Source organism: Sorghum bicolor, chromosome 9 (assembly GCF_000003195.3).
Source record: "Sorghum bicolor cultivar BTx623 chromosome 9, Sorghum_bicolor_NCBIv3, whole genome shotgun sequence".
Taxonomy (NCBI): Eukaryota; Viridiplantae; Streptophyta; class Magnoliopsida; order Poales; family Poaceae; genus Sorghum; species Sorghum bicolor.
This window is the reverse complement of record NC_012878.2, coordinates 8,308,215-8,380,303: the sequence shown is the minus strand read 5'-3', so window position 1 is coordinate 8,380,303 and position 72,089 is coordinate 8,308,215. Positions and strand designations below refer to the sequence as shown.

The 72,089-nt window shown below is 45.3% G+C and overlaps 4 protein-coding genes across 4 annotated transcripts; 2 read left to right on the top strand and 2 right to left on the bottom strand.

Moving 5' to 3' along the window:
* Window positions 2,864-6,249, top strand: LOC110430150 (acid phosphatase 1-like). Its single transcript, XM_021447228.1, has 2 exons — window positions 2,864-3,472; window positions 5,577-6,249. The coding sequence occupies exons 1-2, from the start codon at window positions 2,946-2,948 to the stop codon at window positions 5,959-5,961; spliced, it is 912 nt and encodes a 303-aa protein (XP_021302903.1). The 5' UTR covers window positions 2,864-2,945; the 3' UTR covers window positions 5,962-6,249.
* On the bottom strand, window positions 18,471-20,099 carry LOC8055708 (acid phosphatase 1). Its single transcript, XM_002439367.2, has 3 exons — window positions 19,596-20,099; window positions 19,022-19,231; window positions 18,471-18,873 (listed from the first exon to the last, which is right to left on the bottom strand). The coding sequence occupies exons 1-3, from the start codon at window positions 20,015-20,017 to the stop codon at window positions 18,699-18,701; spliced, it is 807 nt and encodes a 268-aa protein (XP_002439412.1). The 5' UTR covers window positions 20,018-20,099; the 3' UTR covers window positions 18,471-18,698.
* Window positions 36,055-37,821, top strand: LOC8055707 (acid phosphatase 1). The gene is made up of 3 exons (XM_002440697.2): window positions 36,055-36,609; window positions 36,714-36,923; window positions 37,446-37,821. The coding sequence occupies exons 1-3, from the start codon at window positions 36,212-36,214 to the stop codon at window positions 37,618-37,620; spliced, it is 783 nt and encodes a 260-aa protein (XP_002440742.1). The 5' UTR covers window positions 36,055-36,211; the 3' UTR covers window positions 37,621-37,821.
* Window positions 42,743-44,643, bottom strand: LOC8055706 (leucine-rich repeat extensin-like protein 4). Its single transcript, XM_002439365.2, has one exon. The coding sequence runs from the start codon at window positions 44,287-44,289 to the stop codon at window positions 42,928-42,930; it is 1,362 nt and encodes a 453-aa protein (XP_002439410.1). The 5' UTR covers window positions 44,290-44,643; the 3' UTR covers window positions 42,743-42,927.

The following is a 72,089-nucleotide window of genomic DNA, read 5'->3' as shown; positions in this document are numbered from 1 at the left end:
TTTCCCTTGTAGAGTGGGAACGGTGGTCGGGAGCTTGGTGCCGTCATGCGTGTGGTCGGAGACGGCGTGATCTCAGATTGGATCTGGATCTCTTTCGGAACCATGGTCGCGAAGCCGCCGCTGCACGTCGTCCACGTGATCTGGCCGACGGTGAACGTGAGGCCTTCGGGCACGGTCGCGGAAGCTGGGATCGTGACCATCTTGTTCGCCGGAAAAGTTGCACGCACACCCCCTACCTGGCGCGCCACTGTCGACGAAAGCTAGTCGGCAGTCTACCTTGGGGTATACCCTCGGTAGTAGTTTATCGGTAGACGGTGCGCAAACTACGAACTCGATGGTGACGCAAGACACGGACAAGCTTTTTATCCAGGTTCGGCCGCCGAGTTGGCGTAATACCTACGTCCTGCGTCTGGTTGTATTGATTTGTGCTGAGAGAATATGATGTCCTAGGGGGGTCCCTTGCCCCTCCTTATATAGTCCGGAGGGCAGGGTTACAGATCTGGAAACTAATCCTAGTCGGTTACAATTGCCATGGATAATTCGATATCAATTCCTATTCTAACCGACTAGAATCCTGCTTGATCTCCCCATCTTGTTTCCTTGCGCGAAACTCCAGGTTGTCGGATCAAGCCTTGAACTCGTCTCGTACTGGGCCAAGCTTCCTGGCCGAAGTCTAGCCGTAAGGGTATAGGGGTTTATACCCCCACAGCTGGCAACTCATGTTGGAGGATAACCAAGACGATGATCAAGATTGAAGATGGTGAAAGGTGCCTACTGGCGCTTGACTGCCTCAGCACTTGTGGCATTTGGATGGCCTTTCTTTGTAGAAAAACTCTATTTTTTAATTATCTAGTTTTCTCTAACTGTTGGGCAAGGTGTTCCCTGGTTTGTCAAAGTATTATTCAATTTAGCTCTATGTAGCACCTGATATAGGCCTGATGTTTTGTGGTTATTCTAGTGAATTATTCATCTTATATTGTTGTGTAACCTCTTAAATGTTGTATTTCCATTATATTGGGTCATCAATGGAAATGGGAAGATTCCTCGTGTAAAAAAATATAAAAGAATAGCATCCGATATTCAGTCACCAATGATTGTGTCCCATTGCGGGCTCGCGCCAAGCTTGAAGTCATAGTTGTTGTGAAAAAAGCATGAAGTCATAGGCCTGAATCCTTGACAACACAAGAGGACATATTTTATTTGATATATATCTAGATGTAGTTGGTGAGAGATATCTCTAGGGAGAGCAACCTCACCAATCCATTCTAGAAATTGTATATATAGACCATTATCTATATATTTAGGATAGTTCGTGAGATATCTAGGGAGAGCAACCTTACTGATCTATTCTAGAAATCGATTTTTAGGTGCCTTGCAACACCTTCATCTAGAAAATACTTGATTTGGGGCCCTTGGGTACATGTGGTTTTTCAAAAACTGCATCTACTAATTGATTTTGGTCATGGCTAAAATTAATTTATGTAGCTGTAAAATACACCTATGTACCAATATTACACACACCGAGTTTGTACCAATGTTCAAAATATCCGACTACGACCTATATATATTGAGCTCTACATCATCTATGAGTAGCTATAGCGGCCTATACCCACAACTACTCTATTTTGCGGTCGATGGTGCCATTCAGGTATAGCAGGGCCCGCATATATGCCAATGAAATAGGAGGGATGAAAGGGGATTGAGAAAAAATCCTATTAGTTTCCCGTTGTTTGAGAGAGAGGAGAGAATTTGACGAATTGAGAAAAAAATAGAGAAAAGGATTGAGAAGGGATCTCATGGAGCTCATTTTTTGCAATTCCCTTTATTTCTGCTTTATAAGGAAAATGGATGCATTTAAATCAATGTGATGGAGATGCTCTTAACCTTATTCAGAGCAAATCCGGATTTCACGGGGTCCCAACAATGATGAATTAGGTGTCCACTGGTTTTTGCCAAATTTCATCGTTGTGGTCATGCTCGTGCCACACCAATAATGAAGGCTAAGATTCACCCCACCCCTGGTCTCATTCATAGAGATATCATGTGCGTATCATCAGTGTAATACGTATGTGAGATTTATGTATGTTTTTTATAAATAAAATAAATTAAATGTACAAGTCAGTATCTTCTCAGTGGGTGAGCCAAGGCACCTTACATTATCAGACCTTTTGCATGCATCCATGCAGGCATGCTGTGCCTGTTATGTCATCATATCGGTCCTCCGCGTCTCACATTCTCATGGTTAATTAAGGATGACAATAGGGTTTGAATCGGGTGGAGTCTCTGGGCATCCAAAACCGAAACTCGAACTGAAAACCTGAACCGCCTCAAACACCAAACTTGGATGGAAATCCATCCCTGAAACTAATACCCACGAATCCCCGAAACTCGATTGGATACCCAAAATGATTCCCTGAACCCGCAACCGAACGCAATAGGTTTTGGGCGATTTTTTGGTACCAAATGATCCAGGAATAACTTTTTTTCTACCCAATGGATACTCGATTTTTTGGTACCAAATGATTCAAATCTGGTATCCATTGGATACCATCGGATGAAAAAATCAAACCCGCAACCGAATGCAATAGGTTTTGGGCTCCCAAACCCAAAAAGCATGGGTGAGAAATCCCTTCCAAACCTGAACCTGAAACCCAAAGATATCCAACCCAAAACTACCCATTGTCATCCAATAATGGGTACACGGCCAGCAGCGCTTGTCCACTACCATTCGTCCCATCGCGCCCGTCCAAACCTGCCCATCAACGTCAGTGACCATACTCCACGTGGTTCACGCGCTGGGCTGATGACATGTGGGCCCTCAACACTACACGCATGCTCTATTAAAGTTCACACAACCACGCCTGTGCTGTGCATCGCAGATAGAACAGGGGACACACAGAGTGTTCTCCTAGCACGCAGCAGATCGGGTGCGTGGCGCAGTCGCAATGGCAATGGCAATGGCCACGGCCAAGCTCGTCCTCCTGATGGTCCTCGTGGCCGGCAGCTCCTGCGGCGGCAGCGCCTGGCGGGGGCCACTGAGCCTCCTCCGGACGCTGCCGACGACGACGGCGGCGCAGTCCGTCGAGGCCGCCGCGGAGCGCCTGAAGGAAGACCTGTCGTCGGCGGCGTCGTCGGCGTCGGCGTCGTCGTCGCTGATCCACGCGCTGCGGCCCCTGATGGGCTCCGCGGGAGACCTGGGCCTGCGCGCCGGCGTGCCGTGCGACAGCTGGCGGCTGGCCGTGGAGACGTACAACAAGCGCGACTGGACGACGGTGCCGGGCAGCTGCGAGGGCTACGTCGGCCACTACATGCTCGGCGGGCACTACCGCCGGGACTCCCGCGTCGTCGTCGACGAGGCTATCGCGTACGCCGAGGGGCTCAAGCTCGCCGGCAACGGCAAGGAGGTGTGGGTGTTCGATATCGACGAGACGTCCCTCTCCAACCTCCCCTACTATGCCACCCATGGCTTCGGGTACGTACGTTATACACACACGTTGTTTAATGGTTTTTATTCGATACCCGTGTATATAGTTGACGGCAAGTACTCCGTCCGTACGTCCCAGAGCAAACCTGGCCTTGTTTAGTTCACCTTAAAAACCAAAAAGTTTTCAAGATTTCCCGTCACATCGAATCTTGTGGCACATGCATAAAACATTAAATATAGACAAAAATAAAAACTAATTACACAGTTTAGTTGTAAATCACGAAACGAATCTTTTGATCATAGTTAGTCCATAATTAGATAATATTTGTCACAAACAAACGAAAGTGCTACAGTACCGAAAACTTTTCACTTTTCGGAACTAAACAAGGCCCTGGTCGCACGCAGCTGCTGGCGTACGTACGTACGCCGGTACGTATTATGTTGTTTCATGGCTAGTACGCATATATATTCTCCAGCGCAGAATTAGCTAGCCTGACTAATATATAGAGACGGTTTTCATTACAGTGCGCTACTTATTTTTTTTTTACTGACGATGTACAAAAGGAGACGCTAATAGCAGTTATTTTTGGGGGGCTAACACACAAGAACGGCTAGTGAAAAAAAATCATTTCAGTTGCGTTTTATGTCACATGACCATTAGTACAAATGCTCCTATTTTTACTAATAGTTGATTAAAACTACTACTAGTAGAATATATATATATATATATATATATATATATATATATATATATATATATATATATATATATATATATATATATATATATATATATATATATATATATATATATATGTTTAGTTTTGTACTGGTGGTGGTTTATGGGTTATGTCAGACGCAAGGAAGTACAAATAGTCATATTTTTAGATCCGGTAGTTAGGCCATCTGCCACTAAAAATCCAATTTAAAATGTCGCGTATATAAAATCCAGCATATCATTTGATAACCGAACATTGTTTTTTTTATTTATAGAAGTTACTTCAACACTAGGTACTCCGTCCATTTAATTTCAAGGTGTAAGCAGTTTAAAATTTTATATAGAACAAAATACGTGCCACCATATCTTTACAGTTCATTTCTGTGGTATTATAGATATCGATACATTGTTTTATATATAAACTTGTATTGTTTAATATTAGATAAATTTTACTTAGAAAGACATTAAATCGGTCTACTCCCACCATCCAAAAGTACAAAATGCTTCTGATCCTATTTCTAAATGCAACTATTGGAAGTTTGACTAATTTTGTGTATGAGCATCTCTGACATCAAAGAAGAAAAATGTAAAAATATATATATATATATATCTTTAATTGAGTGGACCTCATAATGCTCAATTGGTATCAGTCATAAATATTGTTGTTTTTTCTATTAACTTAATCATACTTGTAGTAATAGTTTAGGACAAAGTTAGAAACTCTTATATTTGCATATTACATATGTTGCAAACGTAATTGCATTTGGCCATGTTGGAGTAGTCCACAGTAGAAAACCTATGTATATGTATAGTTTCTGTGTCCTCTATCTCAAAGAAAGGGGCACAGATATGATGGTGCTGGGACAAGGACAAGGGCAGCATGTCTGCATGTGCCGAGCAAAACAATGCCTGACGGGGACGTTGATGAGATTATGCCAGATCAGAGCAGGACCACGTACGTGCAGAATACATACAGTAGATATATCACTGGTCCACTTGGCCAACTGCTTTCTGGCTACAGAAACCTTATCAATTTCTGGAATCTTGATACCGTCCTATCCAAAAGCAGGTTGTCTACTGTTCACCCACAAAGAAAAATTATGTTACTGTCTAACGCATGGTGCCAACTATACTTAACCCCTACTCTCTCTGTACACGAAAGAAACAATTTCGAAAGTTGACCTCAGTTAAAAATTTTAAACTTTAACAATTTTTTTAAAAAATACACGATTTATAATATCAAATTACTATTATTAGATTTATCATAGAATATATTTTTATAAGAGATACATTTTATATTATAGATGTTATTACTTTTTTCTATAAAGTTATTAATTAAATTTAAAAAAAGTTTAACTAATATAAATTCTTAAAAAGTGTTTTTTTTCATGGACAGATAGAGTAGCTGACTGTTGTTTCACTGTCATTGTGTAGCACTAAGCCGTACAACGCAACGAGCTTCAACGAGTACGTGCTGGAGGGGAGCGCGCCGGTGCTGCCGGAGTCGCAGCGGCTCTTCAAGAAGCTCATCTCGCTCGGCATCAAGCCGGTGTTCCTGACGGGGCGCACCGAGGACCAGAGGGCCATCACCGTCACCAACCTCCGCCGCCAGGGCTACTCCGGCTGGATGGACCTGCTGCTCAAGCCCGTCGGGCTCAAGGCCACCGCCATCGCCTACAAGTCCGGCGAGCGGCAGAAGCTGCAGGACGCCGGGTACGTCATCGTCGGCAACATCGGCGACCAGTGGAGCGACATCCTGGGCGCGCCGGAGGGTGCTCGCACCTTCAAGCTGCCTGACCCCCTCTACTACATTGGCTAATTGAGCGATGATGCCACGTTGGCCTCCGTATAATTGTTAATCCATCGCAGCGGCTCTCCATCAGCCCATCATCGATCGATCCGTCGCCCGGTTGCAATGCCTGTGCTGTTTGTGATGAACTGCTCTTTGTTGTTTGTTATATCCTTCCCTTCTTATTTTACGACCGCTGCATGTTATCATTAATTCCTAAAGGTTAATTTCCTGAGCTGAGTGGAAATAAAAGCTGACTATGTGGAGAGCTGTCGATTTGTCAATAAAGGTTATGACAGCTGCATTTTATTTTTCGTAGCCTGGGATGGTATTTGTATTTAGTAGATATGATGGTTGCGTAATTTAACACGTATGTTATACGTGTTTTCCTATGTGTTAAATAAAGGATGCCATGCCACAATGGGTCGCGTGCTTGGGAGGGCGCGGCCCTTCTTCCTCCTTGCGCCGCACTCCCTTCTTGCACATACTCATCCTTGCCAGCGCCGGCCTGCCATCAAACACCCCGCTCTTGTCGTGGACCCCGCCCTCGCCCTCACCACAGTCACGCTAGGGTTTGTTAGAGCTATGTCAGCTTGCTCACCCAATTTTTCTTCTCTTTTTTTTGACATAGGAAATGAGCGCTAAAAAGGAAAAAAGGTTTAGTTTACAATGGTGGGTCACACCATATATACTTAATGAGGGTGAAGAGGGGTTAAACAAATGAGAAAATTCCCCTTAGAAATGACATAGGGACAAAGAAATTACAAGATTAGCAACATCTTAGGAAATCCCTCCTCTTTTTAATATCCTTTTTGGCTCTAGTGGTCACTTGATGCGCTAGAATTTTGGAAGATACAATGGTTGCGTTTCTATACAAATGTTCTACGTGATATAAATGATGACCCTGTTGAATTGAAGGTATGGCTTTGAGTCTCTGGAACGTGCCATGCATTGTGCCTCCTCCGGTCCTCCCACTAATCAGTTGCCAGAAGAGACCGATTGTATACTTCCTTTTTTGTTTTTTTAATAATGAGGAAAATATATATATACTTCCTTGATATAGTGTATACGGATGCTAATTTTGGGCTAGGAACGGGCCTTTCAGTGCGGCAACAAGGCCACTTGCCAATTTTGTCTGTGGACCTGCCTGAGTTCGTGGCCCAAGGACTCGATCAAGGGCTACAATTAATCCGCGCATGCAAAGCTGCGGGGCATGCAAGAGTAGCTTGAGTTGTGAATTGTGATTGTGCGGCTGTTCGCCCTGTCGCTCTCCAATTTCTCAGCCTCTTCCGGCCTTTTCTCCGCGGCATCTTCGCTGATGGCCATGCTCCCAATCCCAAGCCCATGATTGGAAGCGGCGAGCAGGGAGGAGGGAACAGCGTGCGGTACCACCGTAGGAGTTGCGGACGTGCTATAATGTACTTACACTGATTGAGCCCGTCCATACTTTTTTTTTTATCAACCAATAATATTTTTTCTTATAATAAATTAGCGAATAATATTTTTAGCCATGACTTTTCGTCAGCTGGCAACAGCGTAACAACTAATCATGTCGACAATAATGCAACTTAAATTGTAACATACTAATAACAATACATGAATTAAATATACCATTATATGCTCTTGTCAACAATGTACTCCCTCAGTCTTAAAATAAATTATTTTTTTGAGATTTAAAATTTATTCCTTAAAAAATAGCATTCTAAAATAATATGAAATTTAATCTCAGATGCATGCAAATGATAGGTGCCAAATGTAAGAGGAGATATCATTCGGAAAGGGAACGGAGACAAAGATACATACGTCTTTTGCTAACGTCCTTAATTTGTCTGTGTTTTCTCATAAAATCATTTATTTTGGGACCGAAGGAATATGCTCAATAATTATTTTAAATTTTGTATCCATTTCATTTTCAAGGTTGCAAGGTATTAGAGTTTTGGAAATGCGGGAATCAAGCAGTGTGATATTGCAACAATCTTATGTTATGGTTTGGCTCAACTTTAATCCACTATAATATACTTCCTCTGTCGCTGAAAGCTTCAACTCCTAGAATTTGTGTCAGTCAAACTTTTATAACTCTGACCAACTTTATAAAAAAGAGTATCAATATCTATGACATGACATAAAATAAGTATCTTACGAAAATATATTCTATAATAAATCTAATGGTATTAATTAGTACTATAAATTTTAGCTTTTTTTCTATAAATTTGGTCAATATTATAAAAGTTTGAGTTATAATAATTCTAAAAGTTGCAGCTTTTAGGGACAGAGAGAGGACGTGAATTGAGATGTGGATTAGAGTACAGCTAAACAACACCATAAAAGTGGGGTCATGGATGTTTGTGGCATGGACAGCGAGGCGTAGCTACAATGGAGGGGATTTGTTTGGCATTGTTTTATGTTTTTTTTATAATAAATCCTTGAAATTGAGGTGATATTGTCGCGGTCTAGAAATGATGCAATTTTTTTATAATAAAGCGCTATACTTCTATTCACAAGTTATTTTATGGGCTACTCACTGGATGCGCTCATGGTCCATCCTGCAGAAAGAGGAAACCAAACCTATGATGAAATGAGTATTATCGAATGTTGGAAATTACGACAATATTGATTTTTGCCAAACACTTCTTCTATTAGGCTTAGTGCTTAGTTTGTCGGTGTCATTTTCTTTCTTTTGCTTTTTGTGAGCTCTTTAAATCTAGTATAAGGCTTAGCTGTAATAATGTATTGGTTGAGTGCAAAACTATTGCAGAGGTTGGAATAGAATTTTGGGAGACCCGAATGAAAAAGTTGTTGATACAAAAGTGGATCTACAAACACAAAGGACTAATACCCGATCCGATATCCAGGACGTGCCAGTCGATTTGACGTGTTAATCGACAAGGATGATAACTCGAGCACTTTGGTCCTGACAACAGCGATGCGCCCGGAAGCCACGGCCAAGAGATATTCACACGGAACTTGAGGATCGTCGAAGGTCGCACTGAAGCGATGCAGCTCGTCGAATCGATGAGAACTCGTAAAAAGAAAATATGCAAATTGACGAAGTCGCCGAAAAGTAAATAGATGTAAAATAGGAGTAAACTTGGATTGATATTGATTGAGTCTCCTATTACATTGTTCCTTGGTCTATATTTATACCCTGACTCGAAGAATTATAACCAAATACGACTAGGACACCGAATCCGTATCTAAAGTAAAACACGTCTCTTACATAGATCATACTCTAACAAATATAGAAAAGGAAAACAACACCTATCTACTTTCACGTCCGCCTTAGTTACGATGAAATCTTCATCGGCTTCTGCTCCATCGGCATGCTTTCTGTCATCGTAAGCTTCACCAGCAGTAGTCTCCATGTCTTTCTTCATCAACATCGGCAATGTATCATCATAAGCCTCATCGACAATAGTCTTTTAATCGTCATCGGCAATGCCATCTCCGATCTTGTTAACAACACCTCTGAGTTTAAGTCAAAAGACAATCCTCCCATCGATCACCACCATTTATCGGCAACAATCTCCATCGACTGATCTTCATCGGCACCCTTCTGTTAGTACAATACAACAAATTTCCTACTGCCGATTAGTCCATTCTGATTATCTTGACACGTGCCAGAAAACGGTGTCAACAAAAGCAAACCTTCAATGATTAGGTATTCAATCGTTGGTAGCCTTTCATGTTTTCTCATGTCTTGATTGACATCGTTTGTTGGAGTTGAAGTGTCATCTTCAACTGCACATTTTTCTTTCATTTTTGTTATTCCTCCTTCCGCAGGAAGAACTGTCATCTCCGTATGAAGACATAGAATATACCTTTCATAAGTTCAAGTTTCTAAATTGTGACCATAAACATTTGATATTTTATTTAGATTGACAACATTTTTTAAAGATAGTACCTTTATCTGAATAATGCATAAAGCCTTTTCATTCTACTTTATATATAGTTTTATAGATATTGAACCAAGGGCAAGTATAATGGTATTATCTTATAGATTGTCCCATGCAGTGCCAGTAAATATGGGGCAATTGAACAACCATCATATACAATGGATTGTCTGTTAAGCTGTCTTCTATTTATCCATAATTTGTGTAGTCAGCAAAGAAAAGTTTGTGAGCTGCATGACAGTATTAAATCATACGATGGTGAATTATGTGTCTTATAGTCCTAAATTTTTCTCACATTTCTCTCTTTCTCTCTCTCCCCTCCACATCATAAAAGATATACCCGCCCTCGGAACAAATATAGATGGTACTCCCTCCATCCCAAATTATAAGTCATTCCAATAATTTTGGAGAGTCAAAGTACCTTAAGTTTAATCAAATTTATATGATAAAATAATAACTATTATGATACCAACTAAATATCATTAGATTCTTCCTTAACTATTTTTATAGTAATAGGCCTACGACTGTCGAGGAGACGCTGACCTTCGCCGGCGGCGTCCGGCAGGCGTACCTGTCCATCGGCTGAGGCCGAGCCGGGCGCAGCACGGCGGAGGCGCGCGGCGTCCGGCTGCCGGCTGGGGGCCGGCGACGGAGGCGCGCAGGCCGCAGCAGGGCAAGGCGGCGTCGGCGGCCGTGCAGGCAGCACCGGAGGCCGGAGTGGGTGCGGCTCCGGGCTGATCCGGCGGAGCGGAGCGATGGCGCGGCAGACCGGCAGCTGTGAGCCGGTGGTGACGGGCTGACGGCCGATGGCGTGACTCAAAAACTTGTCTCGCGACGACTTGACTGGCTATACAGGAGGAAGGCGGCGGGGTGCGGCAGCTCTACAATGGCTGCTTCTTCGTCACCCTGTGTTGGGCAGAACAACTCTGGTCTGTAAGTCTCGTCGCCCTGGCCCCTAGATTGTTTGTTGTTCGTGTCTGGCTTCAATGGCGCTGGATCGTTTGTCCTTCGCGCCGGGACTGAGCGTTCAGAAAGAAGTTCTTAAGCTTTGGGGTCTGCAGATTTCCTCTCCGTTCATCGGTTCTTCTTCTTTTGCCTTGGTTGTGGCATTCGGCCGCTGCAAGTTTTGCCTTGATCCCGCTTCGGTCGGTCAGATCCTTCAGGCCACCGTTGGTGGTCTTGCCACTCATTTCCAAGTCGCTGCTCTCGCTAATCGCACTTTTAAATTCTTCGTTGCCTCCAGGAAGGTGGGATTTCACATTCTCAACCTTCATTCTTTCTTCTGTGACTCTTACTCGCTGAGCTTCCATCCTTGGGGAAACGGCGGACCAAATTGGCGTAAAGAATATGCCCGGTTTCTTGATGAAGAAGCACGTTCATGGAGAACTGTTTCCAAAGCTCAAGCTCCTGCTGCATCCAACACTCGCACCTCTGCTTTTGATCGTCTCGGTAAAACCTTTGCTGAGGTCGTCAAATCGCAACCTGCTCCGCTGCTCACCGGGGCAAACTGTGTCCCAATCGGGCAGCCCAGGCAGGATTCCTCTTCTCGCCGACGATCAGTCTTTGATCGTCTTCAACCTCCGTCCGATGTCCTTGGTCAGGGCAGCCAGATAGCGCTATCTGCTAAAGATACTGTCAGACACCAGGTCATCAAAGCCACCTGTGCACGCTGCTTGTCAAAAGATCATGTCAGAGCGGATTGTCGTAGGCCAATCAGGTGCTGGTCATGCATGGACTGGGGTCACACGGAAGTAAATTGCCGTTTCAGAACTCCGGATAACAAGGGATTTGTAATCACCCGTAATAAAAATGTTGTGAACAGTGTTCACGCTACCAATTGGTTCAATATTGCGGCAGCTGGGCCTTCCTCGTCAAACCCGCCAGTCTACACTTCATTTGCTGAGATGGGGCATAGGCTTTCCCTTTCTCCAACTTGGGCCGCTCGGGATATCAACCCTGAGTTTAATGCTCACAGAGGGCCAAAGCCCACTACTGCTCCCACTAATACGGTGGCTGTTCCTCTCCAACTCTCACTTGGCTTCTCGCCTTCCCCGCCCCCCTCGCCTAAGCACCAGGAAAACTCCACTCAAGTGCTACAGTCTCATCTGCAAGCTAGGCGGGAGAGCTCACCTGGAGAGACGGCCATGGCATACCAGAGGGCCGACCCGACGCCATTTGTTCCAGCTGGCTTCCATTGGGAGGAAGTGCCTGATCGTGTGTTCATGAGCAGAGCGGTTGCGCCGATGAGGCCGCCAGCCGCCAATGAGGACCTGGCGATCGTAAACTTCGATCCTCTCCCTGGTAATGAACTTAACTTCACCAATGTTAGAGCAGTCATCAGGCAGTTCCTCTTTGAGCAGCATATGGGAGTTAGAGATATCATGCCATGCCATCTTGGTCAAGCCTATGTTCGTTTCAATCATGCTTACCACCGTGATGCTCTTGTTAGAAATAGTCCTTTTCCCTTTGGAAATGTTCAGATTTCATTTGTTAAGCATAATGAAGGTAGAAACTGGAGGAGGGTTTATTTCAATGAGGAATGTTGGATTTTAATGCTGGGTTTTTCGGAGGATTATAAATCTGAAAGGCACATCCAAAATGCAGTAAATGATTTTGGAAAGGTGGTACTTTGGGAAGAGAGTGAAAAGTTTCCAGGGAGGATTATGGTTAGGGCTAGAGTGACTAGTATTCAACAAGTTCCTCAGTTCATAGTTTACTCTGATTCAATGGATCTGCGTGCTGAATCTTGGACCATTCAGTGTGAAGTCCTACAACACCACCAGTTGGGTCAAGCCCCTCCTATTGAAGAACCTGTCCCAGATGAATTGGAGATGGAACCTGTGATTCCTTTTGATTTCTTTGGCCTGGGTCAACCTGTTGTGCAGCAACACCAGGAAGATCACCAGGAGGATATTGGTGGTCAGCAAGATGAAAATGTACAGCAGCAAGAGCAAGACCAACCAAATGATCAACTCTAGCTTCAGTTACAACAAGCAAACCCCTGGCAAATGGCCCAACAAGCACAAGTCCAGGACTTGAATCTAGAGCCCCAACAGCAAATGGACATTGATCTTAATCAGCCCTTTGAGGTGGATCCACTTGAAGTATTTATCCACCCAGCTTATCCACCAGAAGGGTATTTTCAGATAGAAGAAGTTAGAGAAGAAATAGAGAAAAACATCCCTCAGCAGTTTGTGCCTCTACAGCAAAACCCAATGCTAGAGCTAGAGCCAGTTCAGCATATGGTACAACCACTTGTCCCAGTAGTGCCTCAAGTTGTTCAGTTTCCTGCACTACCAGTTGAAGATGTCATAGGAGAGAAATTCCCTTTGATCAGCTTGAGTTACAAATTGTAGAAGAGGAAACTCTTAATCAAGAGATAGCTCAACCTTTGGGCCCTATACAGGAAGTTTTAGATGTGCAGATGCAACCTCAACCAAATCAATAGGAGCAAGCCAACCTAGTTGAGAATGACAATGAGTTTCAGCAGGAGATATGGGCTCAGCATGAGATAGATGGGCGGCCTTTACCACAGATGCTTGGTCAAGGTCAAGAGGAGCCTCTTAATGAACAAGACCCTATGAAGATCAATGAACATGGTCAAAATGCACACTTGCAGGTGGTGTTTATGACAATTGCCAATCAGGGGGCTGATCAGGATTTTCTGAACTTGGAAAATAGCAAGAAAATGGACCTCATGAATCTCTGGTCACCCTTTCTCTCTAAAGGTAATACCAGTAGTTACCAAGTTAAGATCTCTCAGCAGTGGGCCAATTTTTTTACTGCCTTGTTGCTCTCCCCAACTCACTTTTCTTGGGCTAAGCAGTTCCTTTCCTCCAAAGCAAGTGAAATTCTTATGGCTAATGGTCCTCAGCTCGTTTTTTTCCTCCCTGATTCCTGTCCCTCTAATGAAACTTCCTGTCCTGGCAAACTTTTGGTGATAGATCATCAGGAAGGATCTTCAGGAAAGCAGGAGGGGGAGGGGGCCATCATCCCCCAAAATCTTACTCCACCAAAGAAGAGGATTAACAGAAAGGGAACTCCTGTGGTGGATAGTCAACTCAGAAGGAGCAGCAGACTCAGAGAGGTAAATAGAGGTTTCAAAAGTAATTCCTGTCCAACCAAGAAATGCTCAACATGTTGCCTAACCCCTCCAATAATTCCTACCCAGAGTCTCAAAAAGTTGGGCACTGACTTTTGTAAGTTGAAACAGGATGATGTTACAGAAGAGAACCTAAACAAAAAAAGGAGGCAAGGTAGCCTAATTGCTCCCAAGAAGACCAGGGTGCCACAAGGGGGTCATACTGATGATTCCAACTATGAGGAAGAACAACAGCAGGATCCAAACCAGGATGTGGTCCCTGAGTAGCTTGTTTAGCTCAGCTGCAACTATGTCTCTTGCAGTTTTTGTCTTGTATCAAGCAGTAGCAGAGATGTTTATTTTGCTAAGTTTGGTTAGGTCGCCCTGGCAGTTGTATTGCTTTTCTGTTAAACCTGTGACTCATGGTTCTTCTGTTGTAAGGGCAACAACTATGGCTACTTTGTGGGGTCAGAACTATGATCAATTCAGATGGCTCAGGTGTCTGTTAGCCAGAATTCAGTGTCCAACCTTTTGTGCTCCATGAATACAAATCTTAATAGAACCTGGAAAGTTATGAGTTAGAACGTTAGAGGAATTAACTCCCGTCTAAAATGGGATTCCATCAGGGATAAAGTGATTGATTCTGCCTGTGATGTGATTTGCTTTCAAGAAACAAAGAAAGAAAATATGGACCTAGCCTTCATTAAAAATGTTTGCCCTGCTAGCTTCGATCTCTTTGAATTTCTACCCTCTGTTGGGGCTTCTGGAGGTTTGCTAGTGGCCTGGAAAAGCTCAGTTTTCAAAGGAGATTTAGTTTTCACGAACAATTATGCTATCTCAATAAAATTTTAGGCTCAACATGATGACACTCCCTGGCTACTGACCAATGTGTATGCCCCCTGTCAGTCAGAAGGGAAATTAGATTTTTTGGAATGGTTAAAAGACTACCAGGTGGAAGAAGAAATGGATTGGCTGGTATTAGGGGATTTCAATTTGATTAGAAGACCTGAAAATAGAAACAAAGAGGGTGCAAATTTAGCAGAAATTTTAATGTTCAATGAAGTGATTAGTGACTTGGGCCTCAATGAAATTTTTCTCCAGGGGAGAAAATACACTTGGTCAAATAAGCAGACTTCGCCTCTTTTGGAAAAATTAGACTGGGCATTCACCTCGAATTCTTGGGTTCTCAAATATCCTAATACAACAATGACTGCCTTAGATATGTCTCCTTCAGATCACTGTCCCTGCATCATCAGTATTTCCAGTCACATCCCGAAAAGTGGCACTTTTAGATTTGAGAACTACTGGTTAAGACAGGAAAATTTTGGGCTTATTCTGAATCAAAGCTGGGCCAATCCCACTAATCAGGTTGACCCTGCAAAGAATGTTACAGCTAAGTTCAAGAACCTAAGAAAAAATCTCAAACAATGGCAGGCCTCTATTCCAAACTTAAAGACCAGCATTACCAATATTAAAAGCATAATCTTCTTGTTGGAAATTTTAGAAGAATTTAGAGATCTTTCATTGTCAGAATGGAACTTTAGGGAACTCCTCAGAATTAAACTCAATGAGCTGCTTGAACAAGAGAAAATCTACTGGAGGCAGAGGGGGGCCATCAAGTGGGCAACCCTAGGTGACACAAATACAAAGTTCTTCCATGCTAACGCCTCCATCAGACACAGAGGCAACCTAATCAAACATCTACTCTCTGAACAAGGTGTTATTCTGCATTCCCATCAAGAAAAGGAATTAGTCATTTGGCATGAATTTAAGGAAAGGTTGGCTATATCAGTTTTTACTGGTTTCTCAGTAAGACCCCAGGATTTTTTTCAAGTCACTGAAGGCCTCTCCTTCCTGGAAGAACCCTTTACTACCGAGGAAATTGATGCAGTGGTAAAAGCTTTTCCCAATGATAAGTCACCAGGTCCTGATGGGTTCACAAATGAGTTTTTTAAGGCGTGTTGGGCAATGATCAAAGAAGACTTCTACGCTTTGTGTAATTCTTTTCACAGTGGAGAAATTTGTCTTAGGAGCATCAACAAGTCCTTTATCACTCTACTGCCCAAGAATGAAAACCCAGTCACAACTAATGACTTCAGGCCAATCTCTCTCTTGAACTCATCAGTTAAACTCATCACCAAGCTCCTTGCTAATAGGCTGCAGAATGTCGTCACAAAATTGGTTCACAAAAATCAATATGGTTTTATTAGATCAAGAACAATCCAAGATTGCCTTGCCTGGGCCTTTGAATATTTGCACCTTTGTCACCATTCTAGAAAGGAGATCGTTATATTAAAGCTTGACTTTGAAAAGGCCTTTGACAAAATAGAACATGAAGCAATGATAATCCTAATGCAGACCAAGGGGTTTGGCCAGTTATGGATAAAATGGATGAGGAAAATCTTTGAGTCCGGTACTTCTACAGTTTTACTGAACGGGGTGCTTTTAATTGCAAAAGGGGACTCAGACAAGGGGATCCCTTATCTCCCTTATTATTTGTCCTAGCAGCAGATTTCCTTCAGTCTTTGGTCAATAAAGGGAAGGATTTAGGTCTGCTAAGATTGCCCTTTCCCTTAAATTCTAATCTGGACTTCCCCATAGTGCAATACGCTGATGATACCTTGATAATCATGGAGGCAGACTCAAGACAGTTAATGTTTCTTAAATCTCTGCTTAACACCTTTGCCAATTGTACTGGCCTGAAGGTAAACTATAGAAAATCCATGATGTTACCAGTCAACTTGTCTGAGGAAAGACTTGATCACTTATCTAGAACTTTTGGCTGCTCCAAGGGGACTTTACCATTCACTTATTTGGGTCTGCCTTTGGGTTTAACCAAACCAAAGGTTCAGGATTTCTTACCCCTGGTCAGTAAATGTGAGAGAAGATTGTTAAGTGTATCCAATTTTCTAACTCAGGCTGGAAGGTTAGAGCTAACAAATGCAGTTTTTTCAGCTCTACCCACATTCTACATGTGCTCGTTGGAACTCCCAAAAACAGTAATCAAGCAAATTGATAAATATAGAAAAAATTGCCTTTGGAGGGGATCAGACATTAATGGAAGAGGGAAGCCAAAAGCAGCTTGGGAAATGGTCTGTATTGGAAAGCAGGAAGGAGGACTAGGAGTAATAGACATTGAGAAACAAAACAAAGCACTTCTAATGAAAATTCTGCATAAATTTTTCAATAAGGAAGACATACCTTGGGTACAGATTGTTTGGGAAAAGCACTATCCAAATGGGAAATTACCAGGTGTTTCCAAGAAAGGATCATTTTGGTGGAGAGACAACCTGAAAAACTTACAGCATTACAAACAGGTGGTTCAAATTCAAGTAAACTCCGGTGAGACATGTCTGTTCTGGGTGGATAGCTGGAATCAACAGAGCTTGGAAATAAGATTCCCAGAATTATGCTCCTTTGCAAAAACAAAGGCAATATCAGTGGCAAAAGCATGGGTAGAAGAGGACTTCACACATCTGTTAAACTTGCCTCTGTCAGAAATAGCTTTTAATCAGTTACAAGCACTTCATCAAGAGATGGATTTCTTCAACCTGAATGAGAATAACGACAAATGGAAATATCAGTGGGGCCAGCACTTCTCTTCGTCGAGGGCATACAAGTTCATCAAGGGACAGTCCCACCACCATCAGTCCATACAGTGGATATGGAACTGCTTTTGTCAGCCAAAGCATAAGGTTTTCTTTTGGCTGCTCTTGAAAGATAGGCTCAGCACAAGGAATATTTTGAGACGGAAAAACATGGCTTTACAATTATACAGTTGTGTTCTATGTAATCTGGGTATCGAAGAAACAGTCCATCACTTGTTCCTTCAGTGCGAATTTGCCAAGCAATGTTGGCAATCAATAGGTGTGGATATTCCAGCAGTTGCAGAAATGCCTTCTAGTATGCACTTCCTAAAAGAGCAATTGGTTCTCGGTTCTTCATGGAGTCTATAATTCTCTTATGCTGGGCAATTTGGACTACCAGGAATGCTTTTATTTTTGACAACATTCAGCCCCAAGTCTCTTCTAGCAGGACCAGCTTCATCAAGGAGCTCAAAGTGCTCAAGTTCAGAGTAAATTCAAGATCTGAACATTCGTTTCTTCAATGGCTTTCCTCTGTTGCTTAGCTGGTAGCTGGTTAGCTGGTAGTCTCTTTCTGCTGTGTTTTTTGTTTCTTTTAAGGTTCCCTGAGTGGATCCTGTTGTTTTCTCTGTTTTTTATTGTAGATATATGTTTCTATAGTTGTACTGTCTTTTTCTTTTAATAAATTATTTGTAGGGGCGAAAGCCCCTCCAGTCCTCTAAAAAAACTATTTTTATAGTATAATCACTTTATGTTATAAATCTTATTATTTCTCTATATAATTTTGGTCAAACATGAAAATGCTTTAACTCTCCAAGATTCTTGTAATGACTTATAATTTGAGATGGAAGGGAGTATCATTTTTCGAAAAACTCTTTGACCAATGTGTTGTGACAAACCATCCCTTCGTCTTTGCGGTGCAAAGCAGAGTACACCTAAGGTTGAACCGCTTTTTGTTCTGTTTTTGTAACTTGGGCAAGCGAGTCAGCTGAAATATTATACTGGGTTTGATTGTAAGCCACAGGGCAAAGCATACAGTACTCTATAATAATATCCCTTTGCCGTATAATTATTAGGCCATTTATTTTGATACACTGATGAACAGTAATTATTATTCATTCAGGCGCGCGTCCGTTCGTTTGCTGCTGTTGGCTTTGGCTCCAGCCCTGATCGGGGTATTATATATATGTAGAAGAGCATATGATCGAAGAGCTAGCCGACGTAGTACATGGGGTCGGGCAGCTTGAACGTGCGATCGCCCTCCGGCTCGCCGAGGAGGTCAGTCCACTGGTCGCCGATGTTGCCGACGATGACGTACCCGGCGTCCACCAGCTTCTTCCGCTCGCCGGACTTGAACTCCACCGCAGTCACCCTGGCGTCCTGAGGCCTGCATATATATATATATACGCCCGATCGTCACACGCATTCTCACAGTTTTTTTTTTTTTTTTTATTTTGGTGGTAGAAACGAACACAATAAGCAATAATAAAGGCAGCAGGTCGATGGAATCGACGACAACGGCACTAGGTGCGTACTTGAGCAGCAGCTTCTCGTAGCCGGTGTACCCCACATCGGCGAGGTTCTTGGCCGTGGACTCCCGCTTGTCCTCGCGTCGCCCCGTCAGGATCACCGGCTTGATGCCCAGCTCCTGCAGTCTCTTGTACAGCCGCTGCGTCTCCGGCAACGCCGGCGCGTTTGCCAACTTGGTGTACGCGCCGAAGGCCGTCGAGTTGTACGGCTCAGACCTGCATGCGTCGTTCACAGTTAGCTAAAATCATACCTTGCCGAAAGTCGACCTCTTTACTGATGGCCGTGCAATAAAATCAGTCTTTACCGAGAGACCTCTACAGGAAAATCAGCCTTTACCGAATGCGGAAGGGCTCTTTGCCGAACCGCTCCGGCTCTCGGCAAAATACGAGAATCCTATAGTGCTAGTGTGTTATAATCTTGTATATATTATTATATTGGTATATCAATATATTTGCATAGACGTTTATATGATTATATCTATGTTTATTTTATATTTACTACTTTCTATATCTAAATCTATATCTATACCTTTTAATCTATAATAATCTATATACTAGTAACAAGATATACAAAACGCACCCGAAGCCGTGCTCAGCATAGTAGGGGAGGTTGGAGAGCGTCGTCTCGTCGACGTCGAACACCCAGACCTCCTTGCCATCGCCGGAGAGCTTCAGGCCCTCGGCGTAGGCGACGGCCTCGTCGACGACGGCTTGGGAGTCGCTGCGGTACTGCCCGCCGAGCATGTAGTTGCCGACGTACTTCTCGCAGCGGGCCGGGACCGTTTCCCAGTCGCGCAGGGTGTCCGTCTCCACAGCGAACCGCCAGCTATCGCATGGCACGCCGCCGAGCCGGCCCAGGTGGCCGCTGGAATGCAGCAGCGGCCGCAGCATGTGGATCAGCGGCATGCCGTCGTCGATCTCCGCCGACAGCATGCCGGTGGCGGTGCCGGCGGCGAGAGCCGCCAGGACGACGGCGAGGACAGCGGCAAGGAGCTTTGCCATCGCCAAACGTACTACGCGTGTGTGGGTGGACGTGTAAAGAGCTGATCTCGGTGATCTCTCTGCCTCTTTGCGTCTTGTGGGTGCAGTGCGTTAAATAGCATGTGCTTCGCCTGATAAATTTGCAGATGTGTGACCCAGACCCAAAAACGTGCCTGTTGACGTGGTGTGCCCCACACAAGGACGTGGAGGCCTCAACTACCGCTCGTATTACAGTTGCCTCCGGTGTGGCTAAATGCTGAGGTGAAGAAGAGAAGACACAAGAAAGAGAGGAGAAACAGGTTGTAACTTAGATATAGGAAACAAAAAAAATTTGTGAGAGAGATAAGCGGACCATATATTAATAGCGAATAGCTAATTATTATATGGATAGGCTGAAAGAAGACTACAAAGAACCTTACAACCAATAAATAGACTGTATTATTAAATTTGCTCTTAGGTGATGCAAAACGTTTTTGCCTAGCTGTTCAAATACTAGATTTGCATTGCTATCTACGCATCATTTGGATGCAACAAAAATTGCTTATACTTTTTAAAACGCATGGTTGTCAAAACCTTGGCCTTTCTGGTGGTCTATAGAAACTTCATGTGAGAACCTCCTCTTTTCTCCAAACCATGGTTTTATGCAGCCTATGGTTTTAAAAATCTACTCCCTCCGTACCAAATTATAAGTCATTCTAAGAATCTTAGAAAGTCAACCAAATTTATATAATAAAATAATAACATTTATGATACTAACTAAGTATCATTAGATTCTTCATTAATTATATTTTTATAGTATATCTACTTGATCTCATAAATCTTTATAATTCTTTCTATAATTTTGGTTAAACTTAAAGATGCTTTAATTCTCTAAAATTTTTGTAATGTCTTATAATTTGAGATGGAGATAGTACAACATCTATGCACATGGTTAATTGATTATTTTAATTGATGCCACACCACCCCTTCTATACCTCCTTTTTCCGTTTTTCGTGCCCATTGCTTTCTGAACCGTCACCTTTCTCTATATACTAGCAGAAAGAAGTTTCATTGAGGAATATATGCAAGGGGTCATGCATGAATCGTTGCACCTAAATGCATAGTGCAATATACTAGCATAGAAGAAGAATCTTGGTGCTCATCAAATCCACGCCAAGGCTTAGCGTCTCTCGTTCCCAGGGTACTGACTTCATCCCACGAAGGAGCTCCAGCCTTGCGGACAAGCCACACGCGGGACGGCCAGGCGAAGAACGTGTTACTGAAAAAATGGGGCTTTGAGACACTGTCGGCACCTTCTCAGACAGGACTGTCACTCGGTTCTCCGAAACATTCAGAACACCGTTGTCGCTCCAAACGGGAGGCGATGCGCGAGCTGTTTCCGGACCGCAGGCGACGCAGTGGATCGACGTTTGTGTCCGAGACCTCGCCACGCCCATGAGCTTGCTTTGAGTGCCTTGGCCTAGCTTTAAGTAGCAAAATTAGTCATGACGTCGACGTAGATACGAAATTCGTGTGTGTATGTTTGGGTGCTTATCTAAGCATCATGTGCGTGGTCACGGCAGCGCCGGTCCTAGGATTTTGACGCCCTCTGACAAACACATTGTGACGGCCTCCCTAGACCATGAAACCTTATAACATATAGGGGCTATTTTTTTTTTGGGAGACCAGTTACAGACGCATATGCTCACAAACAGTCAAACATGAGCGCACACTCACCTCTATGAGTACCTCCGAAGAACCGAGTTGGACCGGCAAATCTCAAGATTGACGAAGTCACCACAGGCACCTCGTTATCGAGGGGCACGTCGCCTACCACTGAAAGCATAGCGTTATTAAAATCTGGAATAAATCCAAGAAAATACGAGCACTCATGTCAAGTTAGGGACTTGAACCACCGGACAGGTTCCACCACAAGGAACTCAATCAGCTGATCAATCAGCTGATCTATGATCAGTTCGTATTTACAAAGGAAAAACAAATCCAATAATATATATTTAATTTAACTTGTCTGATAATTATTGAGAACAAAAAACAATGTAGACTAAAAAACAATATGTTTGTATATCTAGAACTGATATGATTACCTTAAGAAAGAATAGAACTCTATTATCCATTGCTTCTCATAAAAAAATACTTCTTTGGTCGTTGCTTGATGCAAAATTATCAAAGACGGTATTAAAATCAATAGTGTCCAAGATATCTTTCTTGACGGTGCACATAACCAAGCCATTTAACCTTTCTTATGATATAATTGATCTCAAATAGTTCTTCAACAACTTTAATTTTGGTAAACTTCTTTTAGCCCGAGCTACGATCAGTTAAGAGAATTCGATAGGCAACTGAAACATTTACATAGCAATTTGCATCTATAACAAACTTCAGAATCTCAGGTGTTGATATCAAAGAATCTGGCAAAGTCACTTGCAACACCATTAGTTCTGAAAAATCATTGATATCAATATTGGATGAGTTATCATGAGAAAATATTTTCACAAAATTCTTGCAGCACAACCAAAGATTAGCTTCATCTAAGGATTTCAAATTTTCTAAGTTGAACAAGTACCCAAAAACATTATCAAATGCTTTCATCTGCTCAAATCTACTAGTCAATGAAGTAATTGCAGCATCGATCCTAACTAGGAAGTACTCTATTCTAAGGGAGTCCATGTTGTATTCCTCGTCTTGGTCATCTTATTCATCAAAAAAATTTCTCTTTTGTTGACGTTGTTGTATCCATACTAGAAGTGAACTTTCATCTCTATACTTCTTAAAATATGATATGATACCTTCAATGTTTGAGAGTAGCATCTATACTCAGAATTTTAGAATGCAACTCTTCTTCCTTATCTTATTTATAGAGAATAAAATGTCATGCCAAATAACCAAACCAACTAAAAGATCAAAATTCTCAAGTGCACTCACAAAAGATTGATATTCACTAGCTACCATTGGATCATCAGTTGAAGCCTTCTCTAGCACTATTAGAGTTGATCTTATTTGAGGAGTTTGGAATCTTATAGCTTGAACACTTTTTATTCAGCTTTCCTAGCGTATATAGACCATGACTTAACTGTTAATCCTGGGACAATCTTCCACCTTTTGGTAGATTTTACAAATAGTGTGTATATACGTTGGATAATATAAAAAAAAGAAATAGCTTGCCATCACAAATAGTAAGATTCAAACTTATCATATTATATCAAAACAATGTATAACATATAAACTTTTCCCAAATGTTTCTTAGGTAACATTTTAAAATTCTAACACCTAAATTAGAAGAAAAATGTGATTATATGAGTACAAAGTACTAGAAGTCTTAATACTATATAAATAATTAATTTGGATTAAAAAATAAACAAACAGAAAATACCTAGGGCCTCCGGACACGAACTAAATGACATTGGCGATCACAATTCACAACAACTGATCAGCATTGTGGAGGTGGATCTCTGCCTTGTTGGCCCTATCGACCGTTGTGCATTGTTCTTGCTCTTGGTGGCATGGTCATCCTCTATCGTAGCGTCAAGTCAAGAACTAGGCACTTGCAGTGGGAGGCAGGTGTTGAACACGAAAGCCACAAGTAGCAACTCGCAATCTACGGTAATGCAGAGCGCGGCTCCTCGCCTACTCCATCCAATCATCTTCTTGCTTCTTGGGTCGACTCGCACTACTCGTTTCTATCTTCATTTTTTGGGCCAAGGTACTAGGATTTTGTATACCTAGGCTTGGATCCTTCCTCGCCTGGGCCCTTGGCCGTTACACCCCATGCCCCCCTAGGGTTGGCCCTAGGTAATGGCCCCTGCTATGCTTCTCGCTTTGGAGGTGCGGTATCTATTGTAAATGATTAAAACTTCCTCTTAATGAAAAACGCGTTCACGCACATGTTCTCGATAAAAGCAATAAAAGAAGAGTTGAAGAGATGTGGTTAAATACCATATGTCTCGACCTAGAACAAGCTAGTAGTTTGTCATCCCAAGAACCAAACCTCTTCTCTACGTTCCATTGCAAATTAGCAGTTCAGCACCACAGCAACATCAACAACACATTTAGGGTATACATTTGTATGCCCAATGGTACGATGCCATTTTGTTGGTAAGCTAGCACCACATGTCATGGTGTCATGCAATGGTTGCTTGAGTAGATGGAATTAATTTCTTCTTCAACACTCCAAAAATACCGGTGCCAGTTGATTTGTCAATGTTGACCCCACCAATGTTTTTTGATCGTTCGATTAATCGTGATTAATTGTCCTTATGAGTATGTAGCACTCGATTAGGGCCTTCGATTCGATTAGAGTGATTAGAATCTTGATCATCTGATTAATCATCAATTAAACATGATTAATCGTCTGATCATGTCTCCTGACCGATCAGAGTCGAATTAGAAGATGGGCTACTTTTGGCCTGAGCTATATTTATTTGGGCCAGGCCAATTAGGGTTTCCTTATATACTTCACCCCCACTCTCTCTTTAGTCCTCACTCCCACTCCAGTCGTCCGCTCATGCTGCTCCTACTCGTGCATCTACTAAGCCTACAGCTTGCATCTCACTCCCTCCTCCCTCCCTTCCAGTTCTAATCCAAAAGCAGCCCGCTGCTCCTTGATGCTTACTCCTCCATCTTCCATGTGGCCTGCTTCTTCCTCCCCCTTGGCCTCTTCTGCTACAATTGCAAGGTCACCTACTTTCTACCCCACCTGGAGGCTATAGGTCCAAGGGAGCACAAAGATGAGCTCCTCCTCTAAAGGTGAGTGATTAAACCGGCTTTGCTCTATCATCTTCTCTCCACTGCACTATGCTCAAATCTTGATGCTTTGTTTCTTTGGCTCTTTGTTGAACTTGAGTAGATGAAAATTGAAGGAGGCAGCTTGCAGTGGAAGTCATTATGCCTGAGTCTAATCCTGAAGGAGGTGCTACCGCAACCTCATCAGTTGCATCAGCTGGTGCTGGTTCAACATCCTCAGCTGCTCTAGATGTTTCATCCCTAGTAGAAAAGGCTATAGCAGCACAACCTCCAGAACTTGCTGAGTAGGCTAAAGATTCCAAGAGGATGGCTCGATCTCAAGATCTAGGATGGAAGTATGGCTAGTGGCCAGATCCTACGAAGAAAGAATTTGTTCAGTGCATTTTCTGTAAGAAGGTAGTGTCTGCACGAATAAGTCGGTTCAAGATGCACCTTGTTGGGGGTTATGGGGATTTAGTGAAGTACCCAAAACCACCTCCAATAGTCTAGTGACAGATGATTGTTTACCTGAAGAAGAATACATGGAATAGAATTGTGGCACTTTCTGGAGATGGTGAACAAGAACAAGAAGGAAATGAAGAGCATGAAGTTACTGAAGTTGAACCAGCAAAAGTGCCAAGTTCTGGGACAAGACTAAAGCAAGCACAATCACAAGCAAAGAAGAAAAAAAGCTCAAGTTGTCATCACTTCCTTTTTGGTTGCAGGTCATACTAAAGTAGCAACTCAAAAGAACACCAACACCAAGTTAGTTAGTGCCATGCTTTGCAGGAAACCAGATTGAACCTGAAGACGATGCTTTTTCTAGAAACAACTAGTTTCATATAGTATAGGTTTTGCGCCACCTTGGACCCTACTTTTGGTTTCCAACATTTAGCTTTTTGAAATGGATGGAAATATAGAGATGTTTTATAGGTACTTCAAGGAAGATAAAGAGAGAGGATAGGTTTTATAGTTGTTTCAACCAAACAACTTACAACTTTTTCATAGCACATAGCTCACAATAGTTTTTCCATAGCTCACAGCTAATAGCAGTTTTTTAAAGCTCAAAGCTAAACCAAGTAGACTCTCAACTCCGTACACTCTCATCTCATCCCTCCAAAATCTACACTCTTTCCATCCTTGTGATTGTCATCCTTCTTTCTTCATTGCCAAAGTGGCCAACTATTGCTGATGAAGGGATGGTGATGAATGCCCTAGTGTATGCAACCACTAACATCGTTGTTGTTTTGAGGATAAATTGGTTGTGCTAGCAGCACACGACATTGGATATGTGTTGCATGTGGCTAAGGATTTGAGATATGCTTTTGTTGCGATTCTCAACCATGATGTTTCCACCCCTACAATGGGAGGGTGCAATTGTGATGACAATGATGTAGCTGATGTATGAGTTATTGTCCCCACTATCATTGCATAGTGGTTCCATTCACCTTAGAACCATGTGGTGCCTTGCTCACATACATTGATGCGGTGGTGTAGAAGGGTCGTCAATAGTTGTAAGAGATGTTGACATTTTGTTTTGCACATGTGACTTTTTATGCTTTGATAAGTGGTGACTTTTACTTACTACTGTTAGTTATGGTCATGATTATTTTTTTTTGACGATGGATGAATTAGATGTAATTATGATGACCTTACATAATTCATCATGAACTATTTATACTCCCTCCTTTCCAAATTATTTGTCATTTTGACTTTTTTGGTACATAAATTTTGTTACGTATTTATATATAACTTTGAAAAGACTTAGGGGTGGCATAAACTTACCTCTTAAGTCCAACTCTTTCGAAGATTCAAATGGAAAAAAATCTCCCCCTCCATTTTTGTAATTTCTCACCTCCAAATGAACTCAACAATGGCATGAACTACAATCACGAGAAGGAAGACGTGTATTTGTAGATTGACTAAGTGAACCTCTCCTGTTAATAATGTCTAGACATGGTTCTCTTGACAACACTGCCCTTGATAATCTGGTTTTTCTAGTGGCGGTTCGGTTAAGACAATTGCACCTTGAAACCGCTGCTACAAATAGAGATATCTCTATAGGGGTATTTTGCTTAACGAAACCGCTCTAGAAAATAGACTTCTAGAAGTGGCTGATGAGCTAATGTTCTCCTCACCATAGTTACATATGGCTCCTTATGTATTCATCTCTATTTGAAATGTGAGTTGTCTGTTAAAAAAGATTTATGTAGTAGCGGCAGTGCGGGATGCTAGTGAGCCCAAAACGCTTGCTTTAGCGGCTCCTGCTAGTTACAAGTTCCAAAACCCTTTACACAGTGCAGTATAAAATTGTTTTGAATTTTTTACATATATTTCTTTTACTATGTATCCAGACATGTCTGGTGTATATCTGAGTGCATACCAAAAACAATATACCTACAAAAAGCCAAAATTTTCTATAATTTGGAACTTAGGAGTGTAAGATCATACATACTCCCTCCGTCCCAAAAAGAGTGTCGTTTTAGAATTTCAGACATCTTATTTGATCATCTGTCTTATTTAAAATTTTTATATAAATATTATATATTTTGTTAAGACCTATTTTATTATTAGAGATACTTTACTAATGATTTATTTATTTTATGATTTATATAAAATTTTAAAATAAGACGAATGGTCAAACACGATTTCTAAAAGTAAAAAATGTCACTCTTTTTGGGACGGAGGGAGTAGTGCACAATATTCTACTTCTCCCATTTCAAATTATAAGTCGTTTTGACTTTGTTGGTACATCTGTTTTATTATGCATCTAAATATTAATATGTCTAGATACATAGCAAAATAGATAAATCAAGAAAGTCAAAACGACTTATTAAAATTTGAAACAAAAGGAGTATTATACAGTGCATCATAAGGCTAGTCTCAATGTGGTTTCATGAGAGGTTTCATGCACATTTAAGAGTGTGCCACTTCAGCAAACTATATGAAATGAGGAGAAGAGATAAGGAATTCGTTTCATGGCCACGAAACGAGTGGGACGACATTTCCAACGCTAGGAAACGAGGATGAAACTCACATTGAGGAGCTCCGGTGTTTCATCGGAAGAGATGGATGAGAGGAAAGATAAAGAGAGAAAAGATAGGAATGAAAGAAAAATATAGTAAAATAAACTATGAAATCGTGTAATAAAACTTTAGAGAACCTTGTTTCACGTCAACAGTTCGTGTGTTAGAAATTGGGAGGTGAGAACGCAGCCTTCAAGTACCCGGCCAGCTGCCCGACAGGTTCTTAATTTTCATTCACTGTAGGTGGGGATCTCGATCAAGCTTTAAGGAAACGTGCGAGAGCCGACACGAGGTCTCAAAATCGACGGAGACGCGAAGCCGAAATATAGACGAAGCGACGATATGGGATTGAGACATGGAGAGCGAGGGAAAGAGACCGCGGGTTAGTTGGTGGCGATGAGGCCGTGCCCGGCCACGAAACAGACAAACATGGTACGGCGGGTATCACGCTCGTATACTGTCGTTTGGTCAGGATGCATGCGTAAGCGTCACATCAGCCACGTGTTGTTTGTCTTGCCGGTCTTATATATATATACGGTGATTATATTAGAATTAAGAAAACGACTTATATACTGTATGCATATCTGTTTGGAAAAAGATTGAGAATGACCTAGATGTCAGCGAGTGGACGACCAGACGCGCTGGGCTCCCCATTGTTTTACTACACCGTAGGTATAAAATATACTTTTGACCACCTATATTTCATCTACATACATTTCATCCGGTCATATATATACACACCATAAATCTAGATATATATAGACATGTAGCTACTCCTAGGAGTACGGAGTAATTTCCCGGGTGCATTTTTCGTACTACCCGTAGTAGTTACTTCCATTTTCAATAAACCATATTGCATATGTCTTTATACTTGTTTATGTGTTTAAGTATGTTTATATACTTATATTAAGATACTCTATATCATACCACGCAAAAGTTTTTAAAGAAATCCATATTTTTTAATATATTGTAGTATATATAATAAGTATAGCCATATATTCTATATATGCATACATACTTGACATATATCATCCTAGATGGTCTAGTATGATCATATACTTCGTCTACATACATTTCGTTTGGTCATATACACCATAAATCTAAAGATATTGACATGGGAGTAGCTACTTCTAAGAGTATGAACACTAGTACACAGAGGTACTATACAGGCGGTTCGCAACCCCTTTGTACAGGCGGATTGACGAACCGCCAGTGGCTATAGGCCTGTGGAAATAAAAGTTTCCACAGGCGGTCAACTGAGAGCTGCCTGTAGAAATTCATTTCTACAGGTGGTTCAATTATGAGAACCGCCTGTAGAAACCAATTTCTACAGGCGGAGCCGCCTGTAGAAATGAAATTCTACAGACGGTTCTCATAACAGAACCGCCTGTGGTAAGATTTTTCAATTTAACCCAATTCTAAATTTTTCTGCAAACCCTATTTTTAAATTATATATATATAATATTATATACATTAATATTGAAACTATGTTAGGCTAGAAGATTCAACCAATGCAACATGCAATATATTTATATATACCATTACTTTGTACATAAAATTATATTAATTACAAACATCACACATCAAAGTTTTTTGTTTACAGACATATGAGGTTTCACATCTGAAACCTCTGCTCTAATAACCCGATTGAGATAGCTTTAGCCTACTAATATCTCTTAGCGCTCTAAACTCAGGCTTTGCTAGGACGCTGGTCGGGTCGTGTTATTTCCCTTCGGTGGGAATGGCTTCTCTCAAGAGAAAAGTGCAGAGGTCCTCAACTATGTTATATAGAACAGCTTGAGTCATGCTCTTCGCCTTTTCCAACTCATGTTGCTGAAGAGGAAGTTAGAAACATCATAAATTTATAGTTCATATAACACATGCTTAGCAACAAAAAATGACACAAATAATATAAACGACTATTAGAGCAATACCTTAGAAGGGTTAGTTACATATCTTCCGGTCTCTCTCATGAACTCGCAGACGTAGAATCCACAGTGGACCGATCCGACTAGTTGCTTATGGCACTGATGTATGACAGAAAAGTGGATATTTATTAGTTGCAACATCGTCATATGCATATTATATTTATAAAAGACAACTTGTGATATTTTGGTACGTACCGGCCATTTATAAAATAATCTCAATGGCTGCCCCGGTTCTGATGAATCGCACCTTCCACCTTTGATCTTATAATAACTAGAGGCCCTATAGTATCGAATACACAATCCTCAAGTTATTCTGAAACTCTTATAAAAGTAGGTATGAATATTTAATGTACTCAGCTTACCGTTCCAAGTGTGTAATGAATTTTGCATAACTTGAAGGATCATAGTCTGCAGAGTCTAGGACTAGCACACGTCCTAGACTAGGATTAATGAGGAGGCAGATCCAGTGGTCCCTGAGAGAATCGAATTTATGATGCAAGTGCCCATTGAAATTACTAATACGACGATGAATACAAATTGACACTTACCCAAAGTTGTATGGGGCAACAACACATTCTCGATCTTGATACTTGAGCAGTGCCAAGGCTATGTAGAGGTCGTATTTACATTCATAATCTAGTCGACTTTCATCTATTATCTTCTTATGCTCAGCGGGGTCCAAACCTTCTAAGGAGTCGTGTTTGTCTCCGATTCTGAAGTTGTGCTGCTCCTCACATATCTTCATCGGGCTCAGATACACAACCCTTTTACTGGCAGACCTATCCGGATCTGAACCGTACCGCATCTCTTGTTGTTTAAAATTCATTCTGCAATGAGCACTTGTATGTTAGATGTTGAAAATTGATGCAACTCATGAATAATAACACAAGATAGTACGAGTGACACTTACAATGCAAACACGGTTACCAGCTGCACGTCTAGTCTCTGGAGGTTCATCATTAGCCACATGTCCTCGAAGGTAACGATTGCCTTTGTACGCTCACTGTTGAATGCTTTTGGTGGTATAATCACATTGATCGTGTGAATGCCTACAGAAGCTGCTCTCATATACCAGTCATGCATCCTTTTTATACCAGATGGGATCTTTTTGAGTTTGTCCCAACTAAGTAGTGGTCTGCCTGGCTCATATTTAGTAGGGACAAATTTGTAATCATCCTTCGTTGGTGGCCTGATATTGACAATACGTGTTTCAAAGCTTTTTGACCCCTCCTTCTCATGCTCTGCCAAGTCAACAAGTTTTGAAGTGCGGCTCCTTGCAATTCCGGATAAAAATAGGGCCTTACCAGCGGCCTTCTTCTTTGGCTCGTACGGGGAAACCAATTTGGGGACCGAGAATTTTGTTTTCTTTGGTTGCGGTGGTGTCTTATCATCATTTTTTGGTGCCGGAGAGACATCATCTAACCATCTTAAGCAACCTCATTTGAGCAAATATAGACCATACCTAGCTATTCTACTCTCTCCCTCTCATGGTGAAACTCTAGATCCAAAAAGTAGCTTAAATTGAGGAATAGGGCACAAAAAGAGGCATTAGAGACATCAACTAACCTTACTTAGCCACCTCCTTCCAAGAAATGAAGATCAAAACCTCCCCCCTTGTATTTTGAAAAATCTAGACCTCCAAGATGGGCTGCAATGGAAGGTGGCTGCGAGCTACAGTTCTGCCCGAGTAGGAAGAAGAGGGCTGCGGATATTTATAGGAAGATAATTCACAGGCGGTTTGTTATGTGAACCGCCTGTGTAAATCCATTAACACAGGCGGTTCACATAACAGAACCGCCTGTGTAAATGAACCATTTACACAGGCGGTTCAATTATGTGAACCGCCTGTGTTAATGGATTTACACAGGCGGTTTTCTTACAATAACCGCCTATACTGAGCCTTTTATACAGATGGTTTTCAATTCTAGCCGTACAAATTTACAACACAGGCGCATTATAACTAAAACCGCCTGTGCAAATGTTTTACCCCCACCGGCTTAGAACCTCTGTGTACTAGTGGAAGTAATTTCCCTATATATATAATAATTCTATATATATTTATTGTATATACATTTTATCTTACAAATATTGATACATTTTTATATAAACTTTAGATATTTTGATTAAGAACATCGTTTTGATGAAGGAGGTATTTTGACAAGGCCATTAGAGACCATTCATGAGAACTTCAAACATAATTTGCTAGATACAAATGATCTCAAATGAAAAAAATATAAATTACAAAGTTGTAGATCTCTTTAGATATACAATTTGATATAAATTTTATTTTTATCCAACTTCATTCAAAAAATAATAAATTTTGCTGTGCTGCACGTATCATTAGAGGTGGCTCTAGATCCAATTGTCTCTACTCGATTAATTTGTACAGACGGTTGGATCTAAAGTATATTCTCCAAAAATAGAGACATATGTAGAGATGGTTAAAAACACAAACCACTCTTACAAATTCATTTTTGGATGCACCTTATTTTTAGAACTATTTTAAGAGGTGGTTGTAAATTGAGCCGCTTCTATTAGAAATCGAGACATCTCTATATATGATACTAGGAGAATACCCCGTGCGTTGCTGCGGGAATTTCAGATAATTTATAAAGAAATTAGACTATTTCTATTTATAGTTATATGAATGAAACTATTTTAGATTAATTTTGTTGAATTGTTTGACACATCAATGTGAACAGCTAAATGTATGTTAGTAGATGAAGATATAACTATCATAATACATGTGCTAGTTGGCTATAATTGCAAGTTTTAGTGGATTGTTGATGTGGATAGCTTGCATGTCAAAAAATAATAAATTTTGCTGTGCTGCACGTATCATTAGAGGTGGCTCTAGATCCAATTGTCTCTATTTGTACATACGGTTGGATCTAAAGTATATTCTCCTAAAATAGAGATATATGTAGAGATGGTTAAAAACACAAACCACTCTTACAAATTCATTTTTGGATGCACCTTATTTTTAGAACTATTTTAAGAGGTGGTTGTAAATTGAGCCGCTACTATTAGAGCAGCTCCAAAGGAGTTTGCAAATGGGTTTTGCATTTTAGAATTTGCCAAAAAACTAAAAAAGAGGGGTCCAATGGTTTGGCATTTTATGCAAGTTGGCATTTGGAGGAGGAGAATTGGCAAAAATGCCAAACTTTCCTTGGCTTGGCAAACGGCATACCCGCGGGTTTCTCGTGGCCGCGACGTACTCCCATGCGGTGGGACTTTTCTTCGTGCCACAAATAGGTTGCCACAGTCCCTTCGCTTCTCCAGACCGCGCCGCCGCCTTGCATCGTCCTCTCCCACGCCGCCGCCGCCAAATAGATCGCTTCGACAGATCGCTTTGACCGTCGCCATGAATAGATCGGCGGCGAAGGACCGGAGATCGGCGCGCGGGAAAACAAGATCGCGGGAAAAAAGAAGACCGCGCGCGGCGCGAGGAACTCGTTCGCGCTAAAAAATTTGTTTGCCAGGTCCACCTAGACAAATGCCAAGTTTGATTTGCAAAGTCCCTTGGAGAACTCCTATTTTTAAACTTTGCATTTGTATTTGGGACTTTGTAAAAAACCACAAATGCCAACTCTAAATGCCAACTCAGAGTTGCTCTTAGAAATCGAGACATCTCTATATATATATATTTGTAGTCGTGAGTATTTGGTGGACCTGTGATTACGTGCCAAAATAATAAATGCCTTAGGATCACATTCCAACAGTTCTCGTTACATCCACCGATTTTTATTGTCCTTTTATTTACAGACACGTTCGTACTGTAATAGCTAGTCTCTAGGTGTAGATGTAAGGTGCGAAATTGTAAAACAATGGGTTGCTGTCTGCAATCTCCTTGATTGCGAGACAACCGGTACTGCATTTCATGAATAATAAGGACCACTGTCCGTGTAGGACGATAGCTGCATTGTATGAATAAGAAAGGACCATTATGGCATTATATCTTTAGTTTTCTGTGTCCCCATCAGTTACCGTACTGACGTGTGTATAAATAGGAAAACTTTGGCTTAGCTGCACGTACGTCCATCAGGCGTGGTGTTCACAGGGTCGTTGGGTTGGGACGTTCCAGCAGCACTGGGCGACACGTTTGTCAAAATTATGCCGTGCTAGATTCAACATTAAAATCAACAGAGATAGTACATTATCTAGTTGAGAAATTGAGATACCGACAATTATTCACTAAATAGTGTAAGGTCACACATTGCCCTAGCTGCAGCGTGTGCAGAAACATCTCAAATCTTGTGTTCTAAAGAATAGAAATTGAAATAAAAAAAGCAAATTAAACATTGATTAAATATATGAAATTGAGATCAACAAAAGGATTGAGATCGATTGGGAAAATGTACTTACAAAGTCTAAAACACCTCACGTATGGATGTAGCAACTTCATGGACACTAGATGTAGCGGATAGCTTCAGCCTGGAAGGGCCCCTTGGGTTCGAGGGCCTAGTGCAGGAGCACAGCTTGAATGCCCCCTAGGGCAAGGCCTGTGCCCATGCCATACATGGTGAGCTGATTGGCGCAGCGGGACTCGTCGAGCTCGACCCGCTGATGTTAACACCGCACACGGACGCCACAGTACATCACGACATCATGGAGGACCCGAAGCTGGTGGAGCACACGGCTTTGCTCGCTGACACAGTTGGGTCATCACGTGGCCTCCACTGTCACCAAACCATTGGTATTTGCTCGTAGACGCCGTGTTAGCATGTCGACTTGACGACGCGGCTGACACCACCTTGTGACGCGGTAGCCATAGGTCACGTCAAAAGTGGTTGGTGTTCAGCTATCCCTCGGGCGTTGATACGCCCATGGTGGGCGAAGAGGGCTGCTTTGCAGACGGACCCAAGTACGGCACCGAGGAACACCCAGTCTCGTTTACCAAAAAAAATTTCAAAATTTTCCGTCACATCGAATCTTGTGGCACATGCATGAAACATTAAATATAAATGAAAACAAAAACTAATTACACAGTTTAACTGTAAATCACGAGACGAATCTTTTGATCCTAGTTACTCCATAATTGGATAATATTTGTCACAAACAAACGAAAGTGCTACAGTACCGAAAACTTTTCACTTTTTGGAACTAAACAAGGCCTAACAAAGACGCCTCCTTCAAGCGTTGTCTAGACAACTTCACTAAGATGGTGGTGTGTAAGAGGGATTCTCCGCTGATTCGTGAGCCTCCCAAGTAGCCGCTTGCTAAGCCACTACTATCATGGTAGAGCAAATGGTTGGCGGCTCAGAGCCTGTCCACAGTACCTGCTTCTAAGCGAGATAAGATGCTAATCATGCAGTGTATGGGCTACGATCAAGGATCCATCAGCACTATCAGCGTTGGAGGTGGAGGCCTTTGACAAGGTCTTTGATGGCAACATGATATCGTCGGAGGCCAAGGCGATAGAGATGCAAGGTCATTTTTTAGGTCGCACCGCTGCATCGGTTATGGTTGTTTCCTTTATATAATATCAAAACAAAAAAATTGTTAGATGGTTCAACTACGGTTGTGTTAGGTGAAAATGTGTCGTATGTCTAGTTAGGCCTTGTTTAGTTCCCAAAAATTTTTGGGTGGGTATACTGTAGCACTTTCGTTTTTATTTGACAAACATTGTCCAATCATGAAGTAACTATGTTCAAAAGATTCATCTCGTGATTTACGGGCAAATGTGTAATTAGTTTTTGTTTTTATCTATATTTAATACTCCATGCATGTGCCGCAAGATTTGATGTGACGGAGAATCTTGAAAAGTTTTTGGTTTTTGGTGAACTAAACAAGGCCTTAAACTCTTTTACTCAATACAATAATACGTAAATCTCTTTTTGCGTATTTAAGAGACCAATGAGTGCTTGATCATCGTCACTCGTTCTAAAAATTTTTGCAAAATAAGAATAGTGTCATTTTCGTTTGTATTTGACAAATATTATCCAAACATATACTAACTAGACTCAAAAGATTCGTCTCGTCAATTTCGGCCAAACTGTGCAATTAGTTTTTATTTTCGTCTATATTTAATACTTCATGTAACATGGGTCTAAAGATTTGATGTGACGGGGAATCTGAAAAATTTTGCAAAATTTTCTTAGGCCTTGTTTACTTCCCAGAAAATTTTGCAAAATTTTTCACATTCCTCGTCACATCGAATCTTTAGACGCATGCATGAAGTATTAAATATAAACGAAAATAAAAACTAATTGCACAGTTTGGTCGAAATTGACAAGACGAATCTTTTGAGCCTAGTTAGTCCATGATTGGACAATATTTGTCAAATACAAACGAAAATGCTACAGTGTCCATTTTCCAAAATTTTTCGGAACTAAACAAGGCCTTAATAATAGACAAATTGAAAAACGAAAATTGTGAGCATAGCATAGTACGCTGACTGAGACGTTTTCCCGTTGTTGAAACCTGAACAGTGTACCTGAGCAGTACTCCTTCCTGTTCCTATCTCTTTTTCATTTTTTTTAAAGAAACAGGAGCGGTTCGCACGAACGAAGCAACAGTATTGGAACAGTACACACGCCGTCATGGCGCTCCAGCTCCTCCGCCATGCGCTGGTGTCGCTGCTGGTGGTGGCCGTTCACGCGGCCGGCGCGACGCGCGCGGGCGGCGACATGCACCACCTGCAGATGGTGACCTCCACCGCCGGCACGGCGCGCGCGGTGGCGTCGTGCGCGAGCTGGCGGCTCGGTGTGGAGACCAACAACATCCGGGACTGGTACAGCATCCCCGCCGAGTGCCGGAGCTACGTCCGCGACTACATGTACGGCGACCTGTTCAGGCAGGACTGCGCGGTGGTGGCAGGCGAGGCCGCCGCCTACGCCGAGGGGCTCGAGCTCGCCGGCGACGGGGAAGAGGTGTGGGTGTTCGACGTCGACGACACCACCCTCACCAACCTCCCCTACTACGCCGACACCGGCTTCGGGTACGTACGTGTGGGTTGCCTTGCTTGTGCGTGCGATTTTATTGCAGACTGCGAGCCATGGCGACGAGAGCGAGCTTGCTTGTGCGTGTGCGGCGTGCGTGCAGGGCTGAGCCGTACAACGCCACCTACTTCGACGAGTACGTGGCGAACGCGACGGCGCCGGCGCTGCCGGAGGTGCTGGAGCTGTACGAGAAGCTGCTGTCGCTGGGCATCAAGGTGGTGTTCATCACCGGCAGGCACGACGACGAGGAGGCGGCCACCGTCAAGAACCTCCGCAGCGCCGGCTACCACACCTGGGAGAAGCTTGTGCTCAAGTACGTAAACGTTTAACAGCCGCATATCCCAACAACTCCTCCGTCTGCACCTCTTGTCCTCTTGTCAAATAAAAAAAAAACTCGTTCCAGTACTGCCAGAAAGATAGTTATCCACTCTATTGAGTGGCAGGAGATTTCTGGGCCAACGGACAGCTCAGCTCAGGACCTAATTCCTGGGTTAGGATTACATGCAGTACACCACAAAAAAAAGAATGATTTTTTTTTTTACATATAAGGATTTTGTACACGTGCTTCTATTTCCATCAAATCAGACACTTTAACATCATGGCACACACAAGAAAGAAAAGGAAGGAACAAACCTGACCTTTTTTTTTTTTTGAGAATGAACAAACCTGACTTGTTGTTCCCCACGTCCACTTGGCCCATGCTCTATCTCCTGATGGGCCTTCATGGGCTGTACGCAGTGCTACCGCTATGGGGGGCCTGCACTTGAGGGCCGAAATGACATGCCCTGCGGAAAACACACTCGGGTCCTGTGTCACCTGTGTTGGTGCCTTGCAGGCCGTCGTCCCTGGGCTCGTCGGTGGTGCCGTACAAGTCCGGCGAGCGGCAGAAGCTGGTGGACGCCGGGTACCGCATCGTGGGCAACATGGGCGACCAGTGGAGCGACCTCACCGGCGCGCCGGAGGGCGACCGCACCTTCAAGGTGCCCGACCCCATGTACTACGTTGGCTGAATAATGCGAGTATATATGCCACGTACTCCAAGCTCCAATAACAGGCATCATGCAGGTATATGTCATGTGATGCCGATCGTCATCATATCTTTGACAGCCTCTGTACTTGCGCAGATGTGAATGTTTGTTACTCCAATTTACTACGTGCAATAAATCGTAAGCACATGTGTGCTAATACTAATAGATTGCGTGATCGATTCATCCTGAGGCTTCAGATAATGCAGCAAGAATAGAATGAATAGCACATAGACTTTGGGAATTCGTTATTCATTTCATTTTTTTAGGGGAATTCGGTATTCATTTCATAACCAACACAGAGTTCAGACATCGGCATTTATACCAGCAGTTACCGCCTACAGACCAAACGACCAGACCATTAAGCCCACTAGCAAAAGGCTCAACTACTCATTACGGGCATGTTTGGATTGGAGGTTTTTCAAAGTAATTTCAAAAGATTAGGAATCATGTATTTTGTTGACATCATGTACCGTATGGAACAAAGGATTGGAGCTCACCATTCCTGTGGAAAGGTTTCTTCTCCTGAACAAAACACAAGAATTTTTACATCCACTCAAATCCAAAGTTTATGTGGAAGCCCGAGGCGCTCTCTGTGCACCTGCTCTGTCCGGGCGTGCCTAACTGGCTAAGGGCACTCACAATGCAGACTCTATCACAGAGTCTAAAGTTATTTATTACCTCGAACAATGTGGACTTGGAGTCTTATTTTTTTCTACCTCTTTCTTCAATAAATATGCTGCCACATCAGCAAAATACCATAAATAATATGTAATTAAGTGTCTTGGACTCTGTGATAGAGTCTTGCATTGTGAGTGCCCTAAGCATGCTTCTGGAGAGAATTAGGCAGGAGAGAGAAGCAATGGGGAGAGAACAAGTAGACAAAAGGGTGGCTGGGCTCCACTCGGAAATATATGTATGCATGCAACGGCGGTCCATTCTATGGGCCACTAATCCCACTTGTAAGAGAGTCATGGACAAAATGTGCAACATACAGATTTATCATTAAGCATTAATAATGACTCTATTAATATTCATATAACCATGTCTTGTAGTATTTCCCACGTTATGGATTTCTATGTTCCAAACACCCTTTCTAGCAATTTCCTGTGTTTTTCCTTTCCTCTGTTTTACTACTACACACTTAGTCTATTCCTGTATTTTTTTCTCTTTCTTCTGTTTTGTATTCCTTTGTTCCAAACAGGCCCTACATGGTCCACTCAGACACTCTTCTCTATTGCCGGCCGCGCTACAGCCCCCTTCCTTCTCCTAATATTCCTTCCTCCTTGAGTTCCTATGGGCATGATTGGTTGCCCCGTTGGGTCGGTGTAAAGGCCCATCTGGCTCCATTTGATACACTCAGTCCGTGTTTGGTTGCCCAACTCGCATACTTTGTCTGTGCCCTATCGTTCATTGCGGCCCCTCCCTCCTGGCCGCCTCCGTCTTCTCGTCGTGACCTTCACTCGCGAGCCAGGACAGCGCGACGCTTGGTGGGAACCCTAGGCGCGGTTGGCAGAAGACGGCTCCATCCGACTCTGAAAAGCGCGCGCACAGGGGTTGGAGTTAGGGTGACTGCTTCCATTCCTCCACTCTCATGCCTCCACTGCTCTGGTGCGCCCTCCCTTCTCCCTTCTCGGCGCTGGTTTGTCACTTGCATTCTGCACAGTTGCCAGAACCTTCTTGGTTCTCCGGTGCTTCGGCTAGTATACCTCGCCTTACCCCTCTTCTCTCCCTATGTTTCATACCATGAGATTTTGGTTATGGCCATGATTGTTTTGTTGGGGTTTGTCATGGTACCCTCCTAGATCTGTGCAATTGTGATGTAGATATGGCATTCTTGCTAGTAGATCTGGTGGTTTCGTGCCTTGCTGTGCATCTTAAGCAGGACTGTGTGCATAGTACTGATGATGATGCTTTTTTTTATTATGAAACTAAGCTCAGTGCCAAGGTCAATAATTATTATAGTACATATGGTTGATTAGGCATTGGAGGAGCACCTTTTGGTGTGGTAACCGCGTCTATGTTTGCAGCCTTTTTAATGATTCTTTGCAATTACTTTTCAGTTCATAGCACAAATGGTTCAAATGGTTCATTCCCTTGCTAATTAGCCCATACATATGTATATCCTATTCGTAGAAATGGACTTCCAAGCTAGATGGCGAGTGACTGCTACTATGATTGTAGCTGTGGCATGTTGGTTTTTCATGTGGTTTAGGAGAAGAGTTGCAGACGTTCGGTCAATTACCTATGGGCCTCTAACAGAGAGGGGCCAATAGAGGATTAAAAACCTTAACTACATCTACAATTCATATTATGTCCATTATGTTAATCTTCTTAGGATGAGAAGGCCACCTTTTTCCAGCTGTGTGATCTTTTTCGCACTAGAGGTCTTGTAACAGACAACATACATGCTACTGTTGAAGAACAAGTTGCAATGTTTTTGCATGTTGTTGGCCACAATGAGAGGTTCAGAGTAGTAGACCTCACATTCAGGAGGTCAGTGGAGACCATCAATTGGTTTTTTCAGAGAGTTTTGTATGTAGTAGGGGAGTTGAGGAATGAATTGATTGTTCCTCCTAGTAGTAGTGTACATCCTAGGATTCTTGGGAGCAGAAGGTGGTACCCTTTCTTCAAGGTTGGTGTTCCCTCCATTCCATTGGTGGTCATCACAAGTTAATTCACCTTGGAGTTATCTATTTCACAAACTTTTTATTACTACGTAGGACTGCATAGGAGCAATTGATGGAACACATATCCTAGCTAGAGTGCCTAGGAGGATACAAGCTGCCTTTAGGTAGGAAGCACACCATCACACAGAATGTACTAGCAGCAGTGGACTTTGATTTGAGGTTCACTTATGTGTTGACTGGTTGGGAAGGGTCTGCACATGATGCCCTTATTTTGTCTAATGCCATACAGAGCAATGACGGCCTTAGAGTCCCTCCAGGTAAAATCCAAACCATATGGAATTATATGAAATCTAAACCCTAGCCCTTTTTTTACCTTTCCAGGAAAAATCTATCTTGTCGATGTTGGGTACGCTGTCAGCCTGGTTTCTTATCTCCTTTTCTGTGGTACAAAGTACCATTTGAGGGAGTATGGCTCCAACAGACCCCAAAACAAGATAGAGCTCTTCAATCTTAGGCACTTCTCTCTTAGAGTTACAGTGGAGAGAGCCTTTGGGGCTTTGAAGAACAGGTTCAGAATTTTAGACAACAAACCATTTCACCCATACAAAACACAAGTAAAACTAGTTCTTGCATGTTGTATCCTGCACAATTGGATCTTGAGACATGGGGAGGACGAACATGTCCGTGATGAGGCATCTTGGATCCCTAACGTCACTAACAATGCCAATCAGCCTGACCATGTCCTAGATAACGCTGCTTGGGTAGAACAGAGGGAAGCATGGGCTTCTGCAATGTGGTAGAACAGGGGCTCTTCTAGAGTTTACGAATGCAACCAAACACAAGCACTTGTATCATCCTACCACGGCTAACCCTGGCCTGGATGACCCCTCCATCCCAAACGGCCAAGCCTGGGGCAACCAATCACGCGCGTAAGATGAACATGTAGGATACCAAGGACGCAAATCATGGCTATCCTTCCATGTCGACAGTGTTGGAGGCAGATGAGACTACTAAACCTAAATTTGAGACACAGCCAAAGCCCCACGATAAAACTGAACCGGCTGTCGCGTCATTCGCGTGGCTGCCGAACAAGGGTGTGGTGATGACAGAGTAGAGAGGAGAAGAAGGAGGTGGTGCCCAATGAAAGTAGAGAGCTGGAGGGCCTCGCATTGCTAGCATGAATCTCGCGTAGCCACCGAGCAAGGGCGTGGCGGTGGTGGGACCGGGAAGATGGTGGTGGTGCCACACGACGAAGCTTCGAAGCCAGCCAAATAAGGATTGGAGGAGAGAGAAAAAGAGAGAGAGAGAGAGCAAGAAGAATTATTGGTCTGATTTTCTAGCTAGGTCTCTGTTCGCTTATGTTATCAGCCGTACTTTTTCTGTCAGCCAGCAGTGTTTTTCTCTCATAATAAATCAGCGAACAGATATCAACTATGGTTTTTCAGATCAACGAACATGACATAACTATCAAGCACTTTCTACATTGTGACTTTCCTATAGGAGTGTTTAGTTATATGTCGGCATATTTTATATGGTTAAATCTATTAGTTTTTTTAAATGCGATCCATTACACAGTTGTAATACAAATCTTCAAGCAGAATCAAACATATAGAAATCTGACAGGTTTAGTAACAAAAATCTGTCAACAGACAAATAGCAAATGTCATCTATTATTATCTCTCACGCTGTGCACGTACAGCATATCTAACGGCACAGCTTGAGCACATACTTCGCTGTGTATCTAACAGCAAGGCCGTCTATGGCCTTGTTCAGTTCGCAAAAATTTTTAGATTTCGACACGGTAGTATTTTCGTTTTTATTTGACAAACATTATCCAATCATAAAGTAACTAGACTTAAAAGATTCGTCTCTCAATTTACAGATAAACTGTACAATTAATTTTTATTTTTATGTATATTTAATACACTATGCATATCTGGAGTCTGGAGGGGAGATAGTGCGGTATCTCGGTGCATATCTAACGGCACAGCCTGTTCACGTATTTGCGCGGCAAATTTTAGGTTCTCGTCGTGGCAGCGGACGCTAGCACGGAAGCACCTTGCTGTTGCGCAAGACGGTACTACAGGCGTAGTACAGCCTAGCTACAAGATAGCAACACATCACATGGCGGAGCGAGCACCTTGCTCTCGCCGGGCCGGCCCATACGCCGCTCGCTGTGCAGTGTGCTGTACTGTACTACTGTAGTAGTATAGGAGAGTGGCATCCAACCACCTCCGTGCCCCGCATTCATGGCGCCATTAACACATCCTCCTCCGAGATCCATTTCTTCCCAGCTCCTGTCTCCTCTTCCAGCTCCGGCCGGCCGATCGGCCCTCCCCGTCGACAGTCACTTGCGTCCTTGCATGCAGCCTTGCAGCTGGGCAGCTGGCCGCCCAGTTCGTCAGCGACCTTTACGCTGTCATGGACCCCCATGGACGAACAATGCGCCAAAGTGTTGGTTAAACAACATACAAAAATGGCGAAAAATGGGAGTATTAACCAGCCGAGAACCAACCAATATTCACCCCATTACCATCGATGTGTACGTTACGCCAAAGCCGATGATCGAGGTTAATAAATTGCCTCCCGAAAGCAAAAGGAAGAAACGAAACCCAAAGAAAGATCGAGGTGCAAGGTGGCCGGCCCCGCCCCCGGCGGCAGATCACGGCACGGTGACGGTGACCACGCCTCCGGCGGCGGCGCCAGGCAGGCCGAACGGCAGCCCGCCAACACCAACTCCAACGCCGACGCCAATAGTCACGCCGCCGCCGCCGCCGCCGTCGCACCCGGCTGGGCGCGCCCCGGGGATGTGGAGGCAGCTGAGTCCTCCTTCCCCCGGGAACTCGTCGCACTCGGGCTGCGGCCGCTGCATGTCCCTCCCCGGCACGCAGTTCCCCACGAAGTCAAACACGCCGCGGCTCCCGAGCTGCCGGTCGCACCGCTGGCTGATCCCGGAGAAGAAGTTGAAGGACACGGACAGGTTGGTGATCCGCCGCAGGTCGCACAGCAGGTCCGGGAGCTCGCCGGTCAGCTGGTTGTGCGCGAGGTTGAGCACCTCGATCCCGGACAGGCACGACAGCGTCCCGGGGACGTGGCCCGACAGCGCGTTGTAGCTCAGGTCCAGCACCTCGATGCTGGGGAGGAACCCCAGCGCCTCCGGCACGCACCCCGTCAGGTTGTTGTTGAGGAACAGCACCTCGCGGACCCGGCCGCCGCCGCCGGCGCCGAACTCGTAGGCGGCCGGGACGGCGCCGGTGAAGTGGTTGTTGGCCAGCGTGATGACCGTCGCCGGGGAACCCCATAGCGTGTCCGGGATCTGGCCTTCGAACTGGTTGTCGTTGAGGAACACGGCGTCTAGCTCTTTGGCGAAGACCTCCGGCGGGACCTCCCCGGAGAAGGCGTTGAAGCGGAGGTCGAGGTACACCAGCGACGGGATGAGCAGCGTGGAGGACGGGAACGGGCCGGAGAAGAGGTTGTTGCTGAGGTCCAGCTCCGTCAGGTACTGCAGGTCCCGGAGCGTGTCGGGGACGGCGCCACCGAGGCGGTTGCTGTTGAGGTGCAGGAACGTGAGGTGCGCGAGCAGGGACATCGCGTCGGGGAGCGTGCCCCTCAGGTTGGCGCGGTTGAGGTCGATGCCGGCGACCACCGTGGACAACGCGCCGGCCGCGGCGGCGGCTGCGCCGTCGGGCGGCGCGGAGCAGTACACGCCCTTGTAGGCGCACACATTGGCGCCCTGCCACGAGGACAGCGCGCCATTGGGGTCCTCGGTGACGGCCGCCTTCAGCGCCTGCAGCGCCGCGTACTCCTGGCTCCGTGGGCTGCTGGCCGGCGCGCCCGAGGAGGAGGCGGTGGCGGTGTCGTCGTCAGTGCTAGGGCTAGGAGGAGCAGGCGGCGAGCCGTGGATCCAGGCGGCAATGGCGGCGCCCAGGCCGAGCTGGGAGGTCGGGGCGGGGGTCAGCAGCAGCAGCAGGAACACGGCGGCGGCGACACGGGCGTGGAATGGTGGTGGCCGCCGCCTGGCCATGGCTACCTTTGAGCCCACCGTACCCGGCGGTTAAAGCTCCTCTCTTTTTGGCTGTGAGATCTGAGAGGAGAGTGATTCTTGTGAGAGAGAACGGGGACGGTGGGGGAAGGAGAGAGGGTGATCAGCTCAGCTCAGCTCAGCTCAGCTCGGCTGGTAATACATTGATTGATCTCCTCTGTCTCGCCGTCTTTGCTGCTTGACAGTCTATGCTCTCTCTCTTGACCCTGATGAAACCACAGCTGGAAGTGGGATATGATGGGTCAGCATTGCTGTGTGTCCTGTTACTCATGTGAGTACGTGGTACTACCCGGTGTAAAATCTGCAAAAGTGCGTGAACACGGGACTGTTTAGTTTCCCACCCAAAATTTTTTGAGCCATGACTATCGAATCTTTGGACACATGCATGAAATATTAAATGTATATAAAAAAATTAATTAATTATACAGTTTGGTTGAAAATTGCGAGACGAATCTTTTAAGTCTAGTTACTCCATGATTAGCCTTAAGTGCTACAGTAACCCACATGTGCTAATGATAGATTAATTATGCTTAATAGATTTGTCTTGTAGTTTTCTGACGAGCTATATAATTTATTTTTTTTATTAGTTTCTAAAAACCTCTTCCGACATCCTTCCAACACATCCAATGTGACATAAAAAAATTTTCATCCCTCAATCTAAACAGAGCCAACGCATAGCATCGTATCATACTGTAATAATTCCTTCATAAAACGGAGCATACGGTGAAGGTGCAAGAGCAATACAGTAGTTTCGAAGACTTTCGGATCCATAGCAAGCTTGAATTTTTTGAAGGTGTCAATTCCGCTCACATGCGTCAAGAAAGACTCAAGAAGGGGGCCCGACAAGCCTTGGTCGCAGCAAACACGGTGAATGTCACTCCGGCGTGACCAAAGACGAGAACACATCTAATATGGATGCTAATGTTGGAAAAGGCATACCAAAGCTTCCATGGATGGATTGCATGTAGAGTTTTTCTCTTTTGATGATGATGGGATCGGATTGCATTGGCTGGCCGTTCTATCGTCTCAACATCATCGAAAGGTAGTACTTGACCAGAATGGGAAGTCCTCCAAAAATCATGTGATATATAATCTTATCAATAGATCCAACTGATTGTTGCATCGTATAGACTGGATGTTTGTTACTTTCGACTTACAATAATCATCAAGCACTTGTTTACTTAAGTTTATGTGTTGAATCTGTCAGCAATTCAGTAGTATTTTTCTCTAAAAAAATATGAGCAAACAAGTATTTTTAACCATAGCTTATCAGCCAAGTCGAGCATGCCATATTTCTTGACCCAAAAACCAACCTGAACACCTGAAAATCCTAAAAGTATAACCAAATTTGATCGGGTGAGTAGGGATGGAGAAAATGTCATCTAACATCAAGCTTGGATTAAACAAAAAATGGGTAAGAGAAGTGACAGTTTTTTTTTTGGCAAGACCTGACACTTGGTCTTTCAAGTTTGTACTAGATAGCATACCCGTGAGTTGCTACGTGGTAGCTAATATTTTATACTTAAAACATACAAATTGCATGATTAAATAATAATACTATAAAAAATAAATACTAACATTAACGTGACATTTAATTAAAAAACAAAGTTTGTGAAATTAACATAGTCACGAAGAACACAACGTCGTAGGCTCACAAACTCTACTGTATAAATCTTTCCACGATACAGATAAGATAATGTTTTATATCGGTAGAAAGAAATCTTCAATATATATTTCTTTCATATTTGTGGCTTTCTAGGTGCCCGACATAGGTTAGCAAGCAATCTCTAATGACAACTCCCAGCACCAGCAGAATGGCTAAGATTGGCAATACTAAATAACCAAGTATCTCTGTATAAAGTATATGCAGGTAAATGTCAATGAAATCCGGTCACATTCAAGTTTTTCTAGCAACCAGTTGGCAGTTTCAGTCATAGTCATGGTACATGGATGTTTAGAAAGTGAAGGCAAAAGAATAGTTGCCCAAATTGTTTGCTGGTGTGCTCAGTTACATGGGTCACGTGATTACAGATTAATATCATTGCACTTTTGGCTCAAGTAATAACAGACTTATGATTTTTTTTAAATATGTAGGAAAATATATTTTTAGAAAAAAATGTATGGGTTGCATCAGGATCAGGCTCTTAAAATTAGGAAGTACTCAATCCATCCTAAATTGTAAGACGTTTGACTTTTTTGACACTAAGTTTGACCACTCGTCTTATTCAAAAATTTATGCAAAACATCACTTCTTTTGTCATGGCTTGGGGGTGTTTGGTTGAGTTGTTAAAGTTCAACAGGTGTAACATTTTCGTTTTATTTGACAATTAGTGTCCAATTATGGAGCAATTAGGCTCAAAAGATTCGTCTTGCAAATTACTCTCTAGCCGTGTTTTTAGTTTCGTAAATAATCTATATTTAGTACTCCATGCATATAGGGGCGGGTCTAGGACTAGAGCTAGTAGGGCCATGACTCTAGTCGTGGCCCAAATTTTTTAGGAACAATATTTCAATTTTGGCCCAAGAACGAACAACCTAGTAAGGAGAAGAGTAGGGCAGAGGCCAGCAGCAGACCACGGAGTCGCTCGGTCGCACATGTTGCTCGCGGCTCTTCCCTAGCTTCGCTCACGCCACCGCCCGCCGCTCCCGCCTCCTGCTCGCTCTTGCACTTGGCGCCGGCGCTGCGGCACCCATCCCCTCTCGGCACTAGCGGCCCCCGCCTGCGGCCTACCGCTGGCTGCCATTGCGCTTGCGGCATCGAGCCTCACCCCTCGACTGGCCTCTGCCCCTAAGTTTCGCGATGCCTACGTGTTTGCACCAGCTACGTGCACTGGCATGATCCTAGCTCACCGAGCGCCGGCCGTCGTCCCACGCCTGAGTCCTGAAAGACAACATTCCTATAGGTTGAGCAGCTGAGCAGACAACAGAGGAAGAGTTACCTACGATTTTGTGAAGTTATTTCTTCTCTTGACTTCAAGAGTTTAAGTATTGTCTACTAATTTTTATTTTAATTCCTAATATTCAATTTTTTATTTTAATTTGACGAAGAGGGTTCGACTTTAACATCACATTTCTCTTGAGTTCCTAAACAAGAATAGCAAATAGCAAACCACCTCATCCTCCACCATCTCAAAGTGACAGTAAGGACTAGAGCATTGCAGTACTAGCAATGACAATGCTTTTTTTTGGAGGAGGGCGATTCTAATTATGTGCTTGATCTTGAAGACTAAAAACTATAGTGTCGCTATGGGCGCTTGGCCACTGATATTTGGTCCTAGTCTTTGCTAAATCCTGGGTCCACTACTGCATGCATATGTCCAAACATTCGATGTGACGGGTGATAAGTTTAACAAAGGAAACTAAACAGGCCCAGTAAAAGTTCTTCAAAAATGACTTAAATTTAATTATGTTTATATAAATTTTTTGAATAAGACAAGTGGTTAAACTTGAGATAAAAAATCAAACGACTTATAATTTGGGATGGAGGAAGTATTAGCATACGACAAAAATACTCATACATATAAATATTCCCTCATGCACTCTAAATTCCTTTGTAAAACATCAAAGGAATTCTTCCTATTAACTGGGAATCAAATAATTCTGCATTCAGCAATGAAACAGCATATAATAATATAAGAAATATGAGCATATGAAATAAATTGATAGTGTATAGCTGAAACAACGTATAAAGAATTTCTAGATAAGTTGTCCCTGATAGAAAACACCCGCGAGCTCATCATATAGCTCACCTTGGGCAGTCGTCGGTGGCCCGGCTGATGGCCGGTGAGGGCGGCCGCCGGCCCTGGCTGCTTATGGCGTCGGCCGGCCCTGGCAACTGAAGCCTTCTTGTCCAGCAGGATCAAACTAGAAGACACCAGGAGCCGGCCACACCCACGAACAAACATGATTTTTAATAATCAGTAGGGATGTTGAAAATAAAAGCAATTTAGTGATACATAAATTAATTTTGACAACAAGAAAAAGACTAACAACATGTATCACAGATATATGAATAAAAACTAGCACTACGATTTGAGTCAAATTAACGAGATCTAGTGCTAGCAACAGAAAAGATATGAGACCGAACAACAGAGAGAGGATAGACATCCTTACAGCGGAGTTGTCAGCGCGAAGAAATAAGAGGAAGAAGACGAAAAGAGAGGATAGACATCCTTCCAAGTAGCAAAAGGAAGCCGTGCACCCGCAAGGGTCGAAGCTGGAAATCGCCGGACCATTACGCGCATGTCATGCATGCGCGCCCATTGGCCCCGCCCCGCCCCGCCCGGTGAGGTGAGCGAGCACACGCGCGTGTGGTTCTTCCTTTTCCTCTCCCCAATTGCTTCAACAAGATGGAGATAGCTCAAACTTTTAAGTTTGTCTCACTCCACTTGAAGTAGCAAGGTGGGACTAAAGTTCATCACCTTTCCATACTAGTATACTGCCCGTGCTAACGCTACGGCAACATTTAGCTATATGCAAATTAGAAGTGAATTATCATAATCGAAAAAATGTTGATAATATTGCAAAGTGTCATTGTTGGCTTGAAATTTCAAAGACCAACAAATCAAAATCGAAAGTGTACTAACAGGTGGCTGCATGTACATATGAACAAAAGAAAATATCGAGGAAGACATATGGCCATCAGTCACCTAAAAAAAGAATACTTCGTGAATGTTCCTTGCTGCTATTGTGCCCAAAAATTGCATGGTTTTCTTCAAAAGTTAGTAGAGCAAAAGCTTGATTAAAAACTATAAGATGCACTGCTATTGCTAGCAATACCTCTGGAAGATGAGCCGACAGAAACCTGTTAGGATTTTCGAATTAAAACCAGGACACAGGTTCGAACGTTTGCTCTGCTAGTGTTTCATGAGATGACTTTGCATATGCTGCATCTTTAGCTGAATACACACTTTTTTTTTCTGAAGAAAAAAAAAATCTTATTTGCTTCAAAATAACAGCTGGATTGAAAAACAACAGCATAGTAAATTTTGCCTAGCCATTACTGAGAATCACAGGAAATGCTATTTAAAGTCTTGTCCAAACAAAACAAAGTACGCCTCACATTCTACAAGGAAAAAAAATGGGACAAGCAATCTATACAGTAAGTTAATTTTCAGTCATGCAATGTTACAGAACAAGCAATCCAATTTATGGAATCAAACTAAAAAGCATAATTGCACATTCTGCAATCTACAGAGGTAAATGAATAAGTAAGCCAAACCTAAGAACAAGTATGCTCCATCAGAAGAATAAACTTCACGCAGCTTGAATGCCAATGCCATGTCGTGTAAGTATCCGCATCATTATCACCCATAAAACCATGTCTTCCTTCATCTTCTTTGTATTTTACATTACTTTCCATTTACACAATAGACAAGGTAGGCTTACAAGCGAATTTTGTTTGGTGGTCGGTTGGAATCTTTAGGAGCAGATTGCTATCTTCAGTATTTTGATCCATATCCGTGCTCTTCTCTTGTGTATGTGCATCAGCAAGGACCCATCAGCTACTATTAGCAAATCTGAGGAGCGGTGAGGGGTGCGCTTTCCTTGCTTGAGTGTGTGCATCTGAAGCCAATCCTTTGAATGAGGCCATGACCGATCCAGGGATGCAAAAGTTCACAGCTGCAGCCAAGAACTACCCTAGCGATGACGGGGACCTGGCACACGTCCGGTCCGTGTCCACACCGCACCGCCGTATCGTGCGTGTGCCCACCTCCAGGGAAAGGTACGCACCCATGACATGGACGCAGCCAAGGACCTCAGCCTTCTCCGTGCACTGGGAAACCAGCCGTGGCGGCGCCACGTCCACGGGAGGGGGGGGGGGACTCACTTCGGTTGGGCGACTACGAGCGTGGGGCGGGGCAAATGCGAGCAGGCGTCGATGGCCACGACTGGAGAGTGAGGACACGCCGGATGGGGGGAAGTTGAAGCGGCGAGGTGGGAGTCGCATGTTTTTTTTGGGGAAAAAGGAGTGAGAAGCATGTATCGAACCCTGGCCGCTGGTGCTGGCACTAGGCGTGGGAGATGATGGTGGGCTGAGTGGAGGAGGACCATACACGCGATCATGGCCGTTAGATTCGAGTGAGTAATGAGAGAGAATATTGAGCAGCAATCTAGACGGTTGATTTCTATGTTGTTGTTTTTGTAGGTACATTTTCTAGGGTGTGTGGAGGAGGAGCATCTCAGTAGGGGAAGTTTTATTTGGTAGACTTAGCGATGAAATTGTTGGTGCATTAGTAGGGTAGATATACATACATGCATGAGTGGATCTTTAAAATTTATTTAAAATTGTTTGGCCCAAGACCCAAAATATCTAACAAAGAAATGATCATTATTTCATATACCTATCTACTTGGCCATGGGCAGACTGTTTTTTAGTTTGTGCTTCCGATGATCGCTGCGTACCAAAGCTTGACAAGTGAGACGTGGTCGAGGATGGTGAATCCTACAAACAAGGTTGGTCCTTGAGATAACAGACAAAGTATGTCTTGAGTTGGAGTGTTTTGATTGTACATACGTTTCAGAATCATTTTCTCCATCTTTTAGGATCAGGATGTACGTAGGATTAAAACATGTCGATCACTACGGGAGACAGACGGCAAAGACCCAAATACACTCGGCAAAGCCTTTGCCGAGTGCTACACTCAGCAAAGAGCACACGGTAAAATTCTGGTCGGCAAAGAGGTCTTTGCCGAGTGTTTTTTATCGAGCACTCGGCAAAGGCTGTGCCGACACTCGGCAAAGAAAAAAAATGAAAAAGCCAAAAAAAATAGATTTTTTTTTTTGGGAAGGGCTGCCCATCAGCTAGCACCCGCTAGCGGTGCCCTCCTCCACGTTTTTCTCAGCTTTTTTCTACAAAATCCACAAATAGCAAAATCCACAAATAGCACACAAGCAGGATTTGAACCCGCGACCTTGATCTCAAGGAGCTCCCTCCTTGACCACTGCACTACACCGTTGGTTGTGATTACATTACGTTTTGGTTCCTCATATATGATACTAAATCATATGTAAATTGATTATTTGAGCCTCTAAACGATTTCAAATCAAAAAGTTGTCAACTACAAAGTTTCATAACTTTTTGAGATCTATAATTTTCATTTAGAAAGTTTCTCTATCCGAGGTCGTTTACAAAATTTGAATTTCAAATTTGAGAAATTTAAACGTAGTTTTTGCATGACAACATGATTTCAAATTAAAAAGTTATCAACTACAAAGTTTCATAACTTTTCAAGACCTACAAAGTTTATTTAGTCAGTTTTTTCATCCGAGGTAATTTCAGAAAATCAAAATTTAAAATTTTCAAATAATGACACAATTTTAAATTGATAAGGTAAACTCAAATGAAAAAATTGTCAACTACAAAATTTAATAACTTGTCAAAATCTATAAAGTTTATTTTGGTTGTTTGATCATTTGCTCATTTGACACGGTAATTCTAATATTTTTCACAAATCTTATATATCTCTCTTGTAGTTCTAGGAACTATAAGAGAGAGAGATAAAATTTGTGAACAAATTTATTTTCACTTTACCAAATGAAGAAATGGCTCAAATAAAGATTACAGATCTTGAGAAGTTATACAACTTTGTAGTTCAAAACTTTTTGATTTGAATTTGTTTAAGGCTTCAAATTTTGATTTGAAATTTTCTTTGCCGAGTGTTTCTTTTTTTTCACTCGACAAAGAAGGTCTTTGCCGAGTGTCAAAAAAAACACTCGGCAAAGAGGGTACTTTGCCTAGTGTCAAAAAAAACACTCGGCAAACTATTAGACACTCGACAAAGAGCCGGATTCCGGTAGTGGATACTCGGAATTATCTGTGATCACAATTATTTTTTGGTTGCGGCAAGGAACAAAGGATCGGCGGAGCTGGGCAGTTCAGCATGCTTGGCACGGAGACAGAGAGATCAACTTGGGATGGGTTTTAAGCAGACCGCGGCGAGCCGAGAAGATGGTTGTGTGCCTTCAATGTCGGCAATTGTGCATGAACGATCAATTCGTAATAGGGTCTTGTTTGGTTTTAAAAAAAATTTGCAAAAATTTTCAGATTTCTAGTTATATCGAATCTTATGCCATATGCATAAAGCATTAAATATAGATAAAAAAATAACTAATTACATAATTTATCTATAACTTACAAAACGAATCTTTTGAGCCTAGTTATTCATAATTGAACAATATTTGTCAAATACAAAAAAAAGTGCTACGGTGTTTATTTTGCGAATTTTTTGAAACTAAACAGGCCTAGAAGTACATACACTGTAAACCAGCGAAATTCATTTATGATGAATCAACAAGAACAATTCATGCATGTCATAGGCACAAGAACATCTACTTTACCGGTAATAATTTATGCAACGGCCAACATAAGAAGTCTTGGAAAATGTTCAAAGTAACGTGGTACAGCCAACAAAGTGATTGAAAAATCATCTAGTTACTGATCGACAACCTACCGATGTCTTTGAAAGGAATACATATGCAGTTTAATACTATCTATTTCAGTTGAGCAAAGTCCATATGTAGCTCTAACTGATTACTGTAACCATATTGGTAATGCCGTTATCGTGACAACTAAAAACTTTCTAAATACTTTTTGGTTTTAGGTACTGTAGCATTTTCATTTTTATTTGGCAATCCAATCATGAACTAACTGCTAGGCTCAAAAGATTCATCTCACTATTTACACACAAACTATACAATTAGTTTTTATTTTCATTTATATTTAATGCTTCATGCATATGTCGTAAGTTTTGATGTGACGGAGAATCTTGAACAGTTTTTAGATTTTGGGGTGAATTAAACAAGGCCTTAGAGCATCTCCAACAGTTATGCAATTGGAATTTGTTATTTGTTGGAATTTGCCAAGTCACTAAACGTTTTGCCAAAGAAAAAATAAGTCCATCTTCAAGTGTTTGGCATTTTTGACTTGACATTTCCCAAAATAGTGGACCCAACTATTTTTGTCCGGGATCTTTTTTTGTTTGGCGCGCTTCGCAGGACAAGGAGTCCAGAAAACTTGGGATATCAAAAATACCAAGCCATTGTGCTTATGCAAAAATGCCAAGTTTGGTCCATCAAATGCCAAGTTTGCCAAAATGCATAAGTCAAATGCATAACTGTTGGAGAGCAATTTTTAAGATTTTTGACAAATTTCTAAAATGCATAGTCTAATTACATAACTGTTGGAGATGCTCTAACTGAATGGATGGCAGAAAGATTTCGATTTATTGGTAATAACCAAATTAAATATTAGTAGAATATTCAAGGGCGTGTTCCTGGGCGGGCTGGGAGTGGGACAAACGACGCTACTGTTCATCTGAGGGGGCTGAAAAAAAGTAGGAAGAGAGAAAAAGGAAGGGATTGGTGATTTCCTTTCCATCCGATGTGCGGTGATGGGGGTCGGCGATTGCGGTGACGTTCAGTAGGATGAAAACGGATGGGATACGGACGGAGATCACCGATATTATATTTGTTTTTATATTTCTGGTCGGATTCGGATTCGAATACGCATAATATCAATCATGTCGAATAAGATACGATTAGATATCGATATCATAAATATACGATTTAAGTATTCAGATACAGATACGGTATCAGATGTTGAATATTCAAATTCGGATACAAACAGATTTTTTCCTCTAAACGAATTCGGTCTCGAATACGGTAGGAAAATATTCGTACCGTTTTCATCCCTATCGTTCAGACATCACGCGGGGGCCGAGGTCTACTACACCAGCGGGCGAGCGTGGGTCCTAGGCGAGCTTGAGCAGTTAAAAGCTCTATCAATCTGCATGACTTAATGTCATCCTAATTTTTGTCTTTGAAATTTGGTGTTCATCCTTCTTTAAGTCTGGTTTGGTTGCAAGCCAAAATATAGGCAAGCTCAAGAGATTTGGTATGTGTGGGTCCAAGAAAATAGGAACCATATTTTAAAGGCTATTGCTAGAATTAAACTCAGAAAATAGCTAAAATCCTCTCAAAAATCGAAGAAGCCTTAAAATCTTAAAATATTTTTTTTCAATGACGCGCCGTCCAAGTGCACTAGGCGGGGCAGTTGTTTTACAGCGAGCTCATCCCCTCCTAGCATATTGAGTACATGGTGACTACTTATGCAATAGACAACCTAACTAGTTGCGCCAACATTGATCTAATGATCAGCAATGAGCTTGATACGTCTAAGGAGCTGTGATATCGTACTGGAAGCGTTGCGGAAACATCTTCATTTCTCTCTTTTCATAGCTCCCATGAATAAAAAATAGCGGGCTATAGCGGCGCTATAGCTGCTGGACAGGCCTGCCGCTAAGCTATTTGTATTTTTTCCGCTATCACAACTTTCACTGCTATTACACGCTATAGCGCCGCTAAGTTGCATTTGCTATGATAAATTTCGCCGCTATTACGCGCTATAGCGCCGCTATGATAAATTTTCTCAGTGTGACTCTCAAAACTGTATCTTAGACTAGATTATCATTTATGAGTTACAACTAATTTGGTATTTTGAATAATGAAGTTTTCATAAACCATGCTATAATATCACATTAGTACTTAGTAATGTTACATAGACTTATAAAAACATATTTTTATTCATCAAAATTCATATTTATCATTTTTTTATCAATTACTCATGTTTTTCATGTATTTTTTATGAAAACGCTATCTGTCATAGCGCCGCTATAGCACCGCTATAGCTGCATAGCTGTTGAAAAAAAGTTGCCGCTATTTTCAATAGCCCCGCTATTTTAAACTTTGGAATAGAGAGCCTGCTCTCGTCTTTTGCCGCGTGTCTAGTGCACCCTCCATGAGTTCCACCAAAAAAGTAGGGTGTTCGTGTCTATTTGGAAAACATCCACGCCAAGCGCCGTCCTAAAGAATAAACATATGACGCTACTATTAGTACTTTTAAGAGCCAATTGCTGGAGATGCTCTGAAAGGTAGTGTAGCTTACCAGCACTCTTTAACAGCCTGTGATTTAACTTTCCCTGCCTTGTCCTTCCATTCATTGATACATCTAACCCGGGACCGTAAAACGGATAGCTTTTAGGCGTTCAATCAACTCCGAATTGGTGCTATTTATAACCAGTCCTAAGAAATTTACTGATTTGCGATAGTGCAAGCAAACACGGTTCGCAGGTGTGAGAAGGGGATCCCACGGGACAGTACAAAAATGAATTGACCGTCCTCTGTATTTTTAACACATGTACCCCATCTTTCTCTCACACACAGCGCGTTGAATTTTCCTGAAGTGCTAGAGCCCACCGTACTTGCACTGTGCCGCTGTGCGTGTGGCTGTGACACGGACTTACAGTATTTAGTTCATCCAAAAACCAAGATTTTTTTAAGATTTCTCGTCACATCGAATCTTATGCCATAAATATAAAATATTAAATATAAATAAAAACAAAAACTAATTATACAGTTTGCCTATAAATCGCGAGATGAATCTTTTAAGCCTAGTTACTTCATAATTGAACAATGTTTGTCAAATAAAAACAAAAATGTTACAGTGTCAAAATCCAAAAACTTTTTGATCTAAATAAGGCTGTCAACCCTGACCATTCTCTCTTTTCTTTCAAATCATATTACAGACACACACATCACCCTGTGAACCATAAAAAATTTCAGATGTGGATTTCCTGGGATCTGTTGTGTGATCCGTGAACAAAAACGGGCCAAACAAATGTGTAGTTTCTGATCCATCGTTGTCCCAAAACAAGTACTAATTTTTGTGGTACCCAAATTTTGAATAGTTTGTAGATTGCAACTGTAACACCCTAAAATTCCTTTCTTTCAAATAGTTGGATTTGACTTATTGTGTCAATTTTGTGAGCATTAAAATATAGAAAAAATAAATTAATCTTGAAAAATTAAAATTTACTATAAGTTTAGTGATGCATTCATGCTGCAACACTTTATTTTGTGATGTGTGGTTTTGAGCAAAAGAGATTTGATTCAAAATTCAATTTGCAAATGCATTTAAAAATGGATTTTAAAAAAGGGAAGATCCGCTCTACCTGGAATTCGGCCGGCCTGGCCCATGTTTCCCCCCAGGCCACACGCCATCCCTCCCTCCTCTTGGACTGGCCCAATTTGGGTAGACAGCAGGCCGCGCCCTCCCCTTTCGCATGACTCGATGACGGGGCCCGCCTGTCATCTCCTCCTTCTCCAACCGCCTCCCTCCCCTTCGCAGAGCATGGTCGACAACAACCGCAACTGCAACCCCGCTCCAACGTTCTCCACTTCCCCCGCGTCTCGGTCATTTTTGAAGCGTCTGAACCCGAGCCGCTCCCCATCCCCTCATTTCGCTCGCTCTCTCGCCACTGCTACCACTCGTTGCACCGTGAAAATGGACGCTGGAGCCACCGGGATCCACCGCACACCGTTCCGATGATTTGAGCCACCTTTCTCTCTCCTTTCTTCACGTTGGTGAGCTCGCCACCTTCCCCGCTCCCTCCCCGACCTATTTTCTCACGATTTGATGCACCCTTGCGCCCTAGCCACGCTCGGCCACGAGCTCCAAGGCCACCAGCCATGGCGCGTGCCATGCAGGCCTCTCCACGATTGCGCGAAGGGTAGAGACGCGCTCGTCACTTCCTCCTCTTTCTCCCGGTTCTTTCGGTTAGTGAATCGGTGCACCATAGTGGTCGAAACGATCAAATCTGGCGAGCTCTATCGCGCCGGCCATGGAGCGCCGCCGCCGCCTCCTCCCTCAACTCTGGTCGGTCGACGCCGCTCTCCCCCTTGATAAAATCCTAGCCGTTGATTTCAAATCCAACGGCCAGAAACACTTGAAACCCCTTCGTGGGTCTTTTTGTTAAAGAGACCCCCGACTTTTGGTTAATCATGCCCACAGTCATCGGCCATGAAGATTTCTAGGATTTTTCTGATTTATTAAATTCGTTTAATCTTTGTAGAATATATAGAATTGCCACTACACTGTTTCACTTATAAAATCGTTGTTTTAGCTCCAATTCGATCCGTTCAACTTGCGTTAGTTTCGTAATTTCATAAGCTTCGTGATGGTACCACCTTTGTATAGGTTTTACACTATTAGATTCCCTAGATATTTACAAGTCCGTAGATCATCTTTGAGGTGTAGTTTAATGCGTAACTTTTGCGTCGTAACTCTGTTTTCTGTGAAATTCGCGTTGATGTGATCGTTGCAGCGAGTAGATGATTATGGAAAACCTTTTATTACATTTATTTACTACTGGTGTACTGTTCTACCTTTAGGAATGTTTGCATGCATGTCTATCTTTGGAATGTGTGTTGATTGTGACGTGTTGATCGAGTCGAGACGGTGAGGAGTTCTACGAGAATCCAGAGTTCTTTGAAGACTAGTAGGACCAGCAAGACTTTGTGAACCAAGGCAAGTATAGCATGGGCTTACCTTAATATCCTACTCACTTTAAAAATTTCATACTACATGTGTCTAATATTATCAACTATAGGGGCATCTTAGTTGCTGATCACATAACACCTTGACTCCTAAAGGGATTTATTGCATATGGATAGAAATGCTAGTGCTCTAACTCTCTCTCTCTCTATATGATCTGTACTTAGTTATGGAACCATGGATCATTTGATAAAACATGATTATGATAAATGGAACCTAGGGCTATGGTACGAATGACTGTTGGTCATGTTGTCCTAGACCCTCCATAAGGACTTATTTGTCAGCAAAAGCTGGGATTTACAGTGCAATCGAGAGAGTCACATGGCTCTGACTTTGGCTCACTAATAGGATCTTTTCTAACTCGTTAGAGGTTACTCAAAAAGGCGCAAGAGGGGCTTTCCACTTTGGATGTAGGGTTGTCCCTGTTTTTATGAGTATAGCCGCGATGGATATGTGCCACAGAAAAGAGGAGTTTTCTACATCTGGCTGCTGAGGAAACCTCACGGTCCTAATTGGTTAGAATAGACCTATAAAAGGCTTCATAGTGTACCCTGTCCGCTCACCTTGGAAGTGGTTGGAGGTTGACGGACCTCAGGTGTATGGGCAACACGACTTACGGTGAAAGTGCACCACTTCAGCAGAGTGTAAAGCTGTTATAACAGCCGTGCTCATGGTCACGAGCGGCCCGGCAAACTCAGAGAATAACTGGTTACCGATAATAATGTTGTACTTGATGATCCATAATTATGTTATAATATGACTTAATGATTCACTATGATTCTGACAACTGATCATATGGGTTACTTGGGAGCATAAGCATATCTTAATATTGATTAGTGCTAAAACATTGACTTACTAAAATGCTGATGCAGTAAACCGAGTCTATTGTTTTGAGCCTCATAAATCCTCATGCTATGCTTGTGGAGTACGACATGTACTTACGCTTGTTTATTTTTTTTTGGATAAAAATTCTGGATGGGTAACAGATAAAGGTAGCTATGAGGACTACCCGGAAGACTTTTAGGCTCGTATTTCATTCCGCTGTTGTAAGGCCTGAGAGAGTTATGTGTGCAAGGTCTGAGAGAGTTATCTTATTTTATTCCGTTGTTGTACCACACTATGTGATGTTATGACTACATTTATTTTAAACACTGCAACGATGATATATAATTTATGACTTATGTGTGTGATTGATCTCTGGGCACACATGAGTTTATGCATTCAATTTCGTCCTTGAAATTGGGTGTGACAACAACAATAATCCAAGAGTCTGTTCACTTGAGCTTATCTACCGAATCTGTTAACTATTCAGTAGTATTTTTATCTCACAATAAATCAGCATGTTATGTGTGGAAATATTTTATATGTTTTGAAAATAAGTTGTTTAAATCTTATTGATAATGAAATTTAAAAGCTTGACTTGAACTTTATCCAAAGAGTACATCAGGCACTACTGAAAACTTGAATTCTCCTATCGGTATGGCCTCCACCGACAAAAAGAAAATTCTACAAGTGGGAAACTACCGATAGACAAAAATACAAAACCGACAAAATAAAAGGTGATTTTTTCTGTGTTCGGTATGTACGGATAGAAAAAAATAATTTCTCTGTCGATGTTAAATAGTACCAATAATTAACTACTAGTTCTGATTCAAAATAAGTTGTTATTAGTTTAAAAATGTTGTTGATCAAGAATTGAATACTAATACGTAGAAATATAATCATATTTATCGATGTTACTATGTGCAATCTTTCATGAGTATATTTTCATATTTTTTATTTGTGACAAGTAAATCTCATGACATATTGCTATTCTTATTGAAATAACATATTTATGCAAATATTACTAGTCAAACTATCATATTATAGGCCACTAGATCATCCATCCTGCTCCAACATGGCCTTGGATGTTATACTACACAAAGATTAAATGTTTTATGTATGACTTTAGTGTCTGTAATTAATCAAAATTTATTATCTTTAATGTTTGTTGCTTCGTTTCCTAGCCCTACCTATTTAGATACTCTATAAGTCCATATCTAGTTCTAATATTTGTCGAGGGTATCAACAAGGGGTACCCTCACCAATACATGTAACGACACCATCCGTACATACATACGTGCAACCATCGACGGCCGCGGCCTCGAAGACGGAAGTAGCGTCGAGCGAATCGATCAGGGCTCGAGCGCGAGCTGTCGTCGAATACGGAAGCGGGCTCGAGCGAATCAAGAGGCGTCGAGCGCAAGGACACTGTCCGCCGCCTGACGCGCGCATGAGAGCCAGGGCATTTAATGCACCTGACGCTTCCCCACCTAACACACGGGTCACGGGAGACGTGATAAGGGAACAAGCATCTGTCCCATCGTTCTTTTTGCAGCCTTCCCACCAGACGACCCTGGACGTGTCAGAACGCGGGAAACGAGGATGGAACGTCTAGTCGGGACCCCCTCGAGACATCCGAAGTCAGCGCTCCAGATATCAGCACAATGTACGGCATCCGAACCTCGACCAGACAAGGATCCTTCCAGGGGACGAATTGGGCGTCGACTGACTACATCCCAACCGCTCCGCCGGGTTTGTTGTCGGGTCGTACGAGCGTACATCCGGTAAACCAATCCAAGACGGGGCGCAGAGCAGGATAACAGGGCACGCGTAATCATCGCCAGGCTACCAAGACGGGACGGCTCGAGGCCACGCCGGTACGGAAGCCTCGAGTAGGTCAGCGCTCCATGCTGCTATCAACTCCTATTCTGACGCCTATACATGTACCCTGGGTCTCTCCTTGGAACTATAAAAGGAGGGACTCAGGAATAGAATGGACAAGATCACGCTCATACGCCGTAGAGCTCCCCACTTCATACCACGCTTGTATTCACCCCTGTACGAGCGCTTAGGTGCAAGATAATACAAACTCTCTCCCCCTCGCTGGACGTAGGGCCTTCTCTTGCCCGAACCAGGATAAATCTCTGTGTCTTCTTGCATCACCATCCGGGAAAGGGAGCACGCATACAAATTTACTCGTTGGTGCGACCCCCCCGGGGGAAAAACACCGACAGTTGGCGCGCCAGGTAGGGGCCCTGCGTGTTTTTCATCGATTTCCCACTCCTTTCCAGATGGCTACTCTTGCCTCGCCGTTTCCGCGCTGCACGGTGATTTGGTTTGGGAGTCTCGAGTTCATGTCTACGGGCTCCGGCTACGACATGATCTTGCTCTCAGTCAAAGGACCAGGAGGAGCCCGCGTTACGCCAGCACGGTTAAAGGCCCCGAGACGCCCTCACCACCACGCCTCCCCGCCTAAGAAGAGGCGCGGACAGCACCACCGCGGCCCCTCTGCTTCAGCACGACCAACAACTCGTGCGAGGCAGGACGTAGGCCACAAGTCGGCAGCACCGTGTGACGGAGCAACAAGCGCGACGACTCAGCACCGCGCGACGACGGGAGGGGACGCGTCTCGCGCGCTCTCCCCCACCGCTGCTAGGCTACTTCCACACGGGTTGTTAACTCCAAGAGCGGCACTGCCGTTCGGATTGGACAACGCCGCGGCGTCGCTCGCTAGGGCGATATGCCCAAACGCCCAGACGTACGTAGAAAGACCAATGGTCCTCCCACGCAGCTCTGAAGCGCGGCGGCCGGCGTCCGAGCTGCCGGACCTTTCCCGGGTACGAGGCCTCCATCGTCTAGGCCCCGGACGATACACGATCACCTCCCTCAGGCAGCGACTGCTGGAGGAGGGACGTGGGTGTTTCCACGCCGCCAAACCGGACTCCGACTCCGAGACTGATAGCTATGACCCTACGAGGGAATGCTATCACATCGACGGGGCGGTAGAAACTACCGACGAGACACGGGATGCTGCTGTGGGTGGTCGAGCCCCCGCGGCGCGAGAAGACCCCAGGACGCCTGGGAACGACGGACAGGTCGACCCCCCTCCACAGGAAAACAGAACCGCGCAGCTCGCGCAGCTGCGGGAGCTCAAGATGAAGCTCGACGAAGACCGCGAGCGCCTCGTCCTGCTCGAGCAAATCCTCGAGCAAGACCTGCCCTACCCGCCGGGCGGAAGTGTCCGCAGACGCGCTCGAGAGGTACATCGACAGATCGTCGGCGACGCAGAGCCAGAGCAACCTGTCAGCCGTTTCCCTCGAGCGGGCCAGAATGTAGTGGCAGCGACGATGCTGCTACGTAACATGCCAGAGCCGTCGAATTCCCAGGCCCGACGCATTCGAGATGAGGTACAGACATTGCTCCAGGTGGCGGCGGTTCAACAAGCCGAAAGTTCGGCATCTCGACGACGAGGAGCTGCCACAGAGAAGCGCGATGAACAGCCTCTAAACGAAAAGGAGGTGTCAGTCCATCAACAACCTCCCCCTCGAGGCAGAAAGACCGCTCTCATCCTCCCCGTCGACAATCAGCGTCGACACGACGCACGGCACGACATCGAAGAAAATCGACGCCGCCGGCACGGAGACGCGGAAGAGCGCGGTTACAGCGCGCATCGCGGTGGGAGATACGACAGCGACGAGGACCGGGTGGCCCCCGAGCCACCAGGCCCACGGGTGTTCAGCAGGGCGATCCGCAGCACGCCCCTGCCCAATCCATTTCGACCCCCGACCAGCATCGCGAAGTACAATGGAGAGACCAAACCAGAGTTGTGGCTGGCCGACTTCAGGCTGGCCTGTCAGCTAGGTGGCGCTCGAGGTGATGATCGAGCCATCATCAGACAGCTACCCCTTTTCCTCTCCGACAGCGCCCGTCGATGGCTCGAGGAACTCCCTGCCAATCATATCCACAACTGGGTTGATCTGGTCAGAGTCGTGGGACTCGTGGGACCTCAGCAAGTGCAAGCAGAAGTCAGGAGAACTCGTGGGACCTCAGCAAGTGCAAGCAGAAGTCAGGAGAAACTCTTCGGGAGTATGCTCGATGCTTCTCGAAGCAGCGCACTGAGCTGCCGCACATCCCTAACCACGACGTCATCTTGGCGTTTGTCTCGGGCACCACCAGTCGAGACTTGGTGCGGGAATTAGGTCGCAATCGACCTCAGACCGTCGACGAGCTGATGGACGTAGTAGCCAACTACGCAGCAGGGGAGGAGGCAGTCGGCGCCTTCTTCAGCTCAGAAGGAAGAAAAGGCAAGCAGCCCGTCGACGAAGATGGGACCCCCAGTCGAGGCCTCAAGAAAAATAAAAAGAAGCAGAAAGTGCGGCAGTTCCACCGGGAAGATTCCGATGACAACCTTGTCGCCGCCATGGATCGAAAGAAGCCTCGAGGCCCTCCGGATGGAGGCATCTTTGACAAGATGTTGGAGGAGCCGTGCCCTTACCATAAGGGAGGCGCCAACCACAAGCTCAAGGACTGTCGTATGCTGAGAAAGCATTTCGACGGTCTGGGGTTCAAAAAAGATACGCGTGATGACTCCAAGAAAGAGAAGGGTGGCAGCAAGGAGGACAACAAAGATGACGACGGCTTCCCCGCCATCCACGACTGCTACATGATCTATGGCGGGCCCTCGACTCAATTGACCACGAGGCAGCGCAAAAGGGAGCGTCGCGAAGTCTTTGCGGCAAGAATGGCGGTGCCCCAGTACCTTAGCTGGTCAAGCACTCCTATCACTTTCGACCGAGAGGACCACCCCGACAAGGTAGTCGCCCCAGGCGTCTACCCGCTCGTCGTCGACCCCATCATCGTCAACACCCGACTCTCGAAAGGGCTGATGGATGGTGGCAGCAGCCTCAACATCATCTACCTCGAGACCCTCGACCTCCTCGGCATCGATAGAGGACGCCTCCAGCCAAGCGCTGGCGGTTTCCATGGCGTCGTGCCAGGGAAAAAGGCACTGCCAGTAGGTCGAATTGACCTACCGGTCTGCTTCGGCACAGCGGCCAACTTCAGGAAGGAGACCCTCACCTTTGAGGTGGTTGGGTTCCGAGGCACGTACCACGCCATCATCGGGCGCCCGGGCTACGCCAAGTTCATGGCTATACCCAACTACACCTACTTGAAGCTGAAGATGCCCGGTCCCAAAGGCGTCATCACTGTCAGTTCCTCCTTCGAGCACGCGTACGAGTGCGACGTCGAGTGCGTCGAGTACGGGGAGGCGGTCGAGAGCTCCACCGAGGTCGTTGCGAAGCTCGAGGCCCTGGCCGCTGAGGCTCCAGAGCCTAAGCGTCAAGCGGGCAGCTTCGAGGCGGCGGAAGGAACCAAGAAGATCCCGCTCGACCCCAACAACTCTGACGGCAAAGTGCCGACGATCAGCACCGACCTCGACCCCAAATAGGAAGCCGTGCTCGTCGACTTTCTCCGTGCAAATGCTGATATGTTTGCATGGAGTCCCTCGGACATGCTAGGCATACCGAGGGAAGTCGCCAAGCACTCCTTGGAGATTCGAGCCGGTTCCAAGCCAGTGAAGCAGCGGTTGCGCCGATTCGATGAGGAGAAGCGCAAGATCATTGGCGAGGAAGTCCACAAGCTTTTGACGGCCGGATTCATCAAGGAGGTTCATCATCCCGACTGGTTAGCAAACCCTGTATTAGTTAAGAAAAAGAATGGGAAAATGAGGATGTGTGTCGATTATACTAGTCTGAATAAAGCATGTCCAAAAGTTCCTTTTCCATTGCCACGCATTGATCAGATTGTCGATTCTACCGCGGGATGTGAAACCCTTTCTTTCCTCGATGCATATTCTGGTTACCACCAAATAAAAATGATGGAGTCCGACCAGCTCGCGACCTCTTTCAACACGCCTTTTGGGATGTATTGCTACGTGACCATGCCATTTGGGCTTCGAAACGCGGGAGCCACGTACCAACGTTGCATGCTCCACGTATTTGGCGAACATATAGGGTCAACGGTCGAGGCCTACGTCGACGACATTGTCGTCAAGTCAAAGCGACGAGGAGACCTGATCCAGGACCTCGAGATTGCCTTTAGCTGTCTACGCACCAACCGGATCAAGCTCAATCCCGAGAAGTGCGTTTTCGGTGTGCCTCGAGGCATGCTCCTAGGATACATCGTTTCGCAGCGCGGCATCGAGGCCAACCCCGAGAAAGTCTCGGCTATCACGAGAATGGGGCCGATCCGAGACATCAAGGGTGTACAAAGAGTCACGGGGTGCCTGGCGGCTCTGAGCCGTTTCATCTCGAGACTAGGAGAAAAGGCATTACCATTATATCGACTCCTAAAGAAGGTCGAGCGCTTTTCTTGGACCCCCGAGGCCGAGGAAGCACTCGAAAGGCTGAAGAAGACGCTGACCTCGGCACCAGTCCTGGTTCCACCTCAACCTACAGAGCCGCTGCTCCTCTACGTCGCGTCGACGACCCAGGTCGTCAGCGCGGCGGTGGTGGTCGAGAGGCAGGAGGAGGGACATGCGCTACCAGTTCAGAGGCCAGTATATTTCGTCAGCGAGGTGCTTTCGGAGACCAAAGCACGTTATCCCCAAATCCAGAAGCTGATTTATGCCGTAATCCTTGCCCGTCGCAAGCTGCAGCATTACTTCCTTGGCCACCCCATCACGGTGGTCTCGTCTTTTCCTTTAGGCGAAATAATCCAGAGAAAAGAAGCCACGGGAAGAATAGCAAAATGGTCAGTCGAGCTCATGAGTGAGACTCTCACTTATGCGCCTCGCAAGGCCATCAAATCGCAGGCCCTGGTAGACTTCATCGCAGAATGGACGGACACTCAGCTCCCCCCGACCCAGGTCCAGGCGGAACTATGGACGATGTATTTCGATGGGTCACTCATGAAAACTGGAGCCGGAGCCGGCCTGCTGTTCATCTCACCCTTGAGCGTCCACAAGAGGTACGTAATCAGGATTCATTTTGCCGCATCTAACAATGTCGCAGAATATGAGGCCCTCGTCAACGGTCTCAAGATCGCTATCGAGTTAGGAGTCCGACGCCTCGACGTCCGAGGTGACTCCCAACTCATCATTGACCAAGTAATGAAAACCTCGAGCTGCCACGACCCAAAAATGGAAGCGTACTGCAAAGAAGTCCGTCGACTCGAGGACAGATTCCACGGTCTCGAGCTTGTCCATATCGCTCGACGCTACAACGAGGCAGCCGACGAACTCGCCAAGATCGCATCGACCAGAGGCACGGTGCCGCCTGATGCATTCTCAAAAGATCTTCACGAGCCATCCGTCGACCTAGGCACGGGGGCTAGCGTCGACGCCACCACCGCCCAACCTACCAACGCTGTCGATACGCTCTTGGTGATGGAAGAGGTGATGGAGATAGAACGAGGCCAGGTCGACCGTTCGATTGGCGCACGCCGTTCCTCGACTGCCTCATCCGCGGCGAGTTACCAGAAGATCGGTCAGAAGCTCGTCGTATCGCTCGACGGGCCAAATCATATGTAATCTATGGCGAAGACAATGAGCTATATCGACGGAGCCCGACGGGGGTCTTACAACGTTGCATCACCGTGGAAGAAGGCCGAAAACTCCTCGATGACCTGCACTCGGGGGCTTGCGGTCACCACGCCGCTCCATGGACCCTTGTAGGGAATGCTTTTCGACAAGGCTTCTACTGGCCAACGGCCGTGGCGGACGCCATCGAGCTCGTACGCTCGTGTCATGGGTGCCAGTTCTACGCCAAGCAGACGCATCTGCCCGCCCACGCTCTTCAGATGATACCCATCACCTGGCCATTTGCGGTGTGGGGGCTCGATTTAGTAGGACCTCTACAAAAGGCGAAAGGAGGATACACCCATTTGCTGGTGGCCATTGACAAGTTCTCCAAATGGATCGAGGCTCGACCCATCACCAACATCTGCTCTGAGCAGGCCGTCCTCTTCTTCACCGACATCATCCATCGGTTTGGGATCCCCAATGTCATCATCACCGACAACGGCACCCAGTTCACCGGCAAAAAGTTCTTGGACTTCTGCGATCAGCATCACATCCGTGTGAACTGGTCTGCAGTAGCCCACCCTCGAACTAACGGCCAGGTCGAGCGAGCCAACGGCATGATTTTGCAAGGACTCAAGCCAAGGATCTACAATCGATTGAAGAAATTCGGCAAGAAATGGGTCGAGGAGCTTTCCTCAGTCCTATGGAGCCTTAGGACAACACCGAGCAGGGCCACAAAATACACCCCGTTCTTCATGGTCTATGGCTCTGAGGCTATCCTCCCCACAGACCTCGAGTATGGGTCACCTCGACTCAAGGCCTACAACGAGCAATCGAACAAAGAGACTCAAGAAAACGCGGTCGACCAACTTGAGGAGGCTCGAGACATGGCCCTCCTCAACTCTGCCACATATCAGCAAAAGCTTCGACGCTACCACGACAAGCATGTGCGCAAGAGGGACCTCAACGTGGGCGACCTAGTCCTACGACGCCGGCAAAGCAATCAAGGACGCCACAAGCTGACTCCGCCTTGGGAAGGCCCGTACGTGGTGGCCGAGGTCCTGAAACCGGGAACGTACAAGTTGGCGGACGAAAAGGGGGAAATCTTCACCAACGCATGGAACATCGAACAGCTACGTCGATTCTACCCCTAGAAGCTCTAGACTTATGTTCCTGCTTACGTTTTGTACCAAGACATTGTAAACGAATGAATAAATAAAGTCGTTCCCTCGAAGCAATTCTTTTTCGTGCCGAGAAGACTCATAAGTCACGATCTCGACGTTAAAAGGGGGCGCCGACTATGACCCATCATAGTCAGCACCCCCTCGGGGGCTACCAGGGGGACGACCCCCCCCCCCCCGAGTATCGAAAAAACCAAGAAGTTTTCTTTTCTTACGTAGTAAACCTTGCACGGTTCAAGTAGCTAAGGCGCCTCGAGCCCCTCAAAGGCCGAGGGACAACGAGCTGGAGAACTCCTACGCCCCCGGGCTACGGAAACTCTACTCACTTCCCCACCATTGAAGTGATCGAGGTGGTCTTTTACGTAAAATTGAGCAAGGGATACAAACGTAGGCGCAAAGAGAAACGAAAGCATCAAGCGGAAAGACAAAATAAGCATTTAACAATTACGAAAGTGATACAGCATCAGTTACCCACAGAATTAACAAAGTATCGTACAAGGGGCCTCAGGCGCCCTGAGCAGGCTCGCAGGCCTCAGTCCGCGGCACGATCCTCACCGCCCTCGCCTCCGCCCGAGCTAGCCTCAGGAGGGAGCACCTCAGGCTCGAAAAGCTTAGCCAACCTTTCCCCAGGAGCCTCCGCGTCGTCGATCAAGGCATGGAGCCTCTCCTCGTTCTCCGCGTCGGTCTTGGAGATGTCGGTGACGAAGCCATGGGACACCACCTCCATGTCGTAGGAGAAGCCCGAGCAGACAACCGCCATCGCCCGCTTCACCCCGATGTGGAGGGCGTCCCGCTCCCGATCTCGCAGCGTCGCGCCTATGTAGCACAACTGGTCGACCAGGGCGTCGCCTCGAGCGCCCTCCCTCGACTCATCCATGGGCTCGACCTCCCAAGAGGTCGAGAGATCACTTATCGTCGTCCGCACTCGACGGTTCAAAGCAACCTCCGCTTCGAGGTGAGCCTTGGCGTTGCGAGCCTCGGCTTGGGCGGCCAGGAGTTCGTCCTTGAGCCCTGTAAAGGGCAATACAAGGCACTTTAGCAAAAACCAAACACGCCTTGAAGAAGAAATCTAGCGACGGGAACATACCACGAACGCTCTCCTCCAGGGCCGTGTTCTCGCCGACCAGTCTGGTGTGGGCACGCTCGATCTCCCTGTTGGAGCGCGCCAGCTCAGTATTGGCAACGCGGAGATCTTCGATCACCTTGCCGACCTGAGCAATGGCACCACTCTTCTCCAGCAATTCCCCCTTCAGACGCTCGACGTCGTCGGAGAGACTGCGGGATCGAGCCCGCTCCACCTCGAGGTCTTCGAGGGCCTTCTTCTTTACGTCCTCGGCGGCGCCCTTGGCGACCTCACTGTCCACATACGCCACCTTCATCTTTCGGAAAGACTCTCAGAGAGTGTCCAGGTCGGATTTAAGGAGGCCCTTCTCCTTATCCAAATCCGCGATAACATTCTTATAGGACAGGGCCTCCTCCCTGGCCTTAGATGCGACCTCCTCGACCGTAAGGGCGTGCTCCCGCAACAGCACTGTCTCCTCCTCTGCCTTCTTCGAGGCCTCTCGAGCCTCGGCCAGAGCAGCCTCCCTCACCTTTTTCTCCTCCTCGAGCGCTATGAGTTCTTTATAAGCTTTCACGAGCTTTTCCTGCGACTCGAGGAGCTGGTCTTTGAGGAGGGGGAGCTGCTCCCAACCGCCCCTCGTGGCGTGTATGAAACTGGACTTGATGCGGGAAGTCTCTTTCATATCCTGCGAATCAAGGGTCGGGTGGATTAAAATACAAAAACCAGAAAGCACCATGAAGATTGAAGTTCGAGAAACACTTACGAAATAAGCCGGGCCGAGCCCATTGTTGATAACGTCCGAGAGGAGCCCCACCACATGCTTCATCCAAAGGCGGAGCTCCTCGACGTGTTCCCACTTCTCCGCCTCCTTCCGATCGTCGAGGAAGATGTCGGGCTCAGACGGGTCGTGGGAGGCCCGGATACGGATGCGATCGGGGCACCAGTGCTCCATCTCCCGGTCAGCCCGCGCCTTAACGCCGCGGATGAGGTCCTCGACGGTCTCGAGAGAACCCCCATGGCGCAGGAACAGGTCGACGAGGCATGGGAACCGCCCGTCGTTGTCCACCGTCTTCCAGGTTCCGTCCTTGGTCCCCGACGTCCCAATTTCATCCTCCTCGGAAGGAAAGCGGTCCTCCCACGCCCGACGCTCCCGGAGGAACCCTGGGGCGATCCCATCCATGCCGTAGATTGTCCTCTTGATCTCGGACTCGGGGTCGGGGGGGGGTGCGCTTCAGGCAGGCGAGCGCCACCACTCCATCCGCTCGTCTCGGCTCTGCCCGGATCGCGGCAGGTGCCCCCGGGAGGAGCCACGCCGGGGTTGGGGGCCGTACACCGGCAGATCCTCCTCCTGCTCGCCGAGCTCTTGCGGCTCCGGTGGCACTGGCTGGGCCGGACCTTGGGGCGGAGGCTCGAGCAGTCCCTCCTCTTGGCCCCCCTGCTGCTGCTGCTGTTGCTGCTGCGGTTCTTGCTGCTGCTGCTGCTGCGGTTGCTGCTGCGGTTGTTGCTGTTGCTGCTGCTGCGGTGGTTGCTGTTGCTGCTGCTGCTGCTGTTGCTGTTGCTGCTGGTGCTGTTGTTGCTGCTGCTGTTGCTGTGCCTCGTGCTCCTGTGGCAGCCGCGCCGCCTCGCGCTCCCGCTGTTCGTCCTCCTCCCTCTTCTTTTTCTGCTCCTCGAGGGTGCGGAGGCCGGCGGGCCAGGGAGTTGGTCCCGCGACATGAGGGGTCGACGTTTCCTCCTCCATGGGGCGGGCACCCCCAGACGCTCTGTCACCATCAGACGTGTCGCTGATGGTGATGGGTTCCCCCTCGACCCCCAATAAAGGGGGCTCGGGGGCTCCCTCTGACGTTTGCGTCTGGGGCGCCTCACCACCAGTCGACGGCGACGGGGTAGGCACAGGACGAGCCGGGGCCCTCTCGACGCCGGCTAGAGGTTGAGAGTCGGAGGAGCCTACAAAGCGAAAGGTAAGGGCCAGACGATACAGTAACCAACACGAGGGCCTCACAAGACCCAGAAGTAAGTTACGGACCTGTTTCCTTGGAGGCGGCTCCCGTCTTTAGCCTCTTTGCCATAGATGGCTGGTCCTGCTCGAGGGTCCGCTTCAGCCTGAGAAAAGATCGCTATATGAGAAAAGATCGGCAGAGGAACAGGAAGACAGAAGCCACAACATCGTAAGGGCTTACCCCACAGGGAGAACAGCTCGCCTCCCGCCACCCCGACTAGCGGGCCTCGAGCCACGCCGCGTCAGGGCTCCAGGTCCCTCGAGGGCAGGCGCCGCCCCAGGCGCGTCGGTTCCCGCCTGACGGGCACCGGGACTAGCGCTCCTGCGGCCGGCCCCTCCTTTCTCGGAGGCCGCTGCGCGACCACGAGTTAGTGGCCCCTTCGCCTGGGGCCTAGCCTGACCGCTCTCTCTGGGCGCTGGGGGAGGGCGCGGTGCGTCTTGGCCCGTCTTGGGTGCAGGAGGTGTGTCGGCCCGAGGGCGATAAGACCCGCTCGGACCCTCCCTCGACGTCTCCGTCCGGGGGCATCGACGTCGCCCCGAGACGGGCCCTCGAGGATCCGGTCGAGACGTGACGCCATCCCCTCGGAATCATCACTGTCGTCGTCGTCGTCATCGTCATCATTGGGGGATTCTTCCTCAGGCTCCCCCCTCTGCCTGGATTTGGCCCGACGCGCCTCTAACGCTTGACGGTCGAGGTTCCTCTTCTTCTCCCCCTTCTTGGCAGAGTCCTTGGCGGACTTTAGCTTTTCGGCAGATTGGCGCCGTTTATCACGGTGGGCCTCGTCCTCCTTTACCGGAGGCCTCGAGGACCGGACGTCGATCCGTCCCTGTCAAAATAAAGGCAGACTTAGAAAAGAAAGGGAGAGGGGAAGAAAAGGAACCCGGAATCGAGGTTGCACGCAAGAAGAAAACATACCAGATCTATCGAGCCGGCGTCTGGCCTCATGGGGAAGCCGTTAACATGCTCCGGCTGAAAATCGCCGACAATTGCAGCCCTGACTCGGGCTGCGACTTCGTCATCCGCCGGAGCTTCGTTTGACATCCGGCACGCCTCGAGGTCCCGAGATGAAACGCCGGGGCCCATCTCGTCCATCCTCAACGGCCGAGACATCAAAGGGAGAACTCTCCGATGATGAACGGCCGAGAGAACGAGGGCGGTGGTCAAGCCCTCCGAACACAGCTTCTTCATGACGTCGAGGAGGGGGTCGAGTCGAGATTGGTGAACTTGGACGACGCCGTACGTCCAATTCTCCGGTCGCTCCGTGATCAAGCGCCCGGTATAGGCGGGCAGTAGGTCGTCGTCGTTCCTCAGGTAGAACCATTGGGAGTCCCAACCGGCGTGGTTGGTCGACAGTCCCACCGGGATGTACTCGCGCGGCCTCTCCGACTTCCCCGTCTTCAGCACGAGATTGAGGCAACCCGCCCGCACCGGTTTCCTCACGCCGGTGGTCCCAGTGGGGGCGTTGAAGAGCTCGCCCCTGTAGAGATGGAGCCACAGCTCCCAGTGCGGCATCATCCCCAAGTAGCCCTCACACACGGCGGCAAAGACCACCGCGACGGTGATGGCGTTCGGGGAGAAGTGCTGGAGCTCCACCCCGTAGTGGAAGCAGAGGGCCCGCATGAAGCGACTCGGGGAGCACCCAGGCCGTGGCGGTGGAACTTGGCAAACGACACCACGTAACCCGCAGGCGGTTGGGGCTCCCTGTGACTCGCCGGCGGCGCGATCCACTCCGGCGACGATAGTGAGGTGCGGCGGCGCAGCAATCCCTCTTTCTCAAGATCTAGCAGCCGGCGCTCCGTCATCG

Coding starts and splice junctions, on each gene's coding strand:
- LOC110430150 (XM_021447228.1), top strand. CDS start 2,946: ATGGCAATGGCAATGGCCACGGCCAAGCTCGTCCTCCTGATGGTCCTC. Junction 3,473..5,576: donor TATGCCACCCATGGCTTCGG/GTACGTACGTTA, acceptor GTCATTGTGTAG/CACTAAGCCGTACAACGCAA.
- LOC8055708 (XM_002439367.2), bottom strand. CDS start 20,017: ATGGCAAAGCTCCTTGCCGCTGTCCTCGCCGTCGTCCTGGCGGCTCTC. Junction 19,232..19,595: donor TATGCTGAGCACGGCTTCGG/GTGCGTTTTGTA, acceptor CGACGCATGCAG/GTCTGAGCCGTACAACTCGA. Junction 18,874..19,021: donor TACGAGAAGCTGCTGCTCAA/GTACGCACCTAG, acceptor ATATATATGCAG/GCCTCAGGACGCCAGGGTGA.
- LOC8055707 (XM_002440697.2), top strand. CDS start 36,212: ATGGCGCTCCAGCTCCTCCGCCATGCGCTGGTGTCGCTGCTGGTGGTG. Junction 36,610..36,713: donor TACGCCGACACCGGCTTCGG/GTACGTACGTGT, acceptor GCGTGCGTGCAG/GGCTGAGCCGTACAACGCCA. Junction 36,924..37,445: donor TGGGAGAAGCTTGTGCTCAA/GTACGTAAACGT, acceptor GGTGCCTTGCAG/GCCGTCGTCCCTGGGCTCGT.
- LOC8055706 (XM_002439365.2), bottom strand. CDS start 44,289: ATGGCCAGGCGGCGGCCACCACCATTCCACGCCCGTGTCGCCGCCGCC.